At 52.0% G+C, this 69165-nt stretch overlaps 5 protein-coding genes and 1 long non-coding RNA gene across 7 annotated transcripts; 3 read left to right on the top strand and 3 right to left on the bottom strand.

The window, feature by feature from the left end:
- Positions 1 to 11912: 11912 nt before the first annotated feature.
- Positions 11913 to 14973, top strand: LOC100281595 (peptide transporter PTR2). The gene is made up of 3 exons (NM_001368327.1): positions 11913 to 12173; positions 12346 to 12563; positions 13269 to 14973. Exons 1-3 carry the CDS (start codon positions 12002 to 12004, stop codon positions 14715 to 14717), a joined length of 1839 nt encoding a protein of 612 aa, NP_001355256.1. The 5' UTR covers positions 11913 to 12001; the 3' UTR covers positions 14718 to 14973.
- A 6220-nt stretch (positions 14974 to 21193) lies between these two features.
- LOC103644415 (uncharacterized) lies at positions 21194 to 24254 on the bottom strand. The gene is made up of 2 exons (XM_020540737.1): positions 24139 to 24254; positions 21194 to 24036 (listed from the first exon to the last, which is right to left on the bottom strand). Exons 1-2 carry the CDS (start codon positions 24252 to 24254, stop codon positions 21459 to 21461), a joined length of 2694 nt encoding a protein of 897 aa, XP_020396326.1. The 3' UTR covers positions 21194 to 21458.
- Positions 24255 to 28665: 4411 nt separating this feature from the next.
- On the top strand, positions 28666 to 28890 carry LOC109943588 (uncharacterized). Its single transcript, XR_002266630.1, has 2 exons — positions 28666 to 28785; positions 28859 to 28890. It is a non-coding gene; the product is annotated as an uncharacterized lncRNA (long non-coding RNA).
- Positions 28891 to 33603: 4713 nt separating this feature from the next.
- On the top strand, positions 33604 to 38047 carry LOC103631691 (uncharacterized). Its single transcript, NM_001346073.1, has 5 exons — positions 33604 to 34334; positions 34442 to 35344; positions 35425 to 35886; positions 35992 to 36178; positions 36286 to 38047. Exons 1-5 carry the CDS (start codon positions 33732 to 33734, stop codon positions 37269 to 37271), a joined length of 3141 nt encoding a protein of 1046 aa, NP_001333002.1. The 5' UTR covers positions 33604 to 33731; the 3' UTR covers positions 37272 to 38047.
- On the bottom strand, positions 37444 to 39225 carry LOC103631692 (nucleolin-like). Its single transcript, NM_001327978.1, has 3 exons — positions 39009 to 39225; positions 38804 to 38895; positions 37444 to 38715 (listed from the first exon to the last, which is right to left on the bottom strand). The coding sequence occupies exons 1-3, from the start codon at positions 39102 to 39104 to the stop codon at positions 37689 to 37691; spliced, it is 1215 nt and encodes a 404-aa protein (NP_001314907.1). The 5' UTR covers positions 39105 to 39225; the 3' UTR covers positions 37444 to 37688.
- A 14938-nt stretch (positions 39226 to 54163) lies between these two features.
- On the bottom strand, positions 54164 to 59091 carry LOC100278549 (uncharacterized). 2 transcript variants are annotated; one of them, XM_008673840.4, is made up of 4 exons: positions 58789 to 59091; positions 58233 to 58647; positions 55855 to 55926; positions 54164 to 54727 (listed from the first exon to the last, which is right to left on the bottom strand). In XM_008673840.4, the coding sequence occupies exons 2-4, from the start codon at positions 58496 to 58498 to the stop codon at positions 54670 to 54672; spliced, it is 396 nt and encodes a 131-aa protein (XP_008672062.1). In that variant the 5' UTR covers positions 58499 to 58647; positions 58789 to 59091; the 3' UTR covers positions 54164 to 54669.
- Positions 59092 to 69165: the final 10074 nt, after the last annotated feature.

Here is a 69165-nt window from a genome sequence, read left to right as displayed (position 1 = left end):
GTCTTCACAAATTTTATAGTTGAAAAGGCTCTCTCTGTGATCGCAGTTGACACAGGAAGAGTTAAGAATAATCTCAATAATTTATTTACCATTGGATAAGAAGAATATTTACCCAGCTTAATTAATCCACTTGGTTGGGCCAAAAATTAAGGGTTTCGGACTACCAAATAATAAACTGGCAGCAAGATAATAGGCTATAGAATACATTATTAATCTGACTTGGTTGGGCCATTAGGGGGTGCCAGGCCCACTCCGGCCCCCCTGGTGGCTTCGCCACTGCGAGCAGTAGCACCGTCGTGTCGTGTGAACACAGGGGCAGAAGATTTATCTTGTTGCTACAGAAGTCTCCTCTCCTCTCCTTTCCTAGATGCATGGGTGTCCCAAGCCCGGACCACCGTAGCTTTCGCCTCTCCGCGCTAGATTCCGGCGATTGGCTCGATCGCCTTGTCTGTTTCGTTCCCCGAGCATCCTTGCGACGCCGACGTCCCCGGACCGCGCGCGCGTGCCCTCGTCTCGGATTCCGGCGATGGGATGGGATGCGACGATCTCGCCTAGCTACTTTAGGCTGGACGCACTGCGCCAGCCAATATAACGTATGTAAGACTGTCCTCATTCCCCTAAATTTCTCCTTTTTGAAAGGGAAATATGCTCTTAGGCCATTTCTAAGTATTTTGGTGATTGAGTGCCAACACAAGTGCTTAAATGTAAATCTATGCCCATGAATGGACAAAGTGCAAATCAGGAGCAAAGGTATGTTTCCATGTCTTAGTACATTGATTTTGTATACTAATATACTTGTCTAAGTATCAGAAACAGGAAGAAGAAGAAAAGAGGGGAGTTGGCTGTGTTCAGCCAAGAGGCTGTTTCGGTCTGGGGCACCGGACTGTGTCCGGTGGTGTCCGGTGCACCAGGCTGCCTCAAGCGAAGTGACCGCTCTCGGGAATTCGCCGACGGCGTACGACTATAATTCACCGGACTGTCCGGTGTGCACCGGACTGTCCGGTGAGCCAACGGTCGGCCGGGCCAACGGTCGGCCGCGCGATCTGCGCGGGACACGTGGTCGAGCCAACGGCTAGAAGGGGGCACCGGACTGTCCGGTGTGCACCGGACATGTCCGGTGCGCCAACGGCTCCAAGTCTGCCAACGGTCGGCTTCGCTAATTAAGGAAGGAAATCGGGCACCGGACAGTGTCCGGTGTGCACCGGACTGTCCGGTGCGCCCGACGACAGAAGGCAAGGATGGCCTTCCAGATTTGTTCTCAACGGCTCCTAGCTGCCTTGGGGCTATAAAAGGGACCCCTAGGCGCATGGAGGAGTACATCAAGCATTCCTACAACATTCCTAAGCACCAAGACATCGATCTCACGCATTCGTTTCATTGTGATAGCATCTAGAGCTCTTGTTGAGTTGCGAACTCTTTGAGTTGTGTTGCGAGCTCTTGTTGCGACTTGTGTGCGTGTTGTTGCTCTGATCTTTTGAAGTCTTGTGTGCGTTGCTCATTCCCCCTTTGCTCTGTGTTCTTTGTGAACTTCAATTGTAAGGGCGAGAGGCTCCAAGTTGTGGAGATTCCTCGCAAACGGGATTGAGAAAAAGCAAGCAAAACACCGTGGTATTCAAGTGGGTCTTTGGACCACTTGAGAGGGGTTGATTGCAACCCTCGTCCGTTGGGACGCCACAACGTGGAGTAGGCAAGCGTTGGTCTTGGCCGAACCACGGGATAAACCACTGTGTCGTCTCTGTGATTGATCTCTTGTGGTATTGTGTTTTGTTGAGACTCCTTTCTAGCCACTTGGCATTTATTGTGCTAACACTTAACAAGTTTTTGTGGCTATAAGTTTAAGTTTTACAGGATCACCTATTCACCCCCCCTCTAGGTGCTCTCAATTGGTATCGGAGCCGTTCTCTTCAAGAAAGGGACTAACCGCCCGAAGAGATGGATCCTAAGGGGAAGGGAATCGTGATCAACGACAAGGAAAAGGAGTCCTTCGTCAACGAGCCAAAAGATGACAAATCCAACGACTCTGGCTCGGGCCACAGACATAAAGATGGGAAGAAGAAGAAGACAAGACGTATCAAGGAGATCGTCTACTACGACAGCGACGAGTCTACTTCTTCCCACAAGGACGACGACTACGACAAACAAAAGACGGTTAACTCAAACTTTTCTTTTGATTATTCGCGCATTCTGCACAGCTCAAATGCTCATTTGCTCCCCATTCCACTTGGCAAGCCTCCTCACTTTGATGGAGAGGACTACGGATTTTGGAGTCACAAAATGCGTACACACCTATTTTCTCTCCATCCAAGCATTTGGGAGATTGTGGAAAGTGGAATGAAATTTGATAGCTCGGATAGTCCTTCGTTTATTAATGAACAGATCCATAAAAATGCACAAGCTACTACTGTGTTGCTAGCCTCTTTGTGCAGGGACGAGTATCACAAGGTGAGCGGCTTGGACAATGCCAAGCAAATTTGGGACACCCTCAAGATCTCTCATGAGGGGAATGATGTCACCTTACTCACCAAGATGGAGTTGGTGGAGGGCGAGCTCGGACGATTCGCGATGATAAGGGGCGAGGAGCCGACGCAAACATACAACCGGCTCAAGATCCTTATCAACAAAATAAGGAGCTACGGAAGCACGCGATGGACGGATCACGACGTCGTCCGCCTAATGCTAAGGTCATTTACCGTTCTTGATCCTCATCTCGTGAACAATATTCGTGAGAATCCCAGGTACACGAAGATGACGCCCGAGGAGGTTCTCGGAAAATTCGTAAGCGGGCGGATGATGATCAAGGAAGCAAGATACGTGGACGACGCCTTGAATGGACCGATCAACGAGCCTCAACCCCTTGCTCTCAAGGCAACAAGAAGCAAGGAGGCGCTACCTAGCAGGGTGGCACAAATTGAGGCGGCCGGACTTAATGATGAAGAGATGGCCCTCATCATCAAAAGATTCAAGACGGCGCTTAAAGGTCGCAAGGGACAGCCAAGCAAGACCAAAGCCAAGGGGAAGCGTTCGTGCTTCAAATGTGGTAAGCTTGGTCATTTTATTGCTAACTGTCCCGACAATGATAGTGATCAGGACCAAGGGAACAAGAGGGAGAAGAAGAAGAATTATAAGAAGGCAAAGGGCGAGGCTCATCTTGGCAAGGAGTGGGATTCAGACTGCTCCTCGTCTGACTCCGACAATGAGGGACTCGCCGCCACTGCATTCAACAAGTCATCCCTCTTCCCCAACGAGCGTCACACTTGCCTCATGGCAAGAGAGAAGAAGGTAATCACTCGTAATGATGTCACTTATGATTCTTCTAGTGACGATGAGTCTAGTGATGATGAAATAGATTACTCTAGTTTGTTCAAGGGATTGGACAGAAATAAAATTGATAAAATCAATGAATTGATTGATGCCTTGAATGAAAAGGATAGGCTTTTAGAAAAGCAAGAGGATTTGTTGTATGATGAACATGATAAGTTTATAGAGGCACAAAAATCCTATGCTTTAGAAGTTAAAAGAAATGAAGTGCTTTCTAGTGAATTATCTTCTTGTCATGAAAACATTGCTACTTTAAAGAGTGTTAATGATGACTTAAATGCTAAACTAGAAGTAGCTAGTAAATCAACATCTTGTGTAGAAATTGTTGAAACGTGCACTAGGTGTAAAGATCTTAATGTTGATGCTTGTAGTAAACATCTAGTTTCAATTTCTAAATTGAATGATGAAGTGGCTAGTCTTAATGCTCAACTTAAGGCTAGCAAAAGCGAATTTGATAAGCTAAAATTTGCAAGGGATGCCTACACGATTGGTAGACACCCCTCAATTAAGGATGGACTTGGCTTCAAAAGGGAAGCCAAGAACTTAACAAGCCATAAGGCTCTCATTCCCGCTAAGGAGAAAGGGAAGGCCCCTATGGCTACTAGTGCTAAAAAGAACCATGCCTTTTTGTATCATGATAGGAAAAATTCTAGAAATGCTTCTAGAAGTTATGATGCTTTTGATTCACATGCTTATGATTCTTATGCTATGACTGCTTCTAGCTCTCATGTTGTGCATGATAGAAAGGTTGGTAGAAGAAATGTTATTCACAATATGCCTAGGAGAAATGTTGTTAATGCTCATAGGAAAGTTCATGGACCTTCTACAATTTATCATGCCCTAAATGCTTCCTTTGCTATTTGTAGAAAGGATAGGAAGATAGTTGCTAGGAAGTTAGGGGCAAAATGCAAGGGAGACAAAACCTACATTTGGGTCCCTAAGGATATTTGCACTAACCTTGTAGGACCCAACAAGAGTTGGGTACCTAAGTCCCAAGCCTAAAATTGTCTTGCAGGTTTATGCATCCGGGGGTTCAAGCTGGATTATTGATAGCGGATGCACAAACCATATGACGGGGGAGAAGAAGATGTTCACCTCCTACGTCAAGAATAAAGATTCCCAAGATTCAATTGTATTCGGTGATGGGAATCAAGGCAAGGTAAAAGGGTTAGGTAAAATTGCAATTTTGAATGAGCATTCTATCTCCAATGTGTTTTTAGTGGAGAGTCTTGGATATAATTTGCTATCTGTTAGTCAATTATGTCACATGGGATATAACTGTCTATTTACAAATGTAGACGTGTCTGTCTTTAGAAGAAGTGATGGTTCACTAGCTTTTAAGGGTGTATTAGACGACAAACTTTATTTAGTTGATTTTGCAAAAGAAGAGGCCGGTCTAGATGCATGCTTAATAGCTAAGACTAGCATGGGCTGGCTGTGGCATCGCCGCTTAGCACATGCGGGGATGAAGAACCTTCACAAGCTTCTAAAGGGAGAACACGTGATAGGTTTAACTAACGTGCAATTCGAAAAAGATAGACCTTGTGCAGCTTGTCAAGCAGGTAAACAAGTGGGAGGAGCGCATCACAGCAAGAATGTGATGACCACTTCAAGACCCCTGGAGCTGCTGCATATGGACCTCTTCGGACCCGTCGCCTATCTGAGCATAGGAGGAAGTAAGTATGGTCTAGTTATCGTTGATGACTTTTCCCGCTTCACTTGGGTGTTCTTTTTGCAGGATAAGTCTGAAACCCAAGGGACCCTCAAGCGCTTCCTCAGAAGAGCTCAAAATGAGTTTGAGCTCAAGGTGAAGAAGATAAGGAGCGACAACGGGTCCGAGTTCAAGAACCTTCAAGTAGAGGAGTTCATTGAGGAGGAAGGGATCAAGCGCGAGTTCTCCGCTCCCTACACACCACAGCAAAATGGTGTGGTAGAGAGGAAGAACAGGACGCTAATCGATATGGCGAGGACGATGCTTGGAGAATTCAAGACCCCCGAGTGTTTCTGGTCGGAAGCCGTGAACACGGCTTGCCACGCCATCAACAGGGTCTACCTTCATCGCCTCCTCAAGAAGACTTCGTATGAGCTACTAACCGGTAACAAACCCAATGTATCTTACTTTCGTGTATTTGGGAGCAAGTGCTACATTCTAGTAAAGAAGGGTAGAAATTCTAAGTTTGCTCCCAAAGCTGTAGAAGGGTTTTTGTTAGGTTATGACTCAAATACAAAGGCGTATAGAGTCTTCAACAAATCATCGGGTTTGGTTGAAGTCTCTAGCGACGTTGTATTTGATGAGACTAATGGCTCTCCAAGAGAGCAAGTTGTTGATTGTGATGATGTAGATGAAGAAGATGTTCCACCGGCCGCTATACGAACCATGGCGATTGGAGAAGTGCGGCCACAGGAACAAGATGGACAAGATCAACCTTCTTCCTCAACAACGGTGCATCCCCCGACTCAAGACGATGAACAGGTTCATCAAAAGGAGGCGTGTGATCAAGGGGGAGCACAAGATGATCACGTGATGGAGGAAGAAGCGCAACCGGCACCTCCAACCCAAGTTCGAGCGATGATTCAAAGGGATCATCCCATCGACCAAATTCTGGGTGATATCAGCAAGGGAGTAACTACTCGATCTCGATTAGTTAATTTTTGTGAGCATTACTCTTTTGTCTCTTCTATTGAGCCTTTCAGGGTAGAAGAGGCCTTGCTAGATCCGGACTGGGTGTTGGCCATGCAGGAGGAACTCAACAACTTCAAGCGCAATGAAGTTTGGACACTGGTGCCTCGTCCCAAGCAAAACGTTGTGGGAACCAAGTGGGTATTCCGCAACAAACAAGACGAGCACGGGGTGGTGACGAGGAACAAGGCTCGACTTGTGGCAAAAGGTTATGCCCAAGTCGCAGGTTTGGACTTTGAGGAGACTTTTGCTCCTGTGGCTAGGCTAGAATCAATTCGTATCTTGCTAGCATATGCCGCTCACCATTCTTTCAGGTTGTACCAAATGGATGTGAAGAGCGCGTTCCTCAACGGGCCGATCAAGGAGGAGGTGTACGTAGAGCACCCCCCTGGCTTCGAGGATGAACGGTACCCCAACCACGTGTGTAAGCTCTCTAAGGCGCTATATGGACTTAAGCAAGCCCCAAGAGCATGGTATGAATGCCTTAGAGACTTTTTACTTGCTAATGCTTTCAAGGTTGGGAAAGCCGATCCAACTCTGTTCACTAAGACATGTGATGGTGATTTGTTTGTGTGCCAAATTTATGTCGATGACATAATATTTGGTTCTACTAACCAAAAGTCTTGTGAAGAGTTTAGCAGGGTGATGACGCAGAAATTCGAGATGTCGATGATGGGCGAGTTGAACTACTTCCTTGGGTTCCAAGTGAAGCAACTCAAGGACGGCACCTTCATCTCCCAAACAAAGTACACGCAAGATCTGCTAAAGCGGTTTGGGATGAAGGACGCCAAGCCCGCAAAGACTCCGATGGGGACCGACGGACACACTGACCTCAACAAAGGAGGTAAGTCCGTTGATCAAAAAGCATACCGGTCAATGATAGGGTCTTTACTTTATTTATGTGCTAGTAGACCGGACATTATGCTTAGCGTATGCATGTGTGCTAGATTTCAATCCGATCCTAAGGAGTGTCACTTAGTGGCGGTGAAGCGAATTCTTAGATATTTGGTTGCTACGCCTTGCTTCGGGCTCTGGTATCCAAAGGGGTCTACCTTTGACTTGGTTGGATACTCAGACTCCGACTATGCTGGATGTAAGGTCGATAGGAAGAGTACATCAGGGACGTGCCAATTCTTAGGAAGGTCCCTGGTGTCGTGGAACTCTAAGAAACAAACCTCCGTTGCCCTATCCACGCTGAGGCCGAGTATGTTGCCGCAGGACAGTGTTGCGCACAACTACTTTGGATGAGGCAAACCCTCAGGGACTTTGGCTACAATCTGAGCAAAGTCCCACTCCTATGTGACAATGAGAGTGCTATCCGCATGGCGGAAAATCCTGTTGAACACAGCCGCACAAAGCACATAGACATCCGACATCACTTTTTGAGAGACCACCAGCAAAAGGGAGATATCGAAGTGTTTCATGTTAGCACCGAGAACCAGCTAGCCGATATCTTTACCAAGCCTCTAGATGAGAAGACCTTTTGCAGGTTGCGTAGTGAGCTTAATGTCTTAGATTCGCGGAACTTGGATTGAATTGTAGCATACATGTGTTTATGCCCTTGATTATGTTCCTTTTTGCATTTTGTTGTTTATTGTGGTGCTCAAGTTGTACACACACTCCCTGGACCTCACAAGTCCGTTGCAAAGTGATGCACAGTTTTAGGGGGAGACGTGTTGCAACTTGACCCTTTGAGACTAACCATTTGTTTGAGTTTGATTGTTTTAGTCTCAAAGAAGGTTTGAAAGGGAAAGGTGGACTTGAACCGTGAAAGACTTCCACTGCACTCCGATGAAAAGAGTAACTTTTCCAAGTTCATCTTTATACTCTTATTGCCTATTTGCTCTTAATTGAAGATTTTGGTGAGGCAATGGGGTTAAAGGGCCAAGATTGATCCCGTTTTGGTGCTTGATGCCAAAGGGGGAGAAAATAAAGGCCAAAGTGATAAATGGATCAGCTACCACTTGAGAGATTTTGAAAACAGTAGAATAGAGCTTTTGGTTTGTCAAATTTCTTTTGTTGTCTCTCTTGTCAAAAGTTGACTTCTTGTGGGAAGAAGTATTGATTATGGGAAATAGGGGGAGTTTTTGGAATATTGAATCAATTTTCTTTGGAAAACCTCTCTTTATGTCTCTACAAGTGGATTTGACTTAGAGATAGGATTTTGAGTTTGATTTGCAAAAACAAACCAAGTGGTGGCAAAGGATGATCCATATATGCCAAAACTGAATCAAAATAAATTTGAGTTTTTATTTGAAGTGATATTGCACTTGTTCTAGTTGCTTTATGTTGTGTTGGCATAAATCACCAAAAAGGGGGAGATTGAAAGGGAAATGTGCCCTTGGGCCATTTCTAAGTATTTTGGTGATTGAGTGCCAACACAAGTGCTTAAATGTAAATCTATGCCCATGAATGGACAAAGTGCAAATCAGGAGCAAAGGTATGTTTCCATGTCTTAGTACATTGATTTTGTGTACTAATATACTTGTCTAAGTATCAGAAACAGGAAGAAGAAGAAAAGAGGGGAGTTGGCTGTGTTCAGCCAAGAGGCTGTTTCGGTCTGGGGCACCGGACTGTCCGGTGGTGCACCGGACAGTGTCCGGTGGTGCACCGGACAGTGTCCGGTGCACCAGGCTGCCTCAAGCGAAGTGGCCGCTCTCGGGAATTCGCCGACGGCGTACGGCTATAATTCACCGGACTGTCCGGTGTGCACCGGACTGTCCGGTGAGCCAACGGTCGGCCGGGCCAACGGTCGGCCGCGCGATCTGCGCGGGACACGTGGCCGAGCCAACAGCTAGAAGGGGGCACCGGACTGTCCGGTGCGCCAACGGCTCCAAGTCTGCCAACGGTCGGCTTCGCTAATTAAGGAAGGAAATCGGGCACCGGACAGTGTCCGGTGTGCACCGGACTGTCCGGTGCGCCCGACGACAGAAGGCAAGGATGGCCTTCCAGATTTGTTCTCAACGGCTCCTAGCTGCCTTGGGGCTATAAAAGGGACCCCTAGGCGCATGGAGGAGTACATCAAGCATTCCTACAACATTCCTAAGCACCAAGACATCGATCTCACGCATTCGTTTCATTGTGATAGCATCTAGAGCTCTTGTTGAGTTGCGAACTCTTTGAGTTGTGTTGCGAGCTCTTGTTGCGACTTGTGTGCGTGTTGTTGCTCTGATCTTTTGAAGTCTTGTGTGCGTTGCTCATTCCCCCTTTGCTCTGTGTTCTTTGTGAACTTCAATTGTAAGGGCGAGAGGCTCCAAGTTGTGGAGATTCCTCGCAAACGGGATTGAGAAAAAGCAAGCAAAACACCGTGGTATTCAAGTGGGTCTTTGGACCACTTGAGAGGGGTTGATTGCAACCCTCGTCCGTTGGGACGCCACAACGTGGAGTAGGCAAGCGTTGGTCTTGGCCGAACCACGAGATAAACCACTGTGTCGTCTCTGTGATTGATCTCTTGTGGTATTGTGTTTTGTTGAGACTCCTTTCTAGCCACTTGGCATTTATTGTGCTAACACTTAACAAGTTTTTGTGGCTATAAGTTTAAGTTTTACAGGATCACCTATTCACCCCCCTCTAGGTGCTCCCACTTCTATATCATCTTTTTGTGTAGAGATGGCCAAACGGGCCGCCCGGCCCGGCCCGGGCCCGGTAAAGCCCGGCCAAAAACCAGGCTGGGCCTGCTGAGCCCACGTGCTTAATTTTTTGTCCAAGCTCGACCCGCAATGGGCCTAAACGGGCCGGGACGGCCCGTTTATTACGAAAAAAACGGGCCGAAAAGCGGGCTAAACGGGCCGGTAAGCACGTTTTAGTGTAAAAAAACAGGCTTAGAGGTAAACGGGCCGTGTCGGGCTAGCCCGTCGTGCCTAGTTTCCTGTCCAAACCCGCCCGCTTATTCGTACCGTGCCGGGCTCGGACCGGGCCCAAAAAGTGGGCTTCGTGCCGGGCTCACGGGCCTCGTGCTTATTGGCCATCTATACACATCATCGACATTTTATCCCTACTTTTTTTATCTTCTGCAGCGGTTCACTTATATTCTATCTATAACCCACTACAACTATAAAATATTATTATCCAACCATATTTATCATATATTACTATTTTTTACCTATTAAAAACCTACCGTACAAATGAACAGTTGAAGGGGGCGGCGAACTCACGCTGCAGCCAGCGTGTTCCTGTTCGCATCTGCCGCGTGGGGACCTTGTAGGGGGGCGCTTGTGGTACCCCTTCATCTAGCGTGCACATCCACCACCCGCTACCACTGTAGCAGCGGTAGGAGGCACCGTTGAAGCGGAAGGGGGAGTCCTGGCGCCGTCACAGCGAGGGGAGAGGCCACCGTTGAAGCCAGTCTAATCTGCTGCAGCAGTGGAGGACTATACAACCTACCCTACTTTAAAGTAGGAGCAAAGAAACGGTACATCATGCGTTCATATGGAAGGTGAATGGTAAGCTTGCGGAATCAACGGCGGCCACATGTGCATGAGATAGAATTAAAATAGTAATAATATAATATATAGTAGTTGATATAGGGTTTAGATAAAGAGAAAATATGAGTACGGAGTATTGTGGTTTATGGTAAAGAATTTTGCTGACAAGGACAAAATATTCTTTTTTGTGTAGCAATTTAGAGTAGTATGAGTGTGGATATCGTTAGGTACATACGTAACGCCACGCGCAGACCGTTGAAAAAGCAGACATATTCTAGATTATAATCCGAATATAAATCACGAGCAATAATAAATACACCAGTACACTGTTTCCTAACAGGTTGAACATGTCTAAAAACAATAGATAAACTGAAGTCTGAGATTAGACCAGACGATGCATACTGATTGACGACGTTGGCGACATGGTCGACAAGAAGAACACGAGCGGTTGCGTGAAGACGCTTCCCAAAAATCTTATTTGCTTCCTTCCGGTGCAGGATATTCAATGCAACGAGTTCTGGAGACCTACTCTCCCGCTCACAATTGCACGTTAATGCTTGAGATGAAGAGGACAACATCGGCGGTGCAGTAGTAAGAGGAGACAAAACTCTTTCTCGTGTTGTGAGATGGGGATGGCGATGGCTAGCAGGCGTCTTATATACGGCCACGTCCATGAACAGGTAAGCTTGCGATTCGATATAATCGTTATCCGATAATGACTCCAGTCCTTCTATGGTCGTGATTAGGGGTTGTTTGGTTTGTAAGGACTAATTTTTAGTCACTCTATTTTATTCCATTTTAGTCCCTAGACATTATTTTAGTTTATGTATTTAGCAATTTAGAGACTAAAATGGAATAAAATGGCGGAACTAAAAATTAGTCCATACAAACCAAGCACCTCCTAGATAAGGGCTATAGACTTAACCGTCAAGTAACCAAATATAAAAAATAGCAAAATAAAGTTGTGTCCCGCAGGGCAAGGGACCGGATTTCGACGGACTATTCACGGCATGTCGTACGCTCATGCCCCGCTCGATCCAGTCAGACGAGCGTGAGCGCACGTGTGGCACTCCGTCCTCTCTCCCATCAACCATGACTTGGTGGGAGAGGGAAGAATCTACATATAAATTAGTCTCACTCCATTTAGCGCTGTGAATCTCGCTAGAATTGGAAGATAGGAGCTCAGCGCCGTGAATCGTAGCGCTGAGCTCGGACATGTCACCGTTAGCTCGGTTTACACACGTCAGCAGGTTCAATACCTCGACGTTATGGGATGTGGCGCCGAGCCGTGTTATCTGGCATCACGGCCTATGACGCCAGGAATACTAACCCTGGGGACTAAATGTGAAATTTGTTTAAAAAGAGGGCTAACATGCAAAAAAATTTCGGTCCGTGAGGCTTGTAGCCTAGTAAACGTGGTGGGGACGCCTGGGACTGGGACCCCTGTGGCCCAGTCTATAATAAATAGGCAGCAGGCCAGTCCCCGCCCCGGCCGGGACCGACGGGCGAGAGAGCGGAAGCGACCCAGCAGCGAAGCGACGACTAGCTCTGCGGCCTCTGCCTGCCCCAAGCGCCGACGATGGGTGCCGGTGCTACTGCCAGGGACGAGGAGGCTGCTACCGGCCGCCACCATGGGAGGAAGCCGCATGGCGCGGCGGCGGAGTACGCGCAGGACGGGTCCGTGGACCTGCGCGGCAACCCCGTGCTCCGCTCCCAGCGCGGCGGCTGGACCGCCTGCTCCTTCATCGTCGGTACGTAGCGCGTGCGGGCGGTGTGCCGGTGTGTGTGTCGACTGTCGACTAGCTACTTCCTGTTTCACTCTTGCTCTTGTCGTTGCCCGCCCCTCCTCGGTAGAGATGGATGAACCGCGCGAATGGACGATACGGCCGGGCGCCTGATGCGGTGTGTGGTGCATGCATGCAGTGTACGAGCTGTTCGAGCGGATGGCCTACTACGGGATCTCGTCCAACCTCATCATCTACCTGACGGACAAGCTCCACCAGGGCACCGTCGAGGCCTCCAACAACGTCACCAACTGGTCCGGCACCGTCTTCCTCACGCCGCTGCTCGGCGCCTACGTCGCCGACGCCTACCTCGGCCGCTACTGGACCTTCGTCGTCGGCTCCGCCATTTACCTGCTGGTACGTAATAACATATGTACGTGAACAACCGCTCAGCTCGCAATGGCGGCTTGGTTGTCTAGCTTGCTCGCCACCCCGTTTTCCGCGCGCGCTAGCTCTGCAAGATTCCTCCCACCAGCAAAAGAATGAGCCAAAAACATCCCATGATTTTTTTTGGTTTGCTTGTCTGTGGTTCCACAGTGATTAGCACTGTCCGTACGTACATGATAGCATGAACAGGGGTATTTCTATGGGTGCTGTTGCGTCGTCCAGCTTTCAGCTACAGTGAGGTTCAGTGAAGCTTTGCTTGGACGCTGGTCCGGGTCACCATCACACACACAAAAAGACAGTACCTCGTGTAGCCTACTCGAGAGCTGAGGGAGATTAGAGATAGCTATCAGCTTAAATGAGTCCAACCTAGATTTTTTTTTTCAGTTGAATCATTGTTAGGCGTATGAGCTAGTAGGACTGTGTGTGTGTGTGTCCAAGCTCAGCTGAGCTTTTCCATACCCCCTGAAACCATCACGACTCATGCCTGTCCTCCCCGGTATCTGACAGCTCCGCTTCACCAAGCAAACCAAACAGCTAGCGTCATTGCGTCAACGACGTTGTCTCGTCTTGCAAGATTTTTCCCCTTCTAAAAATACATTTGGACCTGAACTGTTGTTAAGCTAAAGTGGCGGGCGGAACTGTTTTTAAAAATGTACGACGTAACTACTACTACAGGGGATGGTGCTGCTGGTGCTGTCCGTCTCGGTGCCGGCGCTGAAGCCGCCGCCGTGCGGCGCCGGCGGCGTGTGCCCGCAGGCGTCGGCGCTGCAGCTCGGGGCGTACTTCGGCGGGCTCTACATCGTGGCCCTGGGCAACGGCGGCACCAAGCCCAACATCTCCACCATCGGGGCGGACCAGTTCGACGAGTTCGACCCGCGGGAGCGGACGCACAAGCTGTCCTTCTTCAACTGGTGGATGTTCACCATCTTCCTGGGCATCCTCTTCTCCTCCACCGTCCTCGTGTACCTGCAGGACAACGTGAGCTGGTCCGTGGGCTACGGCATCCCCACGCTGGGCCTCATGGTCTCCATCTCCGTCTTCCTCGCCGGCACCAGGCTGTACCGCCACAGGGTGCCGCAGGGCAGCCCGTTCACGAGCATGGGCAGGGTCCTGGCCGCCGCGCTCTGGAAGTGGAGCGTCCCGGTCCCGGCCGACGCCAAGGAGCTGCACGAGCTGGACGTCGAGGAGTACGCCAGGAAGCGTAGGTTCAGGATGGACTCCACCGACGCCATGGCCTTCCTCAACAAGGCCGCCGCCGTGGCCGTGCCCAGCGGCGGGCCGGCGTCGACGCCGGCGTGGAGCCTCTGCACGGTGACCCAGGTGGAGGAGACGAAGCAGATCCTGAGGCTGGTGCCCCTCCTGGTGGCCATGATCGTGCCCTGCACGCTCATCGCGCAGACCAACACGCTGTTCGTGAAGCAGGGCACGACGATGGACCGGCACATGGGCCCGCGCTTCGAGATCCCGGCGGCGAGCCTGGGCGCGTTCGTGACGCTGACCATGCTGGTGGCTGTGGTGGTGTACGACCGGGTGTTCGTGAGGGCCGTGCGGCGGTACACCAAGGACCCGCGCGGGATCACGATCCTGAGGCGGATGGGCACGGGCATGCTGCTGCAGGTGGCGACCATGGCGGTGGCGTCGGCGATCGAGAGCCGGAGGCTGGCCTACGCGCGGAGCCACGGCCTGGACGCCACGGGGGGCCAGCTGGGGCTCACCATCTTCGCGCTGCTCCCGCAGTTCGTGCTGATGGGCCTGGCCGACGCGTTCCTGGTGGTGGGCAAGATCGAGTTCTTCTACGACCAGGCGCCGGAGAGCATGAAGAGCCTGGGCACCGCCATGTCCCTCACCGCGTACGGCATCGGCAACTTCCTCAGCAGCTTCCTGCTGTCCACGGTCACGCGCGTCACGCGGGACCGCGGCCACGCCTGGGTCACCAACAACCTCAACGCCTCCAACCTCGACTACTACTACGCCTTCCTCACCGCGCTCGGCGCCGTCAACTTCGTCGCCTTCCTCGCGCTCAGCGCCAGGTACAGGTACAAGGCCCAGTCCACCGACAGGATCGACGCTGCCGTCGGCCTGGGGACCGAGAAAGCCAAGCTTCAGGCGGAGCCACTGGGCTGACGTCGACGACGACGACGGGGTGCGTCTGCCTCTGCTGTTAAAAGCGGAGAAGATCAGCCATGAATGCGTATCGTCCAAGGCGACGTGTGTATGTGTAGCATCAACTCACTTGTAAAAAAAAAGCACAGGATTTCCACCCGAAACCAAAAGCAGTGTCTGCAGTATCAACTCCCTTGTAAAAAAAGACAGTCCATGATCTTTCATTTCATTCACACGCAAAAAAGAAGAGTATAGATCGATCCCTGGCTTTCTTAACAACATCCTGAACTGAACTGGTCGATTTGTGACGTGGCGTTGTCGTCATGCATGGATACCTCATGGATCAGTCATCAGTGCAGTTCACAGAAGCTCTACTACCAGTGGTGGTGGTGTTGGAAACACATCAGCGAGCTGAGGACAATCACAGGTTGTGCAAGTATCTCCGATCCAGTCGTAGATCTGCAGAGACTTTTGGTGTGGAGGCAAGTGCCTAGTTGGACTGAAGAAGGAAATACTGACAAGAGTGCATCTATCCACAAGCCCGTCGACGTTGCCACCTAAACGCCCCCGAAAAAATCGACTGATTCTAAACTCCAAGAAAAGTCCGTCATGGCACCCACCCAAGAGGGCCAGGACAGCGAAACGAAACGATGCTATCCCTGTCGCGATCCATGGTTGAAACTGAAAGCTGCAACGAGCTACCAATGCTGAGCTGGTAGAGAGTGAGAGAAACAAAACCCTCATTGTCACTTGTCACTTTGTCAGCGTACTGGAAGCAGCCGTGATGAACGCGGCACTACTGAGGTGTTTGGTTTCAGTAACGAGCTAATTCATCATTTTTTCACTCCTCACTATTTTTATTTGGTTTGTAGAATGTAATGAATTGATCCATCAACACATCATTCCTCATAGTTAGTTAGTACTAATACGAGGAATGAAGTCATTCCACCAAATTTGAGGAATGAACATATGATGCACCACCTCAATTTGAATGTAGTGATTCCTTAAACCAAACATCCTCTACATTTTTTGTATGTTTGGTTTTTGGAGTCACTCTATTTCATGAGTTGGTGCATCATAAGTTCATAACATCAATTTTAGTGGAATCAACTCACTCATATATATACTAATTATTAGCTTATGAGAAATGAGGTGGTGATGAATCAACTCATTCTATACCACAAACCAAATAAAAAAGTAAGAAGTGAGAAGAAGATGGATCACTTTATTCTTCAAACCAAACATACTATTTCAGTATCACTGTATCGATCAGCACGGTTAGATTCCTTGGAACACGGAAGCGTGTTAATCATGCCGTCGAGGCGTCGACAGTCAACAGTGTGTGTGTGCGCGCGCGCGTGACCGGGAAGCGAGCTGACTGACTTGGACTCTGGGAGTGAGATGGCTGACGAATTTTACCTACGGTACAGAGCAGAGCACAAGCCTGTGGTTTTGGGCCTTGCTTGGTGCATTCATTCAGTTCATCCATTCACACTACTGAATCAGTGGGTTTTCTTTATCTGAATAAGCACTACCGTGCTGGCTACTGACCACTTAGGACTTCTACTCCTTTGATTGATCAATCAACTGCTCTGTAATTAGTGCAAACGGCATAAGAGAAGAGCAATTAGCCTTAGTATACTAGAGTATCGCGTGTCAATAGCTCAGTGAAAAGGGATAAGAATCGCTTGTCTTTACTTCAATAGCGGAGCTACTGGTACTCTGTTAGTCCCTGTGGGCCATGGACATTATTGAATACTATTATCTTGTTTTTAACCTCTAACCACTAGAACTTAGAGATCTTGATAATTTACCTTCAGGATTAGGGCTAAAGGTGATGGCATGTGCCTACTTGGAAAACAAACACGACGAGCTTGTCAGTGGCCGCGCGGTGTAGTCGTGGTGGTGGTGCAGCAATGTCGAAGGTGGAGAGAAACACCCACACATGGAGTGTCCAGCAGGCAGCGGTAGGCACAAGGTCTTTAATATTCAAAACAACATCAATTTAGTGATGAACAAAATGATTCTAACACTAATAAAATAAAGAACAACATGTTTCATTCTAGTGCTATGATTGAAGGAATACAAGAATGAACGGCAGTGGAACTACAATCATTATCACAGTGGAGTGGGGTTGTCGGCAACTCAAAAGTAGGGGAAACAAACCGGCGAGACGATGACGTCGACGTGGAGGAAACATACGAACAACGAGCAGGTGCGGGGACGCTTCCCAGAAACCTCATACGGCTCGGCGACTTCGCTTGGGATCTTCGGCAAGTCCGCGAGCTTCCAAGCGAAGACATCGCGATTAGCTTGGAGGAAGTCGACGAGCGCGTGTTCCTATTTGTTGGAGAGCCCTGCCCTGTTACGAACGTGGTTGGATGCGTCGGCGTTGTCAATTGGGACCTCCTTTGTGTCTTTGGCGGACTTGAAAGCGCCGGAGCCGCCTTTGGGAGCATCCAGGGCACCCTGGGGGCAGCCTTCTAGAGCTCGGCCAATTCCCTGGTCGCGGCTAGCGATGAGGCGAGCTCACATCAGGCTTCCTCACAGGTATAGGCAGTCTTGAAGGAGGCGGATGTTGCGATGATCCCACCGTCCCACGTGGGCCAGACATCTTTAGCTTGAGGTAGGTGTAGTTGGGGACGACCATGAATTTGGCGTAGCATGGTCTCTCGATGACGGCGTTGTAGGACCATGGGAAGTCCACCACCTCGAACTGTAACCACTCGGTGCGGAAGTTGGAGGCATCACTGAATGTGATAGACAGCGTGATCCGCCCGAGGGGGTAGGCTTGGTGGCCCGGGATGATGTTGTGAAATGGCGTCGGACTGGAACGCAGCGCAGAGCGTGCGATCCCCATGTTGTTGAATGTCTCAACGTACATGATGTTGAGACCACTTCTCCATCTATGAGCACCTTGGAGGGACGCTTTGAGCCCACAATCTACTCGATGACGACGGGTAGGTCCCGGGGTGTGGGACCTCTATGGATGGTCGCAGCGATCGATGGCGATGGATAATTCTAACCATCGAAGGTACTTCGGGGACAACGGAGTCCGATGCGTGCACATACTCGTCTAGAAGGGTGAACATTAATTTCAACAATCTGTAAATCATTTGGTACATAGAAGTTTCACACAATTTGACAAGGCTTTTAATCGAATCAACAAGTGATCGTAATGTATTTGGTCTAGATGGTTGTATACTTGAGGTGAAGCACCAATTTGGTCATGCACACAACATCTGTTTGGTGACATTTTTAGACTAAAATTCATTGATTTTATTATTAACGATAAATTTGATGCTTCAAAAACGCAACAATTTTCTATTTAGTTAGAGAAATTAATTTTGATCAAAAAAATTCCATATTTAATATTATATATTTATATGTATATATATATATATATATATACGGCACGGGAGGGTTAGGCTATCTGCACTCATACTACTTTAAATCCATACTCTAAAAGTAATATTTTATCCTCATCAGCAAGATTATCTGCTCTATACCACAATCCACCGCGGTCATGTTTACTCTATATCCCAACCCTATACCAACTATCACATATTATATTATTTCTTTTCGCTTCACTCGCTTCCTCCTCCCTTTTCACCACCTCCGTCTATTAATAGCAGGAGAGCGTGTATGCTATAAGTGGAGTTGCTCGTGCCCTCTCTATGATCACAGTAGTGTGTGAGGCACCCCACTGCGACGTTTTGTTTACTACATGTTGACAGTGTCCGCTTTACAGCCGCTTAATGCGGACAAGCCTTGGGGGGCCAAGGCCCATGTCCGCCTCCTTGGCTCCGGGCCTGAAGTGGCCCACATCTTATAATATCACATATGCTAGCATTCAATCTGTACTAACTATTAAGACTGGACTGTAGACTACCCCACCCAAACTGCCCGCTGCGACCCCCGCCAACCGCGACCTGTACGCCGCGACCCTCGCTCGCCGCCAACCGCCCGCTAGCTCGGGGCTGGAGGTTGTGGCCCAGGGAGCTGCCCTCCCCACCGGACGCGCCGCCCCGTGGCCCAACGTGCGTCCCGGGCGCGGGAGAACGCCAATGCCGCCCTGCTCAACCTCGTCGGCGCCCAGGTCTTCTTCCTCCCAGACGACCGCGTCTCCTTCCGTCAACCGTCAGTGCCTCTGCAGCCGCGGGCGCCGGGCGCGGCCCCCTAGCTCGCCCCCACGCCGACGCGGGCGCAACCTTCAGCCCCCTTTTCATCTCCTACCTCGCGCTCCCTAGATCCAACGCATCGCCACCGTCCAGGGGCCGCCACGACGCCCGGATCCCCCGTCGGCGCGGCCGCCCCACCCCTCCGGTGACCACGCCGTCGACCTCGGATCTGGCATGGCGCCCCTCCTCTCCTCTCCTTGGCGACGCCGTTACCCCCCCCCCCCACCACCACCACGGCACCGAACGCCTTGGCGACCTGCTCGACCACGGCTGGGCGCGGCCCGACCGGCAGTTCACGGCAGCCGGATTCGACGATGCCGTCCTCCTGTGGGAGAGAGACGACGAGCCGACGGTGGCGGTGAGGGCGAGGAGGATGGGGCCAAGAGGAGGACAAACCGGATTGCCGGACTCGATGCCGCTTCCCCCTGCGCACATCGCGCCTGCTCTCCCGAGCCTGCCCCCCCCCCCCCCGACGCACCGACGACGGGCACCAGCTACAGAGCGTGCTGACGGAGATCAGGCTCGACACGCGCACGGGCGCGTCGACGCGGCGCGTCGTGCTGCCGGCGTCAGCGCAGGTGAACCTGGAGGTGGGGATGGTGAACCGGAACATGCTGGGGCCGCGGACGCGGTACGCGTACCTGGCCGTGGCGGAGCCGTGGCCCAAGGTGTCCGGGTTTGCGAAAGTGGATGCCGGCACCAGGGAGGTGGTGGTGGTCGGGTCCTGCATGACTCCCGCCGACTCCATCTTCAACGACGCCGACGACGGGCACCAGCTGCAGAGCGTGCTGACGGAGATCTGGCGTGACGAGCCGACGGCGGCGGTGAGGGCGAGGAGGATGGGGCCAAGAGGAGGACAGACCGGATTGCCGGACTCGACTCCGCTTCCCCCTGCGCACATCGCGCCTGCTCTCCCGAGCCTGTCCCCCGACGCACCGACTCCATCTTCAACGACGCCGACGACGGGCACCAGCTGCAGAGCGTGCTGACGGAGATCAGGCTCGACACGCGCACGGGCGCGTCGACGCGGTGCGCCGTGCTGCCGGCGTCAGCGCAGGTGAACCTGGAGGTGGGGATGGTGAACCGGAACATGCTGGGGCGGCGGACGCGGTACGCGTACCTGGCCGTGGCGGAGCCGTGGCCCAAGGTGTCCGGGTTTGCGAAAGTGGATGCCGGCACCGGGGAGGTGGTGGTGGTCGAGTCCTGCATGACTCCCGCCGACTCCATCTTCAACGACGCCGACGACGGGTACCAGCTGCAGAGCGTGCTGACGGAGATCAGGCGTGACGAGCCGACGGCGGCGGTGAGGGCGAGGAGGATGGGGCCAAGAGGAGGACAGACCGGATTGCCGGACTCGACGCCGCTTCCCCCTGCGCACATCGCGCCTGCTCTCCCGAGCCTGCCCCCCGACGCATCGACTCCATCTTCAACGACGCCGACGACGGGCACCAGCTGCAAAGCGTGCTGATGGAGATCAGGCTCGACACGCGCACGGGCGCGTCGACGCGGCGCGCCGTGCTGCCGGCGTCAGCGCAGGTGAACCTGGAGGTGGGGATGGTGAACCGGAACATGCTGGGGCGGCGGACGCGGTACGCGTACCTGGCCGTGGCGGAGCCGTGGCCCAAGGTGTCCGGGTTTGTGAAAGTGGATGCCGGCACCGGGGAGGTGGTGGTGGTCGAGTCCTGCATGACTCCCGCCGATTCCATCTTCAACGACGCCGACGACGGGCACCAGCTGCAGAGCGTGCTGACGGAGATCAGGCTCGACACGCGCACGGGCGCGTCGACGCGGCGCGTCGTGCTGCCGGCGTCAGCACAGGTGAACCTGGAGGTGGGGATGGTGAACCGGAACATGCTGGGGCGGCGGACGCGGTACGCGTACCTAGCCGTGGCCCAAGGTGTCCGGGTTCGCGGAAGTGGACCTAGGCACCACGACGCTGGCGCGGCAAAGCGAGCATGTGGCGTGGAGCCGCAGCCATGCGCCCACGCAGTCGGCGTGGAACCGGTGCCCGCAGCGCGGGAGGAGGCGCACCGAGTCGCCGTCGCGGAGCTCCAGGATGCACACCGCGCACTCCGGGGCCTTCGCCGCCGGCGCTACTGGAGTACACGGGCAGCGCCGACGCCACGTCGTCGTCCACCGGCTGCGGGTCGTGGTCCTTGCTGCTCCACCTAAAAACGAAGCAAGAAACTGAATTTGACACAGCCACTTGTTAGCGACGTGGAAGGAGAAGGCAGAGAATGGCGTGAGGAAGGGGAAAGAGTTAGAGAAGTTGGGAAGACGGTGGGAGCACGAAGGCTTTTCTGGTATTCTATTTCTTTGATAACCAGTTCATACAGAATACAGACTCAAATACCCTTCACCCTACGACCCAACACATGGCCCACTCGTTTACATAACCCCTTGGCTCGGATATGCGAGCTGCTCCTTGCTGGGACATCGCCGCTCTTCCGCGACGGCTGCCTCGTCTAGCGTCTCCCCTAGACTGCTGCTGACATTCCCCACCGCTTGAAATGTGGCTTGCCCCCAAGCCACTGATGGTAAGAAATTTTAGTTGTCATGCCGGGAGCATCGGTGATAGCCACTAGCCAGCAGTTGCAGATTTTGAGCTACTAGTGTAGTCCTCCACATATGTTGGTACTTCGTTGGTTGGGGCAGTGCACGCAGCAATGACTCCTGGATCTTTCCTCAAGGAGATGGCAAGTGTCACGTTGGGTTTCTGATGCCTGTTGCCATCAAATGGGTCCTTCTGGAGCAGCAAAACATCCTCTCGAGGTGACTCATCTTTGTCCTTGAGAAAATTCATCACTTGGACCGCATACATCAATGCAATCAATGGATCTGTCATCTGATTAACAGCCCAGACAAGTAAACTTGCGTCAGCCGGTGGGAGGCATTTCACTACCCGAGTACAGCCCTCTTCAGATTTGTATTGCATCATCTGTTCATAAAGGCATCTTTGCATCATCAAGAGGATTGTCGAGACACTGTTTCCTTGGGAATCATAGGCACACTGCGTTGATTCTGTTGCAATACCAAAGACACTTGGAGATGATTCTGGTCTGTTCACAGGAAAGATGTAGATATCAGTATCAAATGGTTGCCAAGGTGTAAGCCTGACGGACAAGCCATCTCCTAGTATCACAACATCCCAACTACGTCCAAATGACAGCAAGAATCTGCGACAGATCAACATCATGCAGGCCATCAAATTCTGATAAAAATACACGGTATACTGATTTGGACTGAGCCCTATTGCAAAAATATCCGAGGTGATTGTTGACAATATCCCCAGCACCTCACACTCTTGTTCCAACCCAGCCTGCACTGTTCTCTCCCCTTCAAGTGCCTCATCAGAATGCTCCCTAGAACATATCGGCAGTGAATCTAACTCCTGAGTTATCTCAACTTGTTGAACCTGCTTCTTCTCAATCTGAGTGATAGTGACATGCTCAGAAGCTTCCACGGACATAGAGTTCATTTTATGCTTTGACTCAACCTGAGAGAAATGCTCCACCTCAATACTTCTGGTTGTCCTCTCAACAGTTTCACGGTCACTAGTATCTGGTGGCATAGCACACAATTCCTGTTGTGGAGTACTTTGTTCAGCTTGCCCACCCTCAGATATCTCATCTTCAAATGATATTCTCTGATCCTTATCTTTCAATCCACTATCATACTCAGGAGACTGATGAGCAGCAAAGGTCTCCATGGTTTTGCTTGTATTTATTCCATTATTAGGCGTAGCTTCCATACACGCTGGCACAAAGACTACTGCTGCGATCTGTTCATCAATCAGCTGATCAACCACATTATCAACCTTGTCATCATCAGATGTGATGTCAATTATCTCCTCATTGGTACCAATTGTGGTGAAAAACGGCCATGGAATTGGACATAAATCAGCACTGCCACACCCAAACTCAACCTGCATATGAGGTGGTGGCCATGGTTGCATGATGAGCATGAACTCAACACCTTCAGCCTTGACCAACCTCTCCTTATTCTCCAGGACTCTGAACACGCAGTAGAGACAATCAAATATGTTCTCGAGCATCTCCTGCACAGAGTCGCCCCACGGCGTGGAGAGCGTGCCGAGGCGCTGCATGTGCACCGCGCGCCACTGCAGCGGGCTGCACGGCAGCAGCTGCAGCGTAAAGAGACCGCACAGATTGTGCACCACAAGGATCGCAGGCCTTCTACCGTTGGTTGTGCACGCCGACTCCACCCGCAGCCTGAGGTGCTGCAGGTACGCGTTGCCCCCCTGCGATGGTGGCCCCGGACCCGCCAGTCCATACCGGGATTCATACAACACACCGAACAGGTCATGGCCTTCCTCGTAGACGGCCTTCTCCAGCATGCCCGCTAGAATGTTCCTGTACCGCATGGGTAGCATGAGATCAGGCTCGAGGTAGCTGAGGGTGGAGGTGGAGCCGAAGTTGGACACCATGATCTCGACACCGGGCGCATTGTAGTAGTCGTCAGCTTTGGCATCAGCGTCGTAGGAAAGCGGCATCTGCTCAGCGCGGCCCCTGGTGCGCGGTGCGACCAACACGGAGGGTTCGAACCAGAGGTGGAACCCGCCATCGTGGCGACGCACGAGTGGACACACCGGGCTGGACGGATGTCCTTGAAGCCCTTGTCGAGGAAAGGTTCTGCAGTTGAGGACTCTCATCGAACACCTGGTGGGCGTGTCGACGGGTACTTGCTCCTCTTTGGCTTGCTCGGTGTAGAAGAGCAGCGGGATGAAGCTGTAGAGGTCGTGCTCGACGTAGCTGTCGTAGACGGCGAGAGGACGATGCGCGAACTCCGTCACGCCGACGAGCCCGTCATGGACCTTCTCGCGCGGGTTGGAGAGCACGACGGTCGCAAGGACCCTGTCGACCTCACTGTGGGACAGCTCAGAGTCGTCGCTGCCATGGACGGCGCTGACGGGGTCGACGATCAGGTGCTGTAGCGGTCGGCGCTGCAGCCGCGTGCTGCGACCGAGATGCTGGCGCCGTCCTGGGATGCTGGCGTTGTGCTGCTGCGAGCAGTCCCAGGTGGTGTCGAGGAGGAAGAGATGGTCGTGGCACGAGACGTCGACAGACTCGGTGATGGAGTTGCCGAGCTCCTCGTCGAAAGTAGGCTCTCCATCGAAGCCTGTGGGAGCTGCTGAAGAGCTGAACACATCGTCAGGGTACACCGAGGTCGCTGAAGAGCTGAACACGTCGTCGTCGTACACCGGCGCGGCGACGGAGGAGGTGGCGGAGTTGGAAGATCACAGCCCTGAGACCGCGTCCTCCATCCTGTGCTCGCCACCACGGCCAGCCAACGCATCGGTCAAGCGGAGCTCCATGTGCGCCATCGCGTCCAGAATCTGCTGTATTGCCGCCTCCATGCGTGCAATATTCCAGGATGCGAGTAGTCTGATACCAAATGTTAGCGACGTGGAAGGAGAAGGCAGAGAATGGCGTGAGGAAGGGGAAAGAGTTAGAGAAGTTGGGAAGACGGTGGGAGCACGAAGGCTTTTCTGGTAGGGATCGTATCCAGTCCACAAGGGCCACGCCGTGCACAAATGCACAAAACGAAATCTGGCCGTCCATTTTCCATCCAACGACATGACGGCGCGGGGGGTTTTTCACAAAACAGACTCGGCAAGCTACGGAGGCTGCGGGAGGGTTCATCTGCAAATTTACGACGGCCGTTGGATGGGAGACGGACGACCAGGTTTCGTTTTGTGCATTTGTGCACGGCGTGGCCCTTGTGCACTGGATACGATCCCTTTCTGGTATTCTATTTCTTTGATAACCAGTTCATACAGAATACAGACTCAAATACCCTTCACCCTACGACCCAACACATGGCCCACTCGTTTACATAACCCCTTGGCTCGGATATGCGAGCTGCTCCTTCACTACACGACGGTTCACTTACAGCGACCTACGGTTGGTTGCTAAAACGGCCTTCAGCGACCTACGGTTGGTCGCTAAAAACTTTTAGCGACCCATAAGGATGGTCGCTGTAAGTGCCGTCGCTAAAGGCTTTAGCGACCGACATCTTTTTAGCGACCGATCGTCCGTTGCTAATATTGTATATCTAGCGACCAACCGTGGGTTGCTGTACTATAGATTTAGCAACCAACCGTAAGTCGCCATACTATACTTTTAGCAACCAACAGAAAGTCACCCTTTTTACTGTTATTATTAATAATAATATACATTTAATTAAGCACCACAAATCACAGATTTTTATACACAAATCATAAAGACATACACAGTTAATCAGTATACCACAGTCATAGATTCATCACATAAACACAAAAGCACCACAATTATATATTCACAAAAGCATCACAATTATAATATCATTCACAACTAGATCACTAATGTTTCATATCACTCCAACTATTATTCAAAAGCCCACAACTATATCACTCTAGCTGCTCCAGAGCTGATTAGTCACAAAAGCACCAAAGCTACACTAATGCTTCAAGCAGTTCAAAAGCCTTCAGACAACCACTCCAGCTTCTTGTATCCTCCTGTTTTAAGGTACAAGCTTTCTTTGTCCAGAACACCCTAGAAAAAAGTACATCAAATTAGTATATTGTTGCTGCATTTGCAAATAAAAATACAGTTTTGATGCCTTATCTACCTCCACTAGATGGTGTTGCAGCCTTATGCACCAACTTCAGCTGGTGCAATCAAGGTTAATCATCATTAAGTTGCTGGCTCATATAAATCTAAACATAAACAAGATAAGATATAAACAGAAATATACATATGAACTAATAACTCACTAGAAGAAACTTGAATGACTTCTTCATGACAACAAGCTAGCGTACTTCCAAGGCACCCTGAGCGCTGAACACTTGGACCACAAAACAAGAGTCTCATATTAATTATAGAATGAACTATGAGCAAAGTAAATTTCTAACAGCTATAGAAAAATGAAAGATAAACTGGGCCAATATCCATCTAATAAGCCAATCAATATCACTCCGATCACTTAGATATGATGAGTGCATGCTTTATATCTTGCACAATACTTTTAGACGGTCTCTCTCTGTATTAGCAAATGAACAAGTTTAGCATCAGATAAGCTCATATAAACAGACCTAGTCAAGTTTTTTAAGGAAGAGATGACAGTTGTCATAACTCTTGTTAGTACTGTACCTACCACAGATTATTAAATTCTGACAGAAAATTGACAACAGTTTTATTTGGAATACCCAGCTTCAAATGCATCAGATTAATCAATTTGAATGGTATACCAAAAAACACAATTAAGCACATCTGAAACTTTTCAGTCAACTTAGAGAGCTAACAATCTTCAGAAGGTTTTCACATTGAAAAAGAGGCAGCAGACCTTTGTTTTGCCATATGGATTGTTTGGAGTAAGAGGAAAATTTTCTGTGCAGGGTGAGTTTTTGGGTGATCCATAAACTGCAGCTGGTGATGAGAACACTAACTAAAACATTTTAAAACAAAAGGAGATACAACATGTCAGTGCCAGAGTCTCGTATGACAAATCGATTTACCAATCAAAAGCATTACTAATCAAACATATCTGGAGATGTAGCTGCCGCCGTGTGGTCCTGCTGCTCGAAGGAGTACATCGGCGTGGACAGGACTCACTGAGGTTTGCCTTATTGCTTTCCGCAGGTCGTGTCAAGAGAAGAGACTCGGGACGGCACGGAATGGCACGCAGCTAGGCGATCGATCGCTCACCACGGCAGTTTGATGTGCGCGCGCGTATATATACAAACGAGCTTGGCCGTGGCCTGTGGTAACTGGAATCGTGTCGTGTCATGCATTATACGGTGCCAGTGACAGTGATGCCAGCGTCACGCTTAAGCTAGCTAGCTCGCTCAGCAGATGGGTCGTCTCGTCTCACCGATACTAGCAACAACAAATTAAGACATTTTTAATTACTAGTTACTTAAGACGACGACGACTAAGGATTCAGGAGTGAGGCCTGAGCATGGAGCTTGATTTAGCATTCGATCGCAGCCGGTACGGTGTCAGTGGTGGTTTTGACTTGGCTTGTGCAGTGATCGACACACCTTTAACCTTATCTGGTAGCTAGTAGATGTGTGGTTTTGTGGCATATTTTTGTTTCTTTCCGGCCTTACCGATAAGAGCGCGCAGGAACACTGTTACCTTTAATTATGTACACTAGTGAATGAAGCAGCAGCATATACTCCAATTAAAAACTAACACACTATGCTGGAGCACCAGGAATAGCTCTTGCTGAACCCGGGCTAAGAACACGACCCGGACGACCGGACATCTCCCCCATTGCGGGGCGGGGCGAAGCAAAGCAGCAGACGAGAGTTTGGAAAGCGGGAGGAACAAGTTACCGGGGACCCGATGGGGAAAAATCCCCGCCAACAGCAAATAAATATATGGTCAGTGAAGAAATCAACTGCACGTACTGCAGATCTGTGCTACACTGCTACTCTGGAATCACTAAATCAGCAGGAACAAGTTACCGGGATGAAGCCGATCTGTTGTTGCTGGAGGAAGCCGAAGCCGAGCAGCTGAGCAGCACTGCAGCAGCCAGCAGGTGGCCGTGGGCGCGTGGCCGGCTGGCTGCATCGTCCGCGTCACCGCCTGGAAGCAGGCAGCAGCAGGGAGCACCGGCACCGAAGCAGGCAGCGCAGCAGCACACTGCAGCCTGCGGGCGAGCGACCGTCGGCACCATGGCAGGAAACGGAAATGGGGAGCACGAGCACTGCAGGGAGCGGAAACGGGGAGCAGCCGAGCAGGGCTGCACGACGTGGAGGGAGGTACGGAGCCGAGCGCCCAAGCGCGCTGCGTCTGCGTGCCTGCGGCTGCGGGCGGCGGCGGAAGCGGAAAACGGGGCGCAGAGTCGCACGGAAGCAGGAAGCTAGGTTTATCGACTTAGCGGTGTTCGGGCCGGGCTGAAGGGATCAGGATATTCCACGCAGTATACGCCGAGAGCCCGATACACTGAATTATGGACCCACCTGTCATATCGGGTCCCCGACGGGTAGCGGGTATGGGCAGCCATAATCCGTACCCGGCCCCGCCATCCCCGATGGGGATTGGTTTTTACCCATTTCTTTCCCCGCGGGGAGTAATTTCTCCCCATCCCCGTCCCCTAATGGATGAATTCCCCGCTAGGGATCGGGGAATGGGGCCCCATTACCATCCCTATTTATGTGGGATTTGAAACGACTTTCAACTCGAATCTAATATCGTATAAGCACAAAGAACACAATTGCATACTATAGTCATGTCCATACATAAACAAACCATGAAATAAACATACAAGCAATATTAAAAAGAAATAAATCACCACACAATTTAGCGATCAATGTTTACTTGTTTTAATTAATTTTTAGTCACTAACATCTACAGGTACGTTCAGGCTATAAGATTTGATAGTGATCCTTGCTCTATAGCGACCCACCGCTAGTCCCCGACGATATCTATAGCGACCAACCAGAAGTTGTTAAATTTCTAGACTTTTAGCGACCAACCGACCGTTGCTACAAAAGGATTTAGCGACTGACCGTCGATCCCTAACCTTTAGCAACCAACAGTTGGTATCTAATAAGGGTCGCTAAAGATCAACTGTCGTGTAGTGCTTGCTGGGACATCGCCGCTCTTCCGCGATGGCTGCCTCGTCTAGCGTCTCCCCTAGACTGCTGCTGACACCACTGCCGTGGTAGTGTGGCACCATGGGGTAGTAGAGGGAGGCACTAAGCATTGAGGATGATGGTCATGGGAATAGGAGTTGAGAAAACGCTAATGGAGGTCATTCTGTGCATTCGTGAGGATATGGACATCATAGATCTTGAGGATGAGACAATAGATACAAAGATATTGAACTCGATGGCTGTTACAAATGACCATTTCAAGACTGCGCTTGGAACAAGCAACCCATCTGCTCTCCGTGAAACTGTGAGTACCTGCCAATAATTATCTGTGTTAGCTGCTCTTGTTCTGGGTTGCTTAGTTTGATTTCTGGATCCAGGTTGTTGAAGTCCCAAATGTCTCTTGGGAGGATATTGGTGGGCTAGAGAATGTCAAGGGAGAGCTCCAGGAGGTAATTAGATGCTCCTCATGTAGCTGCTCTAATGTTTCAGATGTATGGGTAATGGCAAAACTAAAGTAATTGTAGAATTGGCAATTTAATAAATTTTGGAGTAATTGCAAAACTAAAGTGTCTTTTGTAGGTGAGGCGCTTCACGGATTGAATCGCAATCCTGTGCGGTCTTTTCTACTCCAAGTAAGGCTAGCTATAACCTCGTGCTCTTGGTTTTGCCCAGGATGTATCAATACTGGTTTTTTTTGTTGTGATGTCGCCATTGATTATGATCTTGGATTGAGAGGAACTGCAAGGTTTGCTTAGTAGGGCTAGGAATCATAACTGTGAATGTGTGAAATATGCAATGATAGCGAGAACGAGCAGTTCCAAATTGCAGTCTGATGAAGCATTTGTTACTTGCCTTTAGATTGTTGATAAGCATGTTGGATAGGAGGTAAATTACGTGTGGGTTGGAATGTTCCAAGTTTCTAGGCAAAATCATTGACTCTTTAGTTTGGAAATTGTGGGGTTTTCTCTATTTGTTTTTACTGTCAAAGTACTTCCCATGTAGCGTCCATGTACTGTAAATTTTGATGTAATTTTTTGGTTGCTAATCTGGATGGGTTTAGCATAAGACTGATATTTTGTTCCATAAAGCAGAGTACCTCCAAATCATAGAAGACCAGTTCATACAGAAGAAACATATAGAAGCCTACCAAGTTGTCAAATTGCCGATGTCGCTTGTTCTTCTCACATCAACCCTCCTATACCCGTCCACCATGGAGGGTCAGCAGTGAGGCATGTTCCCCTATCTCAGAACAATGATGGTGAGGTAAGATAAGATAGTTTAAGATTTTCAGTTATCCTCTCAACAACTAAAGTTGGGCATGTCACCTGTGTAGTGTTCTACTGATCTTGGTCTGTATTAATCGCAGATGCTCTGGCAGTAGGTAGTTCACTCTTGACTCCTCCAACATTTTAAATCGTATAAATTAGGGTTTTTTCAGAAGATCACAAGGGTGGGAATAAGTTCCTCCAATCCTACAGTTGAACCTTTGCCTTCAAATTCTCTGGGGAATGCTATTGTTGATGGTATGTCACAAGGAAGTGCTGAAATGAACTGTTCAGATGATGATGTTAATACCGTTTCACGAATTCCAACTACAAATAAGCCTCATGATGAGTCAATGGGGAATGTCGCAATCAGCAAGGATGATATCAATACTAATAATAACTTAAGCATAGAGCTAAAGAAAGAACACGACAGTGATCTGCATCAAGATTGTTCATCTATGACAAATAAGGTTACTATTGATGCTATTGATGGTGACAAGTGTATTAAAACTAAAGTTGGTGTTTTCAGCCATGCAGGTCAGCAGGGGCTCCGGAATGAGGTTTCTGCTAGCGAAAACTCTAAAGACAAACGATCTTTGAATTCTGAGAAGAATACTCCAGTAAATAATACTGACAATAGCATGCAAGATGCTAAGACTGCTGCAGGCTCCAGTACCACAGATCTCCAGAAGTCATCAGCTTTGCCAAAATCTGCTTCTCCTATAATGCAACCTACTAAGCAACCTCATAAGACTTTAGATAGCTGTCTTGGGAAGACTAGAAGCCCAGATATAAAGTCAGAGATGTCTCAAAATGGTATGCAAGCTGGGAGTAGTGAGAACCAGTATTAACCGGATTTGCTCAAAATCGTCCATATATATGCAGATATCATTCATTCAGTCCTCCAGCGAATAATGGATCCATCCATCCACTCCGCTGCCAAAACTTACTCCTATTCGATTGATCCGGATCGGTTGGGAGATGGCACCGGCCGACAGGCGGTTGCAGTTGCAGCTGCATGCGTATGTACCTGCTCATCGGCCAAACCAAACCGACCAATGAATCCCATCCATCACTCCCGCGTCGTCACGACCACAAACGACCATGGCGATGACTGTGAATGGAGAAGATTGGAACCCGGGGCCGGTAATTGACTTGCTTTTTCCGGTCGCGCACGTGCGGTGACATGCATGCGCGCGACCGTGTTCAGGTCGATGGATCGCTGGTCAGCACTCAGCAGTCAACCACACCACCAAGACCAAAGTGAGGCACCACACCACACCGTTTGTTTCGTTCCAAAAGCCAAATTGGTAGCAACAAGAGTGTTCTTCCAGTAGGCAGCAGCAGAGCTTAAAATGCCCACCATTGCCAATTGGTTTAAAAAGTCATCTGCCAGCAGCAGACGCTTTGCTTCTTGCATTATTTGGAGTGAGCCGCCTCAATTAATTATAATTTTCAATAAGCGCAAAGTAAGAGTCAGCACCCCCACCAGCACCAGCTAGCACCACCAGAGCACGAGGAAAGCACAATGCAGCCAGCGCAAGCCCACTAGCATTTTGGCTGCCTAAACAAAACAACGGTAGGAACAATAATACAATTGTTTGTTCGACGACACATTTTCCTTTGCACTATACCACGCACTACCAGCAGCAGCAGTTGAATATAATATTTAGGGCTAGAATGTACTATCTCTGTTCACAGATATATGACATCATTGATTTTTTTTCAAAAACTTTAATCACTCGTCTTATTTAAAATATTTATTCAAAAATTAAAAAATTTAAGTAAAACACAGACTATCTTAAGCGATAAAACAAATCACAACAAAATAAATGATAACTTATTATTTTCTAATAAGACGAGTGGTCAAAGTTTTTTTTTAAAAAATGTTAACGGTGTCATATATTTATGAAAAGAGAAAGTAATATTTAGAAAGAAATGAACCGATTTTTTTCTCAATTCTGAAGGGAATTTTAGTTCCTAAATTAACTAGCCCTTTAGGGAGTGTTTGGTTTCCACCTCCTCCTAAACTTTAGTCAGTCACTTTTAGTTTCGAAACTTCCGAACAATAGCGCCTAAAATGAGTGTAGTGTATAATCAACTCTAAAATTATGACATTTTTGAAACATCATAGTTCTATGGCAATGAAATCCAACCGATTTCATCAATGCTATAAGTACTTGATTGTGATATATGGAAAGCTGTCAGGACCATATGGATCAGTATAAAGCCTGCTGTCTTGCAAAGATAAATATTTTACCTATTTTTTGCATTATCTTTGGAAATATGAAATTTATGTTCATCAGATTGTCAGGTTCATATTGAATATATATTATCTTTGTGTCAAATATCAGTGTTTTCCCTTAATGTTTTTTAGGATTGTTGCATGCATCCTAACAAAGCCACTGTGAAATGTAGTCCACCACTTGTTTATTGGTAGCTGGTTTGCTGATTTTGATTACACTAGAAAGGGACAATATTGATTATGATGCTTATAGGTGTATGGGATTGTAGATAATGTTGATAAAGAAAAGATGAGGGATACCACATACTTGTTTTTGAGTTTTGATCTTTTCCTGTTGCATGATCATCTAACTATGTTTGCTGTCGAGGAGTGCGTTGTGACCGGCGGTGCTGACAACAGGGCCATGGCGCTTAGGGTCCATGGGTGCGACCAGTTCGACGCCTACTACTCGTGATAGCCGACAAGGTGCTTGCTGGACTCGGCGGAAGTGGAGTTTATTTATGACGCCAACATCAGCCTCGTATCTGTCGATCTACTCGTGCCGGAGCACGAACTGTACCGGTGGACGCTGGAGATTGTGGTGTAGGCCGTGATGCGTGGGCGCTGGCGTTTGTCTTCGCGTCTGAGCCATTCTGAGCTAGACGACCATTGCTATTTTGTGATGTGCACGAGAGATGTATTGTGGTGTCTTGCTATATAATTGGTATGGATAGAGTATGTTTTGCTATGTCTGTATTTGTATACCATGTGTGCTCTGGATGTTATATAATACTAGATAATGAAGGTTGTTGCTCCTTTAATAGGAATATCTTCTCTAAACAATAAATGTTTTCAATAGAAATATCTTTATTTCGTTCTTGTATTATCAACTTAGAATTTACCTATTTCAATTAATAGTGACATTGAGCCAAATTTTGGTTGTTCGGAATGTCAAATTTCAATATTATTTGTTATGATTGTTGAGTTGATTCTTGATAGCATCACAAAACAATGACCTATGTGTGTATAAACGTCCTCCGTTGCAACACACGGGCTTATACCTAGTATTATATAGAGGATTAATAAAACAATCTATGATACTATGCATTGAGATAGTTGTATCTTATATAATTTCATATAACATGTTAACTTTAGATATTGTGAGAAGATTAGATTGAGAATAGCCTAAGAGCCATTGTTCGTGATCGGAATTCGGAGCAAAATTTATAGCATTCAAAGGAGCAAGAAAGTCATTTTCCCCCTTTATTTATTTTTAGTTAAGTGGAATATGGCCACTTCCGCAATTCTTTTTATTTAGAACTAATTTGAAAACTTAAATCTCCTTCTAGATTTCCAGAAATTGAGAAGAAAATTAAGATTTTCTCTAAATCTTTAGAAATATCAGAGACGATTTAAGTTTATAAGGGCTAGTTTGATAACCTTATTTTTCAAGGGATTTTTATTTTCTAAAGAAAATTAGTTAATTTTTCCTGGCCCGTGTCGAACCGAACAGGCCCTTTTTGGCAAAGCCCACCCAGGCCCATCCGTCCCAACCCCCAAGAATAGCTGGTGGATTCAGGTCCAACTGTCATGTTTACCTGGAACGGCGGCGCGGCAAGCGGCTACGGCCATATGCCAGCCACCCGCCCGCGGTAACCCCCTCCGCCTCCCCTTCCTCTCCTGGCGTGCCCCCGGCCTCTCCCTGAGGCCGAAAGAGCCAGCACGTTCTGCTGCTCGATCGGACGTGGGGAAGAGGACGACATGGGGCGCCTCCAGTACCAACACCGCTCGCGGTCCGACTCCTCCTTCGCGCGCTCCTCCGAGACCACCGCCGCCGACCTCGATGCGCGCAGCCTCGGCTCCACCGCCGCCGCGGAAACCGTGGAGTGCCCCTTCGGTCACATCGATGGCCTCTCCCGTGCCGAGCTGCGGGAGGCCGCGTACGAGGTCTTCTTCATGTCGTGCCGCGCCGGCGGCGGAAGGGGAGGAGGAGCAGGCGGCGGCGGCGGGCTGAACTATTACCCGGCAGGCGGGGACGGCGGGGGAGACGGCGGGTCGCCGACGATTGGAGCCGGCCCAAGAGGCGGCACGGGGATAAATGTCGTCAGCAGCAGACTGAAGAAGGCGCTGGGACTCAAGGCGCGGCGGTCGTCGCAGCCCACCATCTTGCGGAGCAGCATGAACCCGTCGTCCGCGCCGGGGTCGCCTGGCCGGATGCGCGGGGTGAGAGACCAGGCGCCCGGGTCACCCGGGAAGCCCAGGCGCCCGATGACCTCGGCCGAGATCATGCGGCAGCAGATGCGGGTCCCGGAGCAGACCGACGCCCGCCTGCGCAAGACGCTGATGCGCGCACTCATCGGCCAGGTCCGTCCGTCCACGCCCATGCATGGCTCAGGCACCTCCACTGATGCGCGTCGCGTCTGCATGCACGCACGCAAAAGGTCAGAAATGATGGCAGGTTGACGTTGCAGGTGGGGAAGAAGGCGGACACGATCATCCTGCCGCTCGAGCTGCTCCGGCAGCTGAAGCCGGCCGACTTCGCCGACGGCGGCGAGCACCACCAGTGGCAGCGCCGGCAGCTCAAGCTCCTGGAGGCGGGCCTCATCCATCACCCATCCCTCCCGCTAGACCGCCTCAACGCCCCCGTGCTCCGGTTCCGGGAGATCATGCAGGTCGCCGACGCTCGCGCCATCGACACCGGCAAGGCCTCGGACACCATGCGCGCCATCTGCGATGCCGTGCTCGCCCTCGCCTGGCGCTGCGCTCCCGGCACGGGGTCCCCGGGCGAGGCCTGCCACTGGGCCGACGGGTACCCACTCAACGTGCTCCTCTACGTCTCGCTGCTCCAGGCCATATTTGACCTCAAGGAGGAGACCGTTGTGCTCGACGAGGTGGATGAGCTCCTGGAGCTCATGAGGCGGGCATGGCAGACGCTGGGGATCGACAAGATGATCCACAACGTGTGCTTCGCTTGGGTGCTCTTCCAGCAGTACGTGGCCACCGGGCAGATCGAGCCGGACCTCGCCGGCGCCGCACTCACGGTGCTCGGTGATGTGGCAGCCGACGCGAAGCAGGAGCACCGTGACCCGGTGTACACCCAGGTGCTCTCGAGTGTTCTTGGCTCGATACATGACTGGTCAGAGAAACGGCTGCTTGATTACCATGAATGGTACGGGAAGGGCATGGCTGCCACCGGCGCTGGGGCAATGGTGATTCCGCTGTCTCTGGCACTTTCCACGAGCAAGATCATCGCAGAGAGTGTGCCTGGGATGGGCATCGATCTGGCAGACTCCGAGCACGACGGCATCGGGAGCTTCGCTGGCAACCGTGTGGATCACTACGTCAGATGCTCCATGAGAAATGCCTTCGCTAAGGTTAGCGACGTACCACTTACTCCTACCTATTTATATGCGTGCCCAGTGCCTAGATGTTGAGAAATCTGATGCAACGACAGGCATTGGAGAACGAGCTCGGACAAGGGAACAGCATGGTCATCCAACGCGACGACGACCCCAGCGAGACCATGGCACGGCTCGCCAAGGACACGGAGCAGCTGGCTCAGTTCGAGCTGGAGAACTTCAGCCCGGTGCTGAAGCGGTGGCACCCGTTCCCGGGCGCGTCCGCGGTGGCCACGCTCCACAGCTGCTACGGCGTCTTGCTGAAGCAGTACGTGGCCAAGGCGACGTGCCTGACCAACGAGCTCGTGCACGTGCTGCACGCGGCGGGCAGGCTCGAGAAGGCCCTGGTGCCGATGATGGTCGAGGACGTGGCGGACAGCGACGACGGCGGCAGGTCGTTGGTCAGGGAGGTCGTCCCCTACGACGTGGACTCCCTCGTGGCGCGCTTCCTCCGGACTTGGATCGAGGAGAGGCTCAGGGTTGCTAGGGAGTGCCTCCTGAGGTCCAAGGACACTGAGGTCTCTGTCCATCATTCATCACACGCGTGTCCACCCGCGCCCATTGGATTTGATTCGGTTCAATCTTATACGAAAATCTTCACGGGTGTGGCTCATGTCGTGTAGAGCTGGATACCCAAGTCCAAAGGCGAGCCGTATGCGCGATCCGCGGTGGAGCTGATGAAGCTGGCCAAGGCGACCGTCGACGAGTTCTTCGGGATCCCGGTGACCGCGAGGGACGACATGGTTCAGAACGTCGCCGACGGCTTGGGCGCCATCGTTCAGGAGTACATCTCCTTCCTCGCGTCTTGCGGTATGCTGACTGACGTGACGATCGCGCTGGAAGCTGCAGCCTGTGCATGCCATCGTTTGACATGCTTTTGTCTGTGTGTTTGTCTCAACTCTCAACAAACAAAACAGGCACCAAGCAGAGCTACCTCCCTCCGCTGCCTCCACTGACCAGGTGCAACCAGGACTCGACGATCATCAGGCTCTGGAAGAGGGCGGCGACGCCGTGCCGAGAAGCCGGGACGAACCCGCGCGGCCGCGCCCACCACGGCCAGAGCGAGTCCATCTCGGGCGGCAACAACCCGCGCCCGTCCACCAGCCGCGGCACGCAGCGCCTCTACATCCGGCTCAACACCCTCCACTACCTGCTCAGCCACATCCAGGCGCTCGACAAATCCCTCTCCTTCTTCTCGCACGGCGGGTGCGCGTCGCCGGCGTCGGTCTCGAACCGCCAACTGGCGCCGTCCGGCCGTTTCGACCGTGCGCGCGCCGCGGCGCAGTCGGCCATCGTCCACGTCGCCGAGGTCGCCGCGTACCGCCTCGTCTTCCTGGACTCGCACCACTCCTTCTACGGCGGGCTCTACGTCGGGGGCGTCGCCGACGCCCGCATCCGCCCCGCGCTCCGCGCGCTGAAGCAGAACCTGTCGCTGCTCGTCTCCATCCTCGTGGACCGCGCGCAGCCGGTGGCCGTCCGGGAGGTGATGAAGGCCTCGTTCCAGGGGTTCCTCATCGTCCTGCTCGCCGGCGGCAGCGACAGGAGCTTCACGGTGGAGGACCACGCGATGGTCGAAGAGGACTTCCGGAGCCTGAAGCGGGCCTTCTGCACGCGCGGGGAGGGGCTCGTGTCCGAGCAGGTGGTCGAGGCCGAGGCCCGGGCCGCGGAGGGCGTCGTCGCGCTCATGGCGCTGACGGCGGAGCAGCTCGTGGAGGAGTTTGGAATCGCGGCGTACGAGTGCACCGAGGCGGTCTCCGAGAGGCAGCGCCTACCGTTGCCGCCGACGACCAGGCGGTGGAGCCGCAGTGAGCCAAACACCATCCTGCGCGTGCTGTGCCATCGCGACGACGAGGTCGCCAGCCACTTCCTGAAGCGCACATTTCAGCTTCCCAAGAGGCGGTAACTGCTGACTAGGCTTCGCATCGCAGGGTGCTTTTTTAATCGTTGCGGCCAGTGTGCGTGCGTGTGTGTGTGTTGCAATTCAGCACGGGGGAGCATATAGTCGAGGAAGGGGGTAACATACACAAAAACAATCGATCATATTGACAAAAGAATGACATTGAAGCTACAAAAAATACCATCCTAGAATATGGATGGCAATGTAATGTTTACAAACATATGAAAGAAATATGATCACACAAATCTATCTGGTTTCACGATCTCGCATTCTCACACATACTTGTATATCTTTGCATTCCCACCCAGGTTCGGTACCCTCTCTCTCTCTCTCCTCCTAGCGGGAGGTGTTCCATTATTTCAACAGAAGATAATAGCAAACATGGATTACAACAGTCAAGTCAGACTACCGAGACAAAGCTGCTCACCTGACCTGGCCAAATCTGGTTCTGGTCCTCATAAACCCTCCTCTCGTGACCGGATCAGACTCCTTGGCACTGCAGTTCCAGTAAGCCCCCACCGTCCCCAGGATCGGCATGTCATCGGGACTCGGGCTCGGGGACCTCGACCTCCGAGGCGTTGAGTTGGCGGACGATACCTTGATGTCCTCCACGGTGAGGGCGCCGAGGATCGGCCGTTCGTCCCGGCTGATCGGCGAGTAGGACCGGACCGAGTTGCTCTCGGGCGTCGCCGAGGAACCGAGCCACGTGGAGAGGCTGGCGTCCACGGAGGCCTCCTGTTTGCTCGGCGTGCTGGGGGTGTAGCTGTTGTCCGAGACCGCCGGCCTCGGTTCCTCCTTCCTCTTGGCCGCCACCGCGGGTGGTTCGGCGAGGAAGTCCATCCGGTTCTCCCGCTCCACAGTGACGTTCTCCTTGTCCGAGGACTTGGGCGCGGCGGCACCGCGAGGCTTGGGTTCCTTCCACCGGGTGAGGTTCAGGCTCTCTACGGAGCCGAGCACCGCGGGGGCCTCCGCCGGGGGCGCGACGGGCGCCGCTACCTGGCCGCCGGAATCCCTGGACATCTTGCCAAACGGAAACAGGAAGAGCGACTCGCACGCATCCTCCTCGCTGCGTCCGATGCCGAGGAGGCCGTGCTCGTCTTCGTCATCGTCGTCGATCCGACACTCATCGAGCCCGTCTTCCCCTTCCTCATCCTCGTAGTCGTCCTCCTCCTCCTCCTCGTCTTCGAATTCGTCCTCCTCGGCGTCCTCGTAGTCGCTGACGTTGCCGCTGCCGGCGAACTTGCTGTACCTGTGGTTCAAGGGGAAGGCCTCGGACTTGGCGCACTCCGACGCCAGCATCCACCCCTTCTCCTTGCTATTCCCACCATCCTCCGGATCGGCTTCCTCGCCGTCGTCCTCCGGGATCGGGGCCGCCTCGAATGTGGTGACGTTGGGGTCGAATGTCACCTTCTTCTTCACGAGGGCCAGGCACATGTCGTCCGTGGAGTCCCTGCACAAAGCACAGCACACGCCAGATGAAACGACGAGTGCGGCGGCTCATCTCGCCAGACCGAAACTGCCGCGATCCACCCACGAACCTCAACTCGAGGAGCGTCGCTAGTAGCGGCGCGGCGGCGGAGACGGCCTCCCCATCCAGATCAACCTTGTTCGGCGTAACCCGCGGCAAGGCCTGACACCACATCACACGCAGAATCGATCAGACGTTCCGATCCATCCAACCCTAGAACCAGACGGAGCAACGGGAGAATCAAAACAAAGCACGGAGCAGGTCCAGTCGGTTACCCGGGCACGGCCGTTGGGGGACTGTGACGGCGACCGCTTGCGGCGGCGGCGGCGGCGCTCCTTGGCCCCCCCGAAGCAGCCAAGGAAGCAGCCCATCGGCCGCGGCGAGAGGCAGCAGAAAGTGTGTGGGAGTGGGAGGGCAGCGCGGGGAAGTGGTGACTAGTGATGAGGAGGCGGCATTTGGGGGAGCGGGAAGGAAAGGAAAACACAATTGGTGGGGGAACGGCGGATGAAGATGAAGCCGTTGTGGGGGGAAGGAGAAGCGCCACGACCGGTAACGGTCAGGTTCACCCAGCTGGCAAGTGACCGTTGGACGCCGAAACCCGTGTGAGGGGCTCCCAGAAAGGAATCCGAGGGCCACCAAGAACGCGGTCTGGGCTTACATTGCCCATGATTGTTTCGGCTTTTCGTAGCTTATAGCCATCAAAAACTGCTGTGTCAAACACTTAGGCCCTGTTTGGGAACAAAGTTTTTAAAAACCACAGTTTTTGAAATACTACAGTATATGTCGGCGTTTCGAGACAGGGGGGTCCCTAAGCCGACGAGTGAGTGTGCTGCGTGCCCCAGCCCAGATGGGTCGAGCGCGTGGGCGAGCGCGAAGGGGGGAGAGGCGAGGCGGCCGGAGCCGAGCGTGAGAGAGGTGGAAGTCCCGCGGCCTTCGTGTTCGTCCCGCGCCCAGGTCAGGTGCGCTTGCAGTAGGGGGGTTACAAGCGTCCACGCGGGTGAGGGAAGCGAGCGGCCCCAAGAGAGCGCCTGTCCCGTCCTCGGTCCCGCGCGGCCAACCTTCCCTGAGAAGGCCCTGGTCCTTCCTTTTATAGTCGTAAGGAGAGGATCCAGGTGTACAATGGGGATGTAGCAGAGTGCTACGTGTCTAGCGGAGGGAGAGCTAGCGCCCTAGGTACATGCCAATGTGGCAGCCGGAGAGATTTGGGCACCCTGCTGGTGTGGTGTCGTGGCTGACGGAGGTGCGGCGGAGCCTGATGGAGGGACAGCTGTTGGAGCGGTCGAGTCCCTGCTGACGTTGTCCTGCTTCGGTAAGAGAGCTGGGGGCCGCCGTCGTCATAGAGCTTGTGGAGCGTCATCATTGCCCCTCTGGCGGAGCTGGCCGGATGAGACGCCGGTCTTGTCCTCCGTGACCCGAGTCGATTCGGGGTGGGATGATGATGGCGCCTCCTGTTGACGTGGCGGTCTGTGCCCTAGGCAGGGTGACGTGGGGTTTCCTCCGAAGCCGAGGTTGAGTCTGCCTTCTGTTGCCGTGGCCGAGCCCGAGCCAAGGGGTCGGGCGAGGCGGAAGTCGTTCAGCCGAGGCCAGGGCAGAGTCCGAGCCCTGGGGTCGGGCGAGGCGGAAGTCGTTCAGCCGAGGCCAGGGCGGAGTCCGAGCCCTGGGGTCGGGCGAGGCGGAGTTTCGTCGTCTTCCGGGTCTTAGCCCGAGTCCGAGCCCTGGGGTCGGGCGGAGCGGAGTTCGCCGTCTTCCGGGTCTTAGCCCGAGTCCGAGCCCTGGGGTCGGGCGGAGCGGAGTTCGCCGTCTTCCGGGTCTTAGCCCGAGTCCGAGCCCTGGGGTCGGGCGGAGCGGAGTTCGCCGTCTTCCGGGTCTTAGCCCGAGTCCGAGCCCTGGGGTCGGGCGGAGCGGAGTTCGCCGTCTTCCGGGTCTTAGCCCGAGTCCGAGCCCTGGGGTCGGGCGGAGCGGAGTTCGCCGTCTTCCGGGTCTTAGCCCGAGTCCGAGCCCTGGGGTCGGGCGGAGCGGAGTTCGCCGTGGCGCCTTTGGCAAGGCCTGATTGCCTGTCAGACTCACTCTGTCGAGTGGCACTGCAGTCGGAGTGGCGCAGGCGGCGCTGCCCTTCTGTCAGACTGGCCAGTGGGGCGGTGGAGTGACGGCGGTCACCTCGGCTCTGCCGGGGGCGCGTGTCAGGATAGAGGTGTCAGGCCACCTTTGCGTTAAATGCCCCTGCAATTTGGTCAGTCGGTGTGGTGATTTAGTCAAGGTTGCTTCTGAGCGAAGCCAAGGCCTTGGGCGAGCCGGTGATGTGTCCGCCATAAAAAGGGGGCCTCGGGCGAGACGGAAGTCTCTCGAGGTCGGCTGCCTTTGGCCGAGGCTAGGCTCGGGTGAAGCGTGATCGAGTCACTCGTGTGGACTGATCCCTGACTTAATCGTGCCCATCAGGCCTTTGCAGCTTTATGCTGATGGGGGTTACCAGCTGAGAATTAGGCGTCTTGAGGATACCCCTAATTATGGTCCCCGACAGTAGCCCCCGAGCCTCGAAGGGAGTGTTAGCACTCGCTTGGAGGCTTTTGTCGCGCGCACCCGCCGGGTGTAGCCCCCGAGGCCTCGGAGGAGTGGTTACACTCCTTCGAGGTCTTAATACTTCGGCCGGTCTGGTCGTTCCCTCATGCGAACTGGTCGTAGCCCGGGTGCACGGTCGGGGCCCAAGCTCTCGGGCTAGTATGTTGACGCTGTCAACGATTTGGCCGGAGCCGGTTTTTGCGAGAGCAGCCCCCGAGCCTCTGCACAGGGCGAGAGGACGATCAGGGACAGACTCGGCTTTTTACATACGCCCCTACGTCGCCTTTCCGCAAGGAGGAGGGGGGAGTGCGCCATGTTACCCTCGATGGGCACCGAACATGGTGTCTCCGGTGAGCTGCAAGCGGGTAATCCGAGTGGACGTCCGTGCCCCGTTCGTTGGGGGTCGGCTAGGGGCCCAGAGGCACGCCCAAAAGTACCTGCGGGTGATTTGCCGGACCCGGTCCCCTGGCGACGGGGTCCGAGGGCTCGATGCCTCCCTCCGATGGGATTCCGTTACAAGATCGTTCCCGCTGGTCTCGGAAATGTCCTAGGGTACCTCGGGAGCGCAGCCCGAGCCTCGGTTATGTATCGAACGTACCCCTGGTCATCCCTCGCTCGGTGTCTGAGGCGACTGTGAACCCTTCGGGGGCCAGCCTTCGAACCCCTGATCAGTAATGGGCGCGGAGCCCGAGTAGCCTGAGGCGGCCATGGAGCCCTTCGGGGGGCTGGCCTTCGAACCCCTGACTAGTAGTGGGTGTCGGGCCCACGCGATCTGAGGCGACTGTTGAACCCTCGGGGGGCCAGCCTTCGAACCCCTGATCAGTAATGGGGGGCTCGGAGCCCGGTTCCTTCGCAGAGAAGGATCCCTTTCGGGGTATCCCCCTTTCCCGGTCCCTGTTGCAAGAGATAGAGAAAGAGGAAAATGGAAAAGGATACGAAATCGGACGACGTGGCGTACCTTTTCTGACGCGGTTATTACGGCGAAGGTGAAGCGTCGCGTGCTCCTCCTGCCAGAAGCGCCGCGTGTCCCGCCGCGGAGTTAATGCGACGGGGCGAGTGGTTGGCGGGGCGGCCGTTGCGCGCGTGCGATCCGTTCGAGGAACGGGTCACGGGTGCACCGTCTTCACTCCGTGAGAGGAGGCTCTCTTGCTGTCTCAGGATGGGACGTGAGCCTGGCTGACGACGTGACCGCTGCGCCCGCCTGCCTGCCACCGCTATTACTGCCGGCCCACTTTCGGTCGCTTTGACCGACGCGCCAGTCTGGCGCTGTTGGGTCGCCTCGAGTCGTGGCATAGGCTTCGCAACCGAAGAGGCGCGATGGTGGCACAAGTGGCGGTGCGGTTGCTTGCATGCAGCAACTGGCGCGCCGGTTGCTCGACGCGTGGGCCTGGGTTCCAGGCTGGCGTGTCAGGAGTCGGAGAAGCGCGTCCATCTGGCGCGGTTGCATGCCGCCTGCATGGCTGCCCGCCCCTTCTGCCCGTTGGTCTGGGCGAAAATGGGGGGTCGCCTGTAACCGCTGGACGGTCGTGCGCACCATGCGCGGCGGTTTGGCTTCTTCTGCCCTGAGCCGGCTTGCATGACATGCGGGACCCAGCCCCCGAGTCGCAGGGGAGGGCCTTGGAGCGTGTTGGAGAAGACTCGGCCCGCGGCGCCTGGGGGCGCACGTAGGGGGAGTTGCCTTTAAAAGGAGGGAGGCTCCTTTCGTAAGGCAACCATGTCTTCTTCCTCCCTTAAGCGTCGGGTCTTCCCGTCTTCCAAGCCCCCGGATGGGGGGTATCCGCCGCCTTTCCGCCTCCTCGTTGGAGGAACGCAACTCCATGGGAGTTGGTACCTCTCAGCCATCGTTCGGCTTCAAGGATTTTCATCACGCAGCCCGGTCGCACCCCTTCACTGGCGGTCACCCGAGATGGCGACCTCCAGCTTGATGGTGGGGGAAAGCGAGCCGGGCTGCGGCCTCTGCCCCTTCCTCAGCCTCAAGGATTTTCATCACCAAGGCTGGGGAGGGGAGAGTGCCGAGTTGGGGTCGGCCCCTGCGTGGGCGGTGGCCCGCTCCTTCACTCAGTGATGGGGGGAGAAGCGGGCATTGCCCGTGGCGTCCGGCAGCTGCAGCGTGCCTGGTCTTCAGCCGCGAGTGGCTTCGGGGCCACTTGCGGCGTCGGCGTCTGCCACGGCAGCCGGAAGAGGTTCTTCCGCCGGCGCGGCGGCCGGGACCGGCCACGGGCTGACCTCCAACTTCTACGGCCTTCTGCCCGTCCTTGCCTCACGAGTTTTGGCACGGGCGGGGGCCTCCTGGCGGCGGCATCCACCCTGAGGTCAGCGTTGCCGCTGTTCGGCCCCCCGGAGCAGAAGTCGCCGTCGTCGCCACTGCTGGAGCAGGTGACGGCGCGCCGTTCGTTGGCCTTCCGTTGCTCCGCAGGCCTTCCCCCTCGGAGTGGGGTTGCTCGTGCCTGCGGAGGGGGAACCGGAGTTCCGTTTGTAATGGCACTTCGAATGCCAGTGAGTTCGTTCATTGTGGCTGTCGAGGCCTGAACGTGTATGTAATTTCGGCACTGAGCCGTGTTTTTTCCTCATTTTCGAGCACTAAGTCTCGCCTGTTTGATTATCTGAACCGCTTTACCAAGCATGAGTTGCCCCGTGTCAAGGTGACGGGTGAGGTATCCGTATCCCGGAGGCGTAGGAATCCCTCGGCCCGTTCGGCCTCGTTGTCTGGGGCTCCTCTAGCTTAGTTGAAGAGACCCCTCGGCCGCCCTTCGGTGGACCGAGGCCAGGGGTAGCGATATCAGTATGAACAGAGGCGGAGTTGGCTCGAGAATGGGGAACCTGGTTGGCCGGAGCCTAGCCGTGTCGTCCGTCAGCGGAGCCGACGCCAAAGTCGGTCAGTTGAGGCCTCGGATCGGGCTGGCGCCCTTGGAAGCCGGTTGACCGAGGCCCCAGGGGTAACCGGTTGAGCCGCCTGCTCGGGCCGGATTCCCGGAGGAGCCTCTGGACCGCGGCGCCGCCCGAGGCTGGGTCGGGCTTTGCTGAAGACGTCGTCGATGCCGAGGGTGCTACGGCTCCCTTCAGCGTGAAGACCCGAGCCTGCAGGATCAGATCGTCTTGTAGCGTGTGCTTTCCGCGGCCGCCGAGGCCAGAAGAACACACCCTCGCCCCGCTTGCGAAGCTGCGTCTTTTTTCCTCCTGTTTCGAGCATCTGGACTTCGTCGGTAACAGGGATGTTTGTGTGAGCGAGAGTTGCTTTTCGCGGAAGGGACGAGTGAGGTATCCGTATCCCAGAGGCGTGGGAATCCCTCGGCTCGGTCGGCCTTGCCGCTTACGCGTACTTTCACCCGTCCATGAGGCCCTGTCGCCGACTTAGTCGAGAAAGCTTGAAGGACTGCTTCGGCAGGAGAGCTTCCGAACGTGATGACTCGTTCGGTCCACGGAGTCGCTTTATCCGAGCGCAAGTTACTTATCGCAGAAGGGGACGAGTGAGGTATCCGTATCCCGGAGGCGTAGGAGTCCCTCGGCTCAGTCAGCCTTGGTTGCTTACGTGTACCTCGTCGTTTCCAGGATCCGCTTTCCGAAGTAGTCAAGAAGCACGAAAGAAATCCTGCTAAAAAGAGATCCTTTTTCGAGGAAAAATTCGACGCAGAGGGGGTCTCCCCCCTTTTAGCCCCCGAGGGAGGGTCGGGCTTTGCCGAGGCTAGGCCGACCCTTCCTTGACAACTAAACTTTGCGTAGGTGCGAGGTATGTGAACAACTTGAAAACATCTTAAGGGTAGAAGCGACGTAGCTGTTTGATGTTCCAAGCGTTGCCGTAGATCTCGCCTTGATTGCTGGCCAGCTTGTATGTTCCGGGCTTCAGAACTTTGGCGATGACGAATGGCCCTTCCCAGGGGGGCGTGAGTTTGTGCCTCCCTCGGGCGTCTTGTCGCAGCCGAAGCACCAGGTCGCCCACCTGGAGTTCTCGGGACCGGACCCCTCGGGCGTGGTAACGTCGCAGGGACTGTTGGTACCGCGCCGAGTGTAGCAAGGCCTTGTCCCGAGCTTCCTCCAGCTGGTCCAGCGATTCCTCTCGGCTAGCTTGGTTGCTTTGTTCGTTGTAGGCCCTCACCCTCGGGGAGCCGTATTCCAGGTCAGTGGGCAAGACAGCTTCAGCCCCGTAGACCAGGAAAAACGGCGTGAAGCCCGTGGCACGACTCGGCGTCGTCCTTAGGCTCCAGACCACCGAGGGGAGTTCCTTCATCCATCGCCTGCCGAACTTGTTGAGGTCGTTGTAGATCCGAGGCTTGAGCCCTTGTAGAATCATGTCGTTGGCACGCTCTACCTGCCCATTCGACATGGGATGAGCCACGGCGGCCCAGTCCACCCGGATATGGTGATCTTCGCAAAAATCCAAGAATTTTTTGCCGGTGAACTGGGTGCCGTTGTCGGTGATGATGGAGTTCGGGACCCCGAAGCGATGGATGATGTTGGTGAAGAATGCCACCGCCTGCTCGGACCTGATGCTGTTCAGGGGTCGGACCTCGATCCACTTGGAGAATTTGTCGATGGCGACCAGCAGGTGCGTGTAGCCCCCGGGCGCCTTCTGCAAGGGACCGACGAGGTCCAGACCCCATACAGCGAAGGGCCAGGTGATGGGTATTGTCTGCAGAGCCTGAGCGGGCAGGTGTGTCCGCTTCGCATAGAATTGGCACCCTTCGCAGGTGCGGACAATTCTAGTGGCGTCAGCCACCGCCGTTGGCCAGTAGAAGCCTTGCCGGAAAGCATTTCCAACAAGGGCTCGGGGTGCTGCGTGGTGGCCGCAAGCCCCCGAGTGTACTTCTTGCAGCAGTTCCCGACCTTCGGCGATGGAGATGCATCGCTGGAGGATGCCCGAGGGGCTGCGATGGTAGAGCTCCTCTTCGTCGCCCAGCAAGATGAATGACTTGGCGCGTCGCGCTACCCGCCGAGCCTCGACTTGGTCGAGGGGTAGCTCTCCTCGACGGAGATATTGCAGGTACGGGGCCTGCCAATCCTGGTCTGGCGTGGCCCCGCTCTGCCCTTCCTCGACGTTCAATGCCCCGCCCTCGGGGGCCGAGGGTACCTCGGGCTAGGCCGAGGGTGCCTCGGGCTGAGCCGAGGGTACCTCGGGCTGAGCCGAGGGTACCTCGGGCTCGGGCGCGTCGTCGAGCTTGACGGAGGGTTGATGCAGATCCCGGGAGAAGACGTCCGGGGGGACTGTCGTTCGCCCCGAGGCTATCTTAGCCAGCTCGTCTGCGGTTTCGTTGTAGCGCCGAGCGATGTGGTTGAGCTCGAGCCCGAAGAACTTGTCTTCCAGGCGCCGAACCTCGTCGCAGTAGGCCTCCATCTTCGGGTCGCGGCAGTGGGAGTTCTTCATGACTTGGTCGATGACGAGCTGCGAATCACCGCGGGCGTCGAGGCGTCTGACCCCTAGCTCGATGGCGATCCGCAATCCGTTGACCAGAGCTTCGTACTCGGCCACATTGTTGGACGCCGGGAAGTGGAGGCGCAGCACGTAGCGCAAGTGCTTTCCGAGGGGCGAGATGAAGAGCAGGCCCGCGCCGGCCCCCGTCTTCATCAGCGACCCGTCGAAAAACATGGTCCAGAGCTCCGGTTGGATCGGAGTCGTTGGTAGTTGGGTGTCGACCCATTCGGCCACGAAATCCGCCAACACTTGGGACTTGATGGCCTTCCGAGGGGCGAACGAGATCGTTTCGCCCATGATCTCCACCGCCCACTTTGCGATCCTGCCCGAGGCCTCTCGGCACTGGATGATCTCCCCTAGGGGGAAGGATGACACCACAGTTACCGGATGGGACTCGAAGTAGTGTCGTAGCTTCCGCCTTGTCAGGATCACAGCATACAACAGCTTTTGAACTTGTGGGTAGCGGATCTTAGTCTCGGACAGCACTTCGCTGATGAAGTAGACCGGCCTCTGAACGGGCAATGTATGCCCTTCCTCCTGCCTTTCGACCACAATCGCGGCGCTAACCACCTAAGTGGTCGCGGCGACGTAGACCAAGAGGGTTTCCCCGTCCGCTGGCGGCACCAAGACTGGCGCCTTTGTAAGGAGCGCCTTCAGGTTACCGAGGGCTTCCTCGGCCTCAGGGATCCAAACGAAACATTCAGCCTTCCTTAAGAGGCGGTACAGAGGCAGACCTCTTTCGCCGAGGCGTGAGATGAAACGGCTTAGGGCCGCGAGGCATCCCATGACCCTCTGTACCCCTTTTAAGTCCTTGATGGGTCCCATGCTGGTGATGGCCGCAATCTTCTCCGGGTTGGCTTCGATGCCTCGTTCAGAGACGATGAACCCTAGGAGCATGCCTCGGGGTACCCCGAAGACACACTTCTCAGGATTAAGCTTGACTCCTTTCGCCTTGAGACACCGGAATGTCACTTCAAGGTCGGAGAGGAGGTCGGAAGCCTTCCGTGTCTTGACTACGATGTCATCGACGTAGGCCTCGACTGTGCGTCCGATGTGTTCGCCGAACACATGGTTCATGCACCGCTGGTACGTTGCGCCTGCATTCCTCAAGCCGAACGGCATGGTGACATAGCAGTACATGCCGAACGGCGTGATGAAAGAAGTCGCGAGCTGGTCGGACTCTTTCATCCGGATCTGGTGATACCCCGAGTAGGCATCGAGGAAGGACAGGGTTTCACACCCAGCAGTGGAATCCACGATTTGGTCGATGCGAGGCAGAGGGTAGGGAACCTTCGGACATGCTTTGTTGAGACCAGTGTAGTCTATGCACATCCGCCATTTCCCCCCTTTCTTCCTCACAAGCACAGGGTTGGCAAGCCATTCGGGATGGAATACCTCTTTGATGAACCCTGCCGCCATTAGCTTGTGGATCTCTTCGCCAATCGCTCTGCGCTTCTCCTCGTCGAATCGGCGCAGAGGCTGCCTGACGGGTCGGGCTCCGGCCCGAATATCCAGCGAGTGCTCGGCGACATCCCTCGGTATGCCGGGCATGTCCGAGGGACTCCACGCAAAGACGTCGGCGTTTGCGCGGAGAAAGTCGACGAGCACTGCTTCCTATTTGGGTCCGAGCCCGGAACCGATCCGGATCTGCTTGGTGGTGTCGCCACTAGGGTCGAGGGGGACGGCCTTGACCGTCTCCGCTGGCTCGAAGTTGCCGGCATGGCGCTTCACGTCTGGGACCTCCTTGGAGAGGTTCTCCAGGTCGGCGATGAGGGACTCGGACTCGGCGAGGGCCTCGGCGTACTCCACGCACTCCACGTCGCATTCGAACGCGTGTTTGTACGTGGGGCCGACAGTGATGACCCCGTTGGGGCCCGACATCTTGAGCTTCAGGTAGGTGTAGTTGGGGACGGCCATGAACTTCGCGTAGCATGGCCTCCCTAGCACGGCGTGGTAGGTTCCTCGGAACCCGACCACTTCGAACGTCAGGGTCTCCCTTCGGAAGTTGGAGGGTGTCCCGAAGCAGACTGGGAGGTCGAGTCGCCCGAGGGGCTGGACGCGCTTCCCAGGGACGATCCCGTGGAAGGGCGCAGCGCCTGCTCGGACGGAGGACGGATCGACGCGCAGAAGCTTGAGGGTCTCGGCGTAGATGATGTTGAGGCAGCTGCCCCCGTCCATCAGGACCTTGGTGAGCCTGACATTGCCGGCAACGGGGTCGACGACGAGCGGGTATTTCCCCGGGCTCGGCACATGGTCGGGGTGGTCGGCCCGGTCGAAAGTGATGGGCTTGTCGGGCCAGTCTAGGTAGACTGGCGTCGCCACCTTCACCGAGCAGACCTCCCGGCGCTCTTGCTTGCGGTGCCGAGCCGAGGTATTCGCCGCATGCCCTCCATAGATCATGAAGCAGTCACGGACCTCGGGGAACCCCCCTGCTGGGTGATCTTCGTTCTTGTCGTCGTCGTGGGCCCTGCCACCCTCGGCGGGTGGCCCGGCCCTGTGGAAATGACGCCGAAGCATAACGCACTCCTCGAGGGTGTGCTTGACGGGCCCCTGATGGTAGGGGCACGGCTCCTTGAGCATCTTGTCGAAGAGGTTTGCACCTCCGGGGGGCTTCCGAGGGTTCTTATACTCGGCGGCGGCGACAAGGTCCGCGTCGGCGGCGTCGCGCTTCGATTGCGACTTCTTCTTGCCTTTCTTCTTGGCGCCGCGCGGAGCAGACGCCTCGGGAGCTTCTTCCGACGGGCGGCCCTGGGGCTGCTTGTTCTTTCGGAAGATAGCCTCGACCGCCTCCTGGCCGGAGGCGAACTTGGTGGCGATGTCCATCAGCTCGCTCGCCCTGGTGGGGGTTTTGCGACCCAGCTTGCTCACCAGGTCGCGGCAAGTGGTGCCAGCGAGGAACGCGCCGACGACATCCGAGTCGGTGATGTCGGGCAGCTCGGTGCGCTGCTTCGAGAATCGCCGGATGTAGTCCCGGAGCGACTCCCCCGGCTGTTGCCGGCAGCTTCGAAGGTCCCAGGAGTTCCCGGGGCGCACGTATGTGCCCTGGAAATTGCCAGCGAAGGCTTGGACCAAGCCGTCCCAGTTGGAAATCTGCCCCGGAGGCAGGTGCTCCAACCAGGCGCGAGCAGTGTCGGAGAGGAACAGGGGGAGGTTGCGGATGATGAGGTTGTCGTCGTCCGTTCCACCCAGTTGGCAGGCAAGGCGGTAGTCTGCGAGCCACAGTTCCGGTCTCGTTTCCCCCGAGTACTTTGTGATAGTAGTCGGGGGTCGGAACCGGGTCGGGAATGGCGCCCGTCGGATGGCCCGACTGAAGGCCTGCGGACCGGGTGGTTCGGGCGAGGGACTCCGATCCTCCCCGCTGTCGTAGCGCCCCCCACGCCTGGGGTGGTAGCCTCGGCGCACCCTTTCGTCGAGGTGAGCCCGACGGTCGCGCCGATGGTGCTCGTTGCCGAGGTGGCCCGGGGCCGCAGGCGCGGTGTTGCGCGTGCGCCCGGTGTAGACCGAGGCTTCCCGCACGAATCGGGAAGTCGCGGCATGAGGTTCCGAGGGATATCCTTGCCTCCGGGATGCAGTGCTCTCGGCCCGCCGGGCCGCAGCGCCTTCCAGGAGATTCTTGAGTTCTCCCTGGATTCGCCGACCCTCGGTGGTTGACGGCTCCGGCATCGCGCGGATGAGCATCGCTGCGGTTGCCAGGTTCTGACCGACCCCACTGGATGCGGGCGGCGGCCTGATCCTGGCATCGTTGGCGACGCGGTGCTGGAGACCTTGGGGCAGATGACGTATTTCTCCGGCCAGGGGTTGGCCCACCAATGCCTGTCCGACGTCCCGACGGATCGGCTCAAGCGCTCCTGTTCCCTCGTTGAGCCTGGCCTGCGCCTCGCGGACTTGCTCGAGTTGTGGGTCGTAACCCCCCGCCGGAGCGGGGACCACAACTAGCTCCCGTGGGATGTCGGCGCGAGGCACCGGCCTAGGGAGATCACCATCCTCCGGCATGCCAAGATGGTTGCCTTCGGTGGGATCCCCTAGCTCGATGTGGAAACATTCGAGGCCTGGGCCGCAGCTCTCGTCGCCAAGGCTGCGGCTTCCATCGGAACAGTCGGACAGACAGTAGTCACATGCGGTCATGAAGTCCCGCACGGCACTGGGGTTGCCAAGTCCGGAGAAATCCCAACCGATGCTGGGATCATCATCTTCCTCGGACCCAGAGGGCCCGTAGGTCGAGACGTCCGTCAGTCGGTCCCAAGGTGACCGCATACAGAACCTCAGTGGGGTTGCACTCGCCTCAATGAGAGCGCCCGCCAAAACGAGGTCGTTTGGCGGGTTGAGGCCGAGTCGAAATGACGCAAGATGGGAGTTAGTCGTTACCTTTTGGTCGACGAGGAGCGACGTAGTCACATCGGGGACTGGTTGCGCCGTCATCCCTGGTTCGAGGGCGACGTCCTGCAGGCTTTCCGCGAGCGCGCCGGCGTCGTCTTCTTGCTCGGGGTCAGCGTGCCGCGGGGGGACGGCGCTCGCCTCCGTCTCGAACGCGAGGTCGACGTCCGGCGTGCCTTCCGTCGGGGCGTCAGGGGCGTCGATTCGCTCGACGGCCGACGAAGCGCGGCCTCCCGTCTGGCCTTGACGGCTCCGCCTCCTCCTCCGTTGGCCGGGGAGAGAACGGAGCGAGCCCGAATATTGCTCTTTCACCACGCGGGGAAGACGTCGTCGATTCCGCCGCCGGCGGGCGGGTTGTCGGCCGCCATTGTCGTAATCGCGCGGCGGTGGAAGAAGTGTCATGTCGTAGCTGCCGTCGAAGGACATGAACTCGAGAGTCCCGAAACGAAGCACCGTCCCGGGCCGGAGAAGTTGCTGGAGACTGCCCATCTGGAGCTTGACGGGGAGCTGTTTGTCAGCACGCAGCGTGCCCCTACCTGGCGCGCCAACTGTCGGCGTTTCGAGACAGGGGGGTCCCTAAGCCGACGAGTGAGTGTGCTGCGTGCCCCAGCCCAGATGGGTCGAGCGCGTGGGCGAGCGCGAAGGGGGGAGAGGCGAGGCGGCCGGAGCCGAGCGTGAGAGAGGTGGAAGTCCCGTGGCCTTCGTGTTCGTCCCGCGCCCAGGTCAGGTGCGCTTGCAGTAGGGGGGTTACAAGCGTCCACGCGGGTGAGGGAAGCGAGCGGCCCCAAGAGAGCGCCTGTCCCGTCCTCGGTCCCGCGCGGCCAACCTTCCCTGAGAAGGCCCTGGTCCTTCCTTTTATAGTCGTAAGGAGAGGATCCAGGTGTACAATGGGGATGTAGCAGAGTGCTACGTGTCTAGCGGAGGGAGAGCTAGCGCCCTAGGTACATGCCAATGTGGCAGCCGGAGAGATTTGGGCACCCTGCTGGTGTGGTGTCGTGGCTGTCGGAGGTGCGGCGGAGCCTGATGGAGGGACAGCTGTTGGAGCGGTCGAGTCCCTGCTGACGTTGTCCTGCTTCCGTAAGAGAGCTGGGGGCCGCCGTCGTCATAGAGCTTGTGGAGCGTCATCATTGCCCCTCTGGCGGAGCTGGCCGGATGAGACGCCGGTCTTGTCCTCCGTGACCCGAGTCGATTCGGGGTGGGATGATGATGGCGCCTCCTGTTGACGTGGCGGTCTGTGCCCTAGGCAGGGTGACGTGGGGTTTCCTCCGAAGCCGAGGTTGAGTCTGCCTTCTGTTGCCGTGGCCGAGCCTGAGCCAAGGGGTCGGGCGAGGCGGAAGTCGTTCAGCCGAGGCCAGGGCAGAGTCCGAGCCCTGGGGTCGGGCGAGGCGGAAGTCGTTCAGCCGAGGCCAGGGCGGAGTCCGAGCCCTGGGGTCGGGCGAGGCGGAGTTTCGTCGTCTTCCGGGTCTTAGCCCGAGTCCGAGCCCTGGGGTCGGGCGGAGCGGAGTTCGCCGTCTTCCGGGTCTTAGCCCGAGTCCGAGCCCTGGGGTCGGGCGGAGCGGAGTTCGCCGTCTTCCGGGTCTTAGCCCGAGTCCGAGCCCTGGGGTCGGGCGGAGCGGAGTTCGCCGTCTTCCGGGTCTTAGCCCGAGTCCGAGCCCTGGGGTCGGGCGGAGCGGAGTTCGCCGTCTTCCGGGTCTTAGCCCGAGTCCGAGCCCTGGGGTCGGGCGGAGCGGAGTTCGCCGTCTTCCGGGTCTTAGCCCGAGTCCGAGCCCTGGGGTCGGGCGGAGCGGAGTTCGCCGTGGCGCCTTTGGCAAGGCCTGATTGCCTGTCAGACTCACTCTGTCGAGTGGCACTGCAGTCGGAGTGGCGCAGGCGGCGCTGCCCTTCTGTCAGACTGGCCAGTGGGGCGGTGGAGTGACGGCGGTCACCTCGGCTCTGCCGGGGGCGCGTGTCAGGATAGAGGTGTCAGGCCACCTTTGCGTTAAATGCCCCTGCAATTTGGTCAGTCGGTGTGGTGATTTAGTCAAGGTTGCTTCTGAGCGAAGCCAAGGCCTTGGGCGAGCCGGTGATGTGTCCGCCATAAAAAGGGGGCCTCGGGCGAGACGGAAGTCTCTCGAGGTCGGCTGCCTTTGGCCGAGGCTAGGCTCGGGTGAAGCGTGATCGAGTCACTCGTGTGGACTGATCCCTGACTTAATCGTGCCCATCAGGCCTTTGCAGCTTTATGCTGATGGGGGTTACCAGCTGAGAATTAGGCGTCTTGAGGGTACCCCTAATTATGGTCCCCGACAGTATACTTTAGTCATGACAATACCGCAGTTTTAAAAACTGAGGTCCAGACCTAAGTTTAGAATAGCTTAAAACTACTATAGTATTTGCAATACTTCAGTTTTAAAAACTGAGATTTTAGCTAGCTTGCCAAACACCATTCTGTATATAATACTGCAGTATTTGAGAATACTGCAGTATTCTTTCAAAACTGCAGAAAAACTTTGTTCCCAAACACCCCCTTAGCTTTTCAGCCAGCTTCTATAAAATTTGTTTGGGTAAAAATCATTCAAAATCAACATAAACATATAACTGGTTAAGTCGTCGCAATAGTAATAATCCATCACTTTATAGATCCTGAGCCCCATAGACAACTTTATCTTCCTCCACACGTAATTCTAATGATACTCAGATTCTCTACACGGTCAGATTCTTCCTACAGCTAGATTCTCGAAAAAGCTGGTTAAAAAAAAGCTGAACCAAACAGGCCCATTGTCCGACTCTATGCAGCCCGTGGTCATGCGTGGAAACATAACAACAGCTTAACAGTTAGCGCATAGCTGGGCTGGGCCGATAGCACGAGACTATTTGTGTTTATGCACACGACAACAATAGCTCCTTGCTAAAATAGCTCCTTGCTAAAATGCCTATCAGTGTCTATGACTTGTGGATCCCTTGTGGATCCATCTGTGTCTACAAATTGTGGACCCATAAGCATTTTAGCAAGGCCTATTGTTGGCATGCGCATATTAGCAAATCTTGTTCGGTCATGCAGGCCCACAACACATCTCAAAATAAAGTACCAGTACGGCATAGCGGCACAAATTCAGATGCAAATATGAAATTGCACAGATCAGTTTGTTAATAGTGTTCAGCACAAATCTGGGCACTAGCTCCTGTAAGTAACAAATGATGGTAGCAAGGATTCTTTTTAAAAGAAACATACCATGTTAATACATCAAATCCTATTTGACAAAATCGATCTGAATCATGCACAGGAATTAGTAATGTTCGATTCTAATAGCATTTGCATTATCACATGAATCATTACTCTGCCAAAAACTCAGGATGCTGTTGGTATCCAAAATTAAACCAAAGAAAGGCATTCTTTCTCGGCTTCTTTAATCATGTCTACCTACTGAATCCGGTGATCATTTTCTAGGTCTTTGATGTAACTCCCAGTTAAGGCCAGCTGATTATCACCAGTTCGGAGTCTGTTGGAACGAACTATGCATGCATGCATGATTGTCACTGTACTGTTAGGGCCAAGCCGAAGACAGTAATACTGAGATACAGCTCCTTATACACATGATAGAATCCACCTGTGCAAGATGTATTTACATGATTGAGCATATGCATGTATCCAAATATTCATCATCTGAGTCACTTGAGTCACTGTAAAATATGGAAAAGGTAAAATCATAGTTAGAGCAAGATATTAAAATAGTTTGTACAGAGTAGTAAGGTTCAGTAGGTCTCTTGAAACTCCAACATAAACAAGATCAGCATGGCAGTTTAATATAGCATGGAGGCTTTTAAAGCAGTAGCAATTGGAAAATATCAAAATATATCTGATTTGTTATAGAGATAATCAACTTGAAGGCTTAATGACATCATGCTCATGCCTGACCCTCTTAACTTTAAATAATAACTTTTTCTCAATTAAAATAACATTCTTAATACCTAATGTGTTTTTTATATAAACTGAAAAATACTTATACTGGGAAATTTCTAAACAGCAGAGGAGAATTATTAGTTTAGGAAACTATAATATCCTCAGATGGAAAACATATTTGTCAAGAAAAGTGCAAAGTTGGAAGCTAGCAGAGAGAAATTAATATTTTGGAAAAAAGGTAAGTACAATAAGCTCGGTTCAAAAATATAAAAGTGCAACCAGCCCTAAGCCCCTAACACAGATCACTGTTGACTGCATTACATCATGACTAATTAATACTAACAAAGAATTTCAATGATTTTCAAAATCTACTAAGACAATAAAAGACTCGGCTAATGTTAAAAAAACATAGCTAACAACTTAGCTAGTTCCCTAGAATGTGATCTCGTGAAAACAGAACATAACTGCAATAGTTTTGTCAGTCAGAACAGGACCTGAGGAAATGATACTCACCTCATTATTGCCCAAGAAAGCTACAAAGCTACAGCTGCATATAGATTATAAAACTAAAAGAAAATGTTCTGTTCATACAACCAAAGCTCCAATATCGAGCCAACAAACAAACCCTCAAGTAGCACGAGATTGGCGCAAATAAACTGATAGCTTCATGGTTAGGTGGCTGGTTGCAGCCTACCCACCTGCGTTGAAGCGCAACTAGACGCAGATGTCGTCTGGGGCATGGAGGTCAATCACACCAGAGACCAAGACTGTGGAGGTGTGTGTAAGCAGGTGTGCATGTGCGAAATATAGGTTTGTGTATGCACATATGTGTTCAGATACCACAGCAGTACCCACATAAGAAATAAAACAAAGTAGCATGAAATTCCATGTTATTTTCATATCTTACCAAAGTATACTCACTTCACCTTTGGAGATAAGACTAAAGCCCATTGCAGAGTAGTTGAAATTTGATGGGTTCCTATGTGGATTAAATAGAACATCAGAATACAGGGCTATATTGACTCACTATCAGGTGAAGTGCAGTTTCATCTCAACTTCGCTCTTGAGGAGTTACTAGTCTGGTCCAAACAATGAGAATAATACAACTAACTGGAGATGGAGATATTGATGAAGATTTTAGCCATAGAATCAAAGCAGGGTAGATGAAGTGGCGTCAAACATTTGACGTCTATATGACAAGAGGGTACCATTGAAGCTAAAAGACAAGTTTTATAGGACGACAATTAGACCTGCTATGTTGTACGGTGCAAAATGTTTGCCTATAAAAAGATGATATGTTCAACAGATCAATGTTATAGAAATGTGTATGTTGTGTTGGATTTGTGACCATACAAGAAGTGAGCGAGTCCAGGACAATGATATATGTGAACGTGATAGGCTAAGGGTAGCACTAATTGAAGAAAATTCTGTCCAACATCGGTTGAGATGGTTCATGTCCAACAAAGGCCTCTAGAGACACCAGTGCGTAGTGAGTTCTAAGGCACAATAGCAATGGAAAGAGAGGGGAGGGAAGGCCAAAATTGACATGGAAAGAGACAATAAAAGGAAATAAAGGATATAATATAACTATAAATTTAACCTTGAATTTGAGTGCATAGGAAATACCTATTCATATGTCTGAACCTTGACTTGTGGATTTTGTTGTGTTTTAATTCTAGTCTATCCCGACTTGCTTGGGAGTAAAAGGCATTATTGTTGTTGTTGTTAGAGACTGGTGATAGAATACCATGTGTCCTCCACAGAAATTCTTCCAAGCAAGTGGAAAATGAACTTTTGGTTATAGTGTGGTCAAACCCACAGAAGATTTTTTTCCCATGTAGTCAGATTCCTTTGCTCCACCGGGTCAACTAAACAAAATGGGAATCAGGATGGGTGGCCATGTGATCGTATCTAGTTCCAGCTGTCTGTTGGCATACTAAGATAGATTATGCCCACCATTTCATTAGTGCAAACTAAAACTTCAGATCCCATGAAAAGTGCTTGACATGGGCATAAAAGACATAAACATCTCCACTACAATAAATGTATAGAAACAAAGTTTTTAGGTGCAGCAAGGTTGTGTAATGTACATGCATGTGTCCAGATTTAACTTTGTCAACTTGGCCAGTTGACTGCATAAGTATAAAATGATGAAAATAAGATACTGAGTGTTAGCTGTCTTAAATCTCTTTTCCTTTGGGGAACTAATTACCTTAACCCCTAAGTACTGGAAGTTATTTATTACTTGATAAAGAGTACGAATCCAACAATCTACTGCTAATTAACATGTGCAGCTCCTCAAAAAAATGCCTAATAAATGTAAAGAAAATCATAAACTTCAATTAATCTAGATTGCCTAATTAAATAGTGATTGACCCCATAGAATTTGACTGCTCATCATCCGATTAGAAAGCCAGAAATAGCACAGTATTCAGATCATAACACTTGAATCATTTACTCACTAAATTGCATTTTGCAAACAAAAATGTTTACAGATGAACACTAACAGAGAAGCTGAACTTCAGAATAAACCAGTGATCACCTTTCGTGCATGTATTGCAGCAGAATAGTATATCAAAAGCAAACAAGGAAAAACATGCAAACCAGACTCATTCAAAATGCGGTAGAGTTCAACATTTACGCTCCCACCCTCGCCCAACAATTAACAGCAGTGACCATGCCTTTAGACCAGAGTAACAAACTCTGCCTGAACTTTATTAGCCAAGAAATTCACGTTTAGAGCGTGTTAGGTGGCTCGATAACGACAAACTTTTCAGTTTTTATTGAGGTATCCAAGTTACTCCAGAAAAAGGCAACTACATGCATTAAACCAACTTACTTGAATTAGGTGATCGAAAGCTCCCAAGCACAATCATTCCGTTAGCCTTGCTGAGAATGGAAGGTTACGACATACCCCAACAAAACACATGTTCTAATGTCATACCCTGCCAGACAAGATGTCGTCCCATAAGGCGATAACTGAAACCGTTCTAGTTGAAGCTGCAGCTCCAGACAAATAATCCGATCATCGTTCTTCCCATTTCCCGCTATAGACATAGTCTTAACAAATGCTACCGTGGGACACTTATAGCTATCCTTATAACTCCATTTTGTGCAAAATAATGCAACCTCACCAACTAGCAAAAATTACAGAACTCATATAATTCAATAGTATAATTTGGTATCAAAAGATTTTTGCTATCGGTAGCATCAATCATTAACAATTGCACCAACACATTGTGAAAGCACACATAAAATGAGTGGGGATGCTTGTTTTCGACGTACCTAGGCTGGAACTCCCTGACATCGGTGAGCTTGCTGCCATGCTTATCTTTCCACTGCACGCGGCGGTTGGACCCCTTGCGGCCCTTCCGCGCCATGCCGCCAGGAGGCTGCCGCGGCAGCAGCGCCTTGCGCTCGCCGGCAGCGGCGTCGTCCTTGGAGCCGATGCCCCCGGAGGACGCAGGCCGTGAGACCGCCGCGGGAGAGGAAGGGGACGGGTTCTTACCGCTGCCGTTGCACGACGAGGTCCTGAGGATGCGGCGATCCATCGCCGGGTGGCATCAACTGCCCGTCGCGCAAGCTTGATTCATTCGATTCGCTTTATGCGGCCCGCGTTCGGAGCTCCTCGAATTGGCAGCTCGGGCTCGATCCGAATACGTAAGAGGGTGAAAAAATGAGCCGGATCTCGAGGTCGGGACTGATCGCGAATTTGAAAAAGGCCCAATCCGGATTTCAGAAAGGGAGAAACAACGAACAACAATCAACCCAAAATAATAAAGGGGAAAATATCAAGAAAGCTAAACATTCAAGCGAAAACAAACGGGGAATCGAATCTAACCAGACGGTTGGCGATAAGCTCGGAGAGTAATAAGCTAACCGAATTCGGCGCAAAATCGGGGGTGGGGGAAGGGATTTATGGATCGAAGGGGGCAAATTTGGAGCCGACGCGACGCGAAGTTGCGTGAATTTTGAGACGCTGGATTGGGTTGGGTCGGAGGATTTGTGGGGGTGGAATCGCGGGAGAGCGAATCAGGCGAGCAGGTCTGGCCGTATAGGCAGGTTGGGGCCTTGGGGGTGGGGCGAGCTTTTGCCTTGCCCTTTGGATTGGAGGGTGGCGCCGAACCCGCGCGCGTGAGTTCGCTTGCTGTCTTTCTCGTTCGCCCCTTGCGTATATCATGTCCTACATTTTTTTAATTTAACAGCAGTGTGTCTGTAAGTTACTATGATTTTTACTTGAACCGCGTCGTGTCTCACGTGTAAAGGGTGTAAGTCTATTTTTATATCCTGCTTCTAGTCTAACAATAACAATAGGTTCGATAGGCTGTTACATTAGATGGACAATGAGAAATTACTAAGCTCAACTCTAGTCTAACAATAACAATAGGTTCGATAGGCTGTTACATTAGATGGACAATGAGAAATTACTAAGCTCAACACGATAAAAAGTTACACCTAATACAACACTCTCACGTAGTACCATCTCGTTAGCTGAAGTGAAACAAGTGTTCAAACGAACTATGAAAAAGAAGTCGGACTTCTTTTCAACTCATAATTTCTTGGCCTTTTAGATAAGATAAAGTATAATATTTGTTCTTATCAGTAATATCTGATAAATATGTGTGTCGTCGCATCGCACGTATTGTATACTAATATGCTTAAATATAAAGTATAAAACATAAAAACATATGTGTTCTGTTGGCTAAGCGGATATAAATGTAGGTTTAGAGCCAACAACTATAGTTCGAATGCAACTTAGATCCACGGACTTTACAAATATGTTTTTAGGTTCTTAAACTTTTTTTTTGAAAATCCGGTTCTTAAACTTGTTAAGTGACGTCCACGGTAGTGGATGGTGTTGGCTGGCTCCTTCTGCCACATGGAAATGTGGGCCCAACGCTCGAGAGACAAGAGAGCTCAGGTGCACAACGAGACGGTAAGTAGGGAACTGTAGCGTTTTGTTATGTATGCCCCATCTGTGTACAGTGTAGAATATTTATAGGTAAACGGGAGGGGAAGTGGGTCCCCAAGTACTGTTATACCCCTGGTTACATTCTCAGAATATTTCCCTAAACAAGGTCATTACAGTGGGACAAAGTACAATAATTCAGACATACTACGAAATCTACCCCGCAAGGGCTTACAAGTGGGCCCGGATGATTACAAGTCCAAGCCTGGGTCCCCCTAATCTGACATGGCCTTCGCCTTTGTGTCGCACCCTTGACTATGTGTGTCATGTCCTTGACTTCGCCAGGACTTGTACCTCGTTGTCTGGGAAAAGGCCTTCGAAGCGCGTATGAGGCTGCGGCGAGGCCCCCTCCTCGTCTAGCATGGGCATTCGCCTTCGCCCCCTATCGAAGGGAGAGAAATGGAAAGTGCTACATGCCCGATCTGAAGTACCCTTCGCCTAATGCATCTATACCAATAACATGTTTGATCATAATCGGGTCAGACAGATCGAGGTCATGTTCGGCCTTCGCTCCAACATATGGTATAGCCCAAAAATAGATCTATGATGCATGTAAGTGCAATCGACCCATTTGAGGGTTTAGTGATTAAATGACAAAAAAAATAAAGTATCTAATAAGTTTACTCCTATTATATGTTCAGTTATTTAAAAGACAAAAGGAGTACATGCATTAATAGTAAACGAAAAAGGAACGCATTGTGGCTAAGTTATTTACATCATATGGCGTGCTTCATGTGATTTCATGCATCGACAATTCAAAATTTACATTTCTTGAGTCGTAGAAATTACCGTACAATTAAGAGGGATCCACAAAGGTAACATTGTTTGCAAAACTCAAGTTTCTCACTTTCAAAAGCTAATTTCAAAAAACAAGTCTTTTCATCTTTCGTGCGAGTTCAACTGGACCGAGGTTTTGGTGGTCGAGAACCTCTTTGGTCAAAGGTAGTTGAACCTGCCCTCAGTGGCAGCTCAACTTTCCTAAGCTAGTAGAGCTCTTTGCTCAAAATCAGTTGAACCAACCCCACGAGCGGTTCAACTGGGTTTTCACCCTGGACCTCTCTGCTAAAAACTCGGTTGAACCGGCCCCCAGGGGTGGTTCAACCGGTGTCTGTGCAGTTGGTCGTTCCGCCAACCCCTTCAGCACAGTCTGGCAGCACTGCTGCATAGGTGGATGAACCGGTCCTTGGTCACAAGACCATACTGCAAAGCACTACTGAGAAAGCAGTTGAACTGGCTCTAAGGGACAGTTCAATCGGGGTAGGCCAGTTGAACTCCCAGTTGAGCTATCCTATTGAACCTGATTTGGCTCTACTCAAAACCATTTAAACTGGCTTTGGGATGCGGTTCAATCGTATTTCACGCAGAAAGTGAAAGGGAAATATGCCTTTGGGCCATTTCTAAGTATTTTGGTGATTGAGTGCAAACACAAGTGCTTAAATGTGAAAATATGCCCAAGGATGAACAAAGTGCAAATCACAAGTTAAGGTATGTTTCTAAGCCTTAGTACATTGGTTTTGTGTACTAATATATTTGTCTAAGTGTTAGAAACAGATAGAAGAAGAGAAGAGAAGACTTGGCTGTGTACAGCCAAGGGGCTGCTTCGGTCTGGGGCACCGGACTGTCCGGTGGTGCACCGGACAGTGTCCGGTGGTGCACCGGACAGTGCCCGGTGCGCCAGGCTGCCTCGGCCGAAGAGGCCGCTCTCGGGTTTTTCTCCGGCGACTTCGGCTAAAATTCACCGGACTGTCCGGTGTGCACCGGACTGTCCGGTGAGCCAACGGTCGGCCGGGCCAACGGTCGGCCGCGCGATCGGCGCGCGACACGTGGCCGATCCAACGGTCGGAAGGAAGCACCGGACTGTCCGGTGTGCACCGGACTGTCCGGTGCGCCAGATCTGCAACGGTCGGCAACGGTCGGCTTCGCCATTTAAGGAAACAAATCGGGCACCGGACAGTGTCCGGTGTGCACCGGACTGTCCGGTGCGCCACGAGACAGAAGGCAAAGATGGCCTTCCAGATTTGTTCCCAACGGCTCCTAGCTGCCTTGGGGCTATAAAAGGGACCCCTAGGCGCATGGAGGAGCACACCAAGCATTCCAACAACCTTTCTAAGCACCAAGACATTGATCTAGCGCATTCGATTCATTGTGATAGCATATAGAGCTCTTGTGGAGTTGTGTACTCTCTGAGTTGTGTTGCGAGCTCTTATTGCTGCTTGTGTGCGTGTTGCTGTGATCTTTTGAAGTCTTGTGTGCGTTGCTCATTCCCCCCCTTGCTCCGTGATTCTCTGTGAACATCTTTTGTAAGGGCGAGAGGCTCCAAGTTGTGGAGATTCCTCGCAAACGGGATTGAGAAAAGAAAAGAAAAACACCGTGGTATTCAAGTTGATCATTGGATCACTTGAGAGGAGTTGAGTGCAACTCTCGTCCGTTGGGACGCCACAACGTGGAGTAGGCAAGTTTTGTACTTGGCCGAACCACGGGATAACCACCGTGTCAACTCTGTGATTGCTTTCTTGTGGTTATTGTGTTTTGACTCCTCTCTAGCCACTTGGCCATACCTGTGCTAACTCTTAACAAGTTTTTGTGGCTTAAGTTTTTGAAGTTTTACAGGATCACCTATTCACCCCCCCCTCTAGGTGCTCTCAGAAAGTTCAAACAATTAGCTCCTTTCGAGAGGCCCCTATATACTCTCCTCTCTCTTCCCTCAATACTACTGCTGACTAAAGCATTCATTGCTCACCAAACTTGAGACAAAAGCTCTTAAATCTTCTCTCTCACACCCCAACTCTCTCCCTCGTCGATTGATTGAAGGAGCCTTGGTGTGAGATTTGAGTTCTTCAATTCTGGACTTGGTTTTCGATCTCCCTCCTCTTTCTCCGTATCTTGAGCTTGTATCACACGCTCACCAAGTTTGAGGTAAAATCTTGTGTCTTTGTGTTCTTGCTTTGATTCATTCGTCGTGCTTTATCTTTGACAAGCAAGGCATCGTGCGATTTGCTGTGTGTGTGGATCTTGTGAAGTTGCTCGACTAGATTGTCACACCCGGTTTTAGAAGGCAAACCGAATGCGAACCATGTACGTGCCAGGATCAGCAATTCACGTACACAGCAGTTACATAACTGGACATCATCACACAGTGCTCAAATAATAACATAAAAGGGGAATAATAGTCGATTACATCATATGTCTGAGACATCCACATAGTCTTTAACAATAATCAAAGTGCGAAAAAAACGAAATGCAGATACACGCGGCCTTCACAGGCAGCCGACTGGGGGTTGCCGCTAACCCACGCCTAGAACTCATCGTAATCTTGGAACTCCTGGAAGTCTCCTTCCACGGCTTCATCTTCTCCTGAAGTGGTTGCAATGCGGACAACCTGGGGAAGGGGGGGTTTGGTGTGTAGAGCAAGGGTGAGTACACATCAACATACTCAACAAGTGTCCTGTTTGGCTGTAGTGGACTAGCTTTATGGGGGGGTAAGTCAAGCAGTTGCTTTTAGTTGGTCAGATTATTATTACTAGTAGAGAAAGCCAAGTTTTAGAATTAACCCACGTTATTAACCCAAACGTACCCTTTCCAAACGAAAAGAATACCACTTACCATCACCAGAGTCAATACCAAAACCACCATTCTCATCGCCACCTGTAATTCGAACATCTCTGATCAAGCTTCTCTAATCAATGGAGCTCCCTTGGCCGCTCATAACCACGAGCACGACTGATATATCAGTTTTCAAACACTCTGCAGAGGTTGCGCACTTTATCCATAAGCCGTGATTCCCTTTCTGCCCGGAGATCATGACTCTCCATTGATCACTACCAAGGTGCTCTCAATTGGTATCAGAGCCGTTCTCTTCAAGAAAGGGACTAACCGCCCGAAGAGATGGATCCTAAGGGGAAGGGAATTGTGATCAACGACAAGGAAAAGGAGTCCTTCGTCAACGAGCCAAGGGATGACAAGTCCAATGACTCGGGCTCGGGCTACAAGCGAAGAGATGGGAAGAAGAAGAAGACAAGACGCATCAAGGAGATCGTCTACTACGACAGCGATGAGTCCTCTTCTTCCCAAAAGGACGACGACTACGACAAACAAAGGAAACCGGTTAATTCTAACTTTTCTTTTGACTACTCTCGTATTCCGCAAAGTTCAAATTCACATTTGCTTTCCATTCCACTCGGCAAGCCCCCACACTTTGATGGAGAGGACTACGGATTTTGGAGCCACAAAATGCGTAGTCACCTATTCTCTCTCCATCCTAGCATATGGGAGATTGTAGATAGTGGAATGCACTTTAGTAGTTCGGATAATCCTATATTCATTAATGAGCAAATCCACAAGAATGCACAAGCTACTACTGTTCTTCTAGCCTCATTGTGCAGGGATGAATATAATAAAGTGAGTGGCTTGGATAACGCCAAGCAAATCTGGGATACCCTCAAGATCTCTCATGAGGGAAATGACGCTACCTTGCTCACCAAAATGGAGTTGGTGGAGGGCGAGCTGGGACGGTTCGCGATGATAAGGGGCGAGGAGCCAACTCAAACATACAACCGGCTCAAGACCCTTGTCAACAAGATAAGGAGCTATGGAAGCACGCGATGGACGGACCACGACGTCGTCCGCCTAATGCTAAGGTCCTTTACTGTTCTTGATCCTCATTTGGTGAATAATATTCGTGAGAATCCCAGGTACACCAAAATGTCGCCCGAAGAAATTCTTGGAAAATTTGTAAGCGGGCGGATGATGATCAAGGAGGCAAGGTACGTCGATGACGCCTTGAATGGACCGATCAACGAGCCGCAACCTTTTGCTCTCAAGGCATCAAGGAGCAAGGAGGCACTACCAAGCAAGGTGGCGCAAATTGAGGCGGCCGGGCTTAATGATGAAGAAATGGCTCTCATCATTAAGCGCTTCAAGACGGTGCTAAAGGGTCGAAATGGACAGCCGAGCAAGACTAAGACCAAGGGGAAGCGATCATGCTTCAAATGCGGTAAGCTTGGTCATTTTATTGCTAACTGTCCTGATAATGAAAGTGACCAGGAAAAGGGGAACAAAAGGGAGAAGAAGAAGCACTACAAGAAGGCAAAGGGCGAGGCGCATCTAGGCAAGGAGTGGGACTCGGATTGCTCCTCTTCCGACTCCGACAATGAAGGACTCGCCGCCACCGCCTTCAACAAATCAACCCTCTTCCCCAACGAGCGCCACACATGCCTTATGGCAAGGGAGAAGAAGGTATGTACTCGCAACTCTACCTATGCTTCTTCAAGTGAGGACGAATCTAGTGATGAGGATGAAGTAGATTATTCATGTTTGTTCAAGGGCTTAGATAGATCTAAGATAGACAAAATTAATGAATTAATTGATGCCTTGAATGAAAAGAATATACTTTTAGAAAAGCAAGAGGATTTGTTGTATGAAGAACATGATAAGTTTGTAGAGGCTCAAAAATCTCTTGCATTAGAAATTAAGAGAAATGAAATGCTTGCTTGTGAAGTATCAACATGCCATGATTCTATTTCTAACTTAAAGAGCATAAACGATGATTTAAATGCTAAACTAGTAGAAGCAAATAAATCCAACTCTTGTGTTGAACATGTTGAAATTTGCACTAGGTGTAAGGATGTTGATATTAATGCCTGTAGTGAACACTTAGTTTCCATTTCAAAATTGAGTGATGAAGTGGCTAGTCTTAATGCTCAACTTAAGACTAGCAAAAGTGATTTTGAAAAACTAAAGTTTGCTAGGGATGCCTACACGGTTGGTAGACACCCCTCAATTAAGGATGGACTTGGCTTCAAGAGGGAAGCCAAGAACTTAACAAGCCATAAGGCTCCCATTCCCGCCAAGGAAAAAGGGAAGGCCCCTATGGCTACTAGTGCTAAAAGGAACCATGCATTTTTGTATCATGATAGAAGACAAACTAGAAATGTAAGTCATGATGCTTTTGATTCATATGTTTATGATTCTCATGCCATGTTTGCTCCTAGTTCCTCTTATGTGTATGATAGAAATGTTACTAGGAGAAATGTTGTTCCTAAAAGAAATGCTATTCATCATGTGCCTAGAAGGAATGTTATTCGTGCTCCTAGGAAAGTAGTGAATGAACCTTCTACAATTTATTGTGCTTTGAATGCTTCATTTGCAATTTGTAGAAAGGATAGAAAAGTAATTGCTAGGAAGTTAGGGGCAAAATGCAAAGGTGATAAAACTTGCATTTGGGTCCCTAAGGAAATTGTGACTAACCTTGTAGGACCCAACAAGAGTTGGGTACCTAAGTCCCAAGCCTAAATTTGCCTTGCAGGTTTATGCATCCGGGGGTTCAAGCTGGATTATTGATAGCGGATGCACAAACCATATGACGGGGGAGAAGAAGATGTTCACCTCCTACGTCAAGAACAAGGATTCCCAAGATTCAATCATATTCGGTGATGGGAATCAAGGCAAGGTAAAAGGGTTAGGTAAAATTGCAATTTCTAATGAGCACTCCATATCTAATGTGTTTTTAGTAGAGTCTCTTGGATATAATCTGCTATCTGTTAGTCAATTATGCAATATGGGGTATAACTGTCTATTTACAAATGTAGATGTGTCTGTCTTTAGAAGAAGTGATGGTTCACTAGCTTTTAAGGGTGTATTAGACGGCAAACTTTATTTAGTTGATTTTGCAAAAGAAGAGGTCGGTCTAGATGCATGCTTAATAGCTAAGACTAGCATGGGCTGGCTGTGGCATCGCCGCTTAGCACATGTGGGGATGAAGAACCTTCACAAGCTTCTAAAGGGAGAACACGTGATAGGTTTGACTAACGTTCAATTCGAAAAAGATAGACCTTGTGCAGCTTGTCAAGCAGGGAAACAGGTGGGAGGAGCACATCACAGCAAGAATGTGATGACCACTTCAAGACCCCTGGAGCTGCTGCATATGGACCTCTTCGGACCCGTCGCCTATCTGAGCATAGGAGGAAGTAAGTATGGTTTAGTTATTGTTGATGACTTTTCCCGCTTCACTTGGGTGTTCTTTTTGCAGGAAAAATCCGAAACCCAAGGGACTCTCAAACGCTTCCTCAGGAGAGCTCAAAATGAGTTTGAGCTCAAAGTGAAAAAGATAAGGAGCGACAACGGGTCCGAGTTCAAGAACCTTCAAGTGGAGGAGTTCCTTGAAGAGGAAGGGATCAAGCACGAATTCTCCGCTCCCTACACACCACAGCAAAATGGTGTGGTAGAGAGGAAGAACAGGACGCTCATCGACATGGCGAGGACGATGCTAGGAGAGTTCAAGACCCCCGAGTGCTTTTGGACGGAAGCCGTTAACACTGCTTGCCACGCCATCAACAGGGTCTACCTTCATCGCCTCCTCAAGAAGACGTCGTATGAGCTACTAACCGGTAACAAACCCAATGTATCGTACTTTCGTGTATTTGGGAGTAAATGCTACATTCTAGTGAAGAAGGGTAGAAATTCTAAGTTTGCTCCCAAAGCTGTAGAAGGGTTTTTATTAGGTTATGACTCAAATACAAAGGCGTATAGAGTCTTCAACAAATCATCGGGTTTGGTTGAAGTCTCTAGCGACGTTGTATTTGATGAGACTAATGGCTCTCCAAGAGAGCAAGTGGTTGATTGTGATGATGTAGATGAAGAAGATGTTCCGACGGCCGCTATACGGACCATGGCGATTGGAGAAGTACGGCCACAGGAACAAGATGAACGAGATCAACCTTCTTCCTCAACTATGGTGCATCCCCCAACCAAAGATGACGAACAGGTACCTCAAGTAGAGGCGCTTGATCAAGGGGGAGCACAAAATGATCAAGTGATGGAGGAAGAAGCGCAACCGGCACCTCCAACCCAAGTTCGAGCGATGATTCAAAGGGATCATCCCGTCGACCAAATTCTGGGTGACATTAGCAAGGGAGTAACTACTCGGTCTCGATTAGTTAATTTTTGTGAACATTACTCCTTTGTCTCTTCTATTGAGCCTTTCAGGGTAGAAGAGGCCTTGCTAGATCCGGACTGGGTGTTGGCCATGCAAGAGGAGCTCAACAACTTCAAGCGCAATGAAGTTTGGACACTGGTGCCTCGTCCGAAGCAAAATGTTGTGGGAACCAAGTGGGTGTTCCGCAACAAACAGGACGAGCACGGGGTGGTGACGAGGAACAAGGCTCGACTTGTGGCAAAAGGTTATGCCCAAGTCGCAGGTTTGGATTTCGAGGAGACCTTTGCTCCTGTGGCTAGGCTAGAGTCAATTCGAATCTTGCTAGCATATGCCGCTCACCATTCTTTCAGGTTGTTTCAAATGGATGTGAAGAGCGCTTTCCTCAACGGGCCAATCAAGGAGGAGGTGTACGTGGAGCAACCCCCTGGCTTCGAGGATGAACGGTACCCCGACCATGTGTGTAAGCTCTCTAAGGCGCTCTATGGACTTAAGCAAGCCCCAAGAGCATGGTATGAATGCCTTAGAGACTTTTTAATTGCTAATGCTTTCAAGGTTGGGAAAGCCGATCCAACTCTTTTTACAAAGACATGTGATGGTGATTTGTTTGTGTGCCAAATTTATGTCGATGACATAATATTTGGTTCTACTAACCAAAAGTCTTGTGAAGAGTTTAGCAGGGTGATGACGCAGAAATTCGAGATGTCGATGATGGGCGAGTTGAACTACTTCCTTGGGTTCCAAGTGAAGCAACTCAAGGACGGCACCTTCATCTCCCAAACGAAGTACACACAAGATCTGCTAAAGCGGTTTGGGATGAAGGACGCCAAGCCCGCAAAGACTCCGATGGGGACCGACGGACACACCGACCTCAACAAAGGAGGTAAGTCCGTTGATCAAAAAGCATACCGGTCAATGATAGGTTCTTTGCTTTACTTATGTGCTAGTAGACCGGATATTATGCTTAGCGTATGCATGTGTGCTAGATTTCAATCCGATCCTAAGGAATGTCACTTAGTGGCGGTGAAGCGAATTCTTAGATATTTAGTTGCTACGCCTTGCTTCGGGCTCTGGTATCCAAAGGGGTCTACCTTTGACTTAGTTGGATACTCAGACTCCGACTATGCTGGATGTAAGGTCGATAGGAAGAGTACATCGGGGACGTGCCAATTCTTAGGAAGGTCCCTGGTGTCATGGAACTCTAAGAAACAAACCTCCGTTGCCCTATCCACCGCTGAGGCCGAGTATGTTGCCGCAGGACAGTGTTGTGCGCAACTACTTTGGATGAGGCAAACCCTCAGGGACTTTGGCTACATTCT

The sequence above is a fragment of the Zea mays genome, chromosome 1 (genome assembly GCF_902167145.1).
Source record: "Zea mays cultivar B73 chromosome 1, Zm-B73-REFERENCE-NAM-5.0, whole genome shotgun sequence".
NCBI classification, from domain to species: domain Eukaryota; kingdom Viridiplantae; phylum Streptophyta; class Magnoliopsida; order Poales; family Poaceae; genus Zea; species Zea mays.
Note: the sequence above shows the minus strand (reverse complement) of the source record. Positions and strands in the feature narration are given on the sequence as shown.

Bases quoted from the DNA above. Each gene is read 5' to 3' on its own strand.
- LOC100281595 (NM_001368327.1), top strand. From the start codon at position 12,002: ATGGGTGCCGGTGCTACTGCCAGGGACGAGGAGGCTGCTACCGGCCGC. The intron at 12,174-12,345 runs GTACGTAGCGCG...GCATGCATGCAG, and splicing joins CGCCTGCTCCTTCATCGTCG to TGTACGAGCTGTTCGAGCGG. The intron at 12,564-13,268 runs GTACGTAATAAC...CTACTACTACAG, and splicing joins GCTCCGCCATTTACCTGCTG to GGGATGGTGCTGCTGGTGCT.
- LOC100278549 (XM_008673840.4), bottom strand. From the start codon at position 58,498: ATGGATCGCCGCATCCTCAGGACCTCGTCGTGCAACGGCAGCGGTAAG. The intron at 55,927-58,232 runs GTACGTCGAAAA...TAATCCACATAG, and splicing joins GTCAGGGAGTTCCAGCCTAG to GAACCCATCAAATTTCAACT. The intron at 54,728-55,854 runs GTAAGATATGAA...CATATTTTACAG, and splicing joins GGTGAAGTGAGTATACTTTG to TGACTCAAGTGACTCAGATG.
- LOC103631692 (NM_001327978.1), bottom strand. From the start codon at position 39,104: ATGGGCTGCTTCCTTGGCTGCTTCGGGGGGGCCAAGGAGCGCCGCCGC. The intron at 38,896-39,008 runs GTAACCGACTGG...ATGTGGTGTCAG, and splicing joins CCCCCAACGGCCGTGCCCGG to GCCTTGCCGCGGGTTACGCC. The intron at 38,716-38,803 runs GTTCGTGGGTGG...TGCTTTGTGCAG, and splicing joins GCGACGCTCCTCGAGTTGAG to GGACTCCACGGACGACATGT.
- LOC103644415 (XM_020540737.1), bottom strand. From the start codon at position 24,254: ATGGAGGCGGCAATACAGCAGATTCTGGACGCGATGGCGCACATGGAG. The intron at 24,037-24,138 runs GTGATCTTCCAA...CGATGTGTTCAG, and splicing joins GAGGACGCGGTCTCAGGGCT to CTCTTCAGCAGCTCCCACAG.
- LOC103631691 (NM_001346073.1), top strand. From the start codon at position 33,732: ATGGGGCGCCTCCAGTACCAACACCGCTCGCGGTCCGACTCCTCCTTC. The intron at 35,345-35,424 runs GTTAGCGACGTA...ATGCAACGACAG, and splicing joins TGAGAAATGCCTTCGCTAAG to GCATTGGAGAACGAGCTCGG. The intron at 35,887-35,991 runs GTCTCTGTCCAT...CATGTCGTGTAG, and splicing joins TGAGGTCCAAGGACACTGAG to AGCTGGATACCCAAGTCCAA.